The following is a 70,150-nucleotide window of genomic DNA, read 5'->3' on the forward strand; positions in this document are numbered from 1 at the left end:
TTTCACAGCACGCGTCACATAGCACCTTGTTACATAGCTGTTTCTTCTGCATCTGCAACAAAATGAAGGGTAAGACTGTGAAATTACTGACAGAAGGCAAGTAACAGTGTCTACTCACCACGGGAGAAAAGATGCCTCCAAGAGACTCATTCCATCATTCCCCTCTCTTTGGCAAATTACAAGAAATTAGCCCTTTTTATTTCTGGAAGAAATACACCACAGAGCAGTTGTGCCACCAGTGCACTGTCACCATGCTGCACCCATGGGCAGCTGATTCTGCACTGGAAACCAGAGAGCAGGAGAGTAGAAGCCTGGGGATGGGGGCTTGGTGGTATGCCAGAGAAGGCAGCTCCATACCTTTCACAATTCTTTCCCTTCGCAGTGCACCTGCTGCAGAGAAGGCCAAAGCTAAGACATTTTATACACATTTTTTTGATCACCCTGTTAGCTTAAGCGGAAACTTAAGTCTTCCCAGAACAATAAAATTCTATAGCATGCAGAAAGAAACGGGCAAGCACCGGAACCCCAGGGATCACTCCCAAGGGAAAATTAAATTCAGTTAGGGATGAAAAGAGCCAGAAAGTAACATGAGGGAAGGTAACAGGACCTTGCAGCCAGCAAGAGGATGGGAGAAGAAGCTGTGCTATCAGCAAGTACCAGTGCTGCAAATGCAGGGAGCGCCATGCAGCCCCGTCTCTGCCAGGAAAGGCTCATGGAGCAGAAGAATGAGCACACGGGCTGCCTCTCAATCTCCTGGCAGGAAGCTTCTCTACTCCCCTTGTGCCTGGACACAAAGCTTTGGGCAGTAAAGAAGGGAGAGGCACGGTGGCACCCGTTCAGGGACGAGCCAAGCTACGGCACACCCTGCCCTGGTTCAGTGCTGGGAACCGACGGTGATCTGGCTACAAAAACCACAGGAAAGATCATGTTTGACCCCTTGCAGCTTTTCTCTTAGAAATCACTTTAGACACTCTTCTTGTGACTAGCGCTCAGCGAATCCTACCAGGACAGAATGGGACGTGCTGCAGCAGCAACCCTGACCATGGCATGGCTGTCCCTGCTACCTGCACGGACACAGCTCGGCCACAGAGAGAAAATCTTTTGTGCCAGGAACGTTTACCAGTGCCAGGTGCTGGTAAGCACTGCTCAGGGTGCTGCTGGCACCTGGGATGGCTCAAAGCTCCATGGTTTGTGGCAACAGCCAAAAAGCACGTGCCACCTCCTGAGGACCTCCACCTGTAGTATCCTGGGCAATTCAAAACCCACTATTCCCTTGTGCCTTTGTCTACCTGGAGTCATTCAGGGAAATGAAAATACACTAACTGAATTAAGAAGAGAAATCTGTTAAGATACATTCGTCTTAGGCCTCTGATGGAGAATTGAAGCACCATCAATTGCCTTCCTTCCTGCTCCTTTAATTTGCAGAATGAGTGTCCATACAGACTTCTAATGAGGTTTAGTTCATCTTCCTGAAAAGGTAGCTTAGTATAACTTTCTTCTACTCCTCCTCTAGACAACTTATGAATTACAGTATTTAAGCACCCTGACTCAAAGGATTCTTGCACTGTGGGAACACTTCCTGCTCAGAGTTTTTCAACAGTTAAAATCTCTGTGCTATCTTTTATGCCAGATTTAGTCAACTGGCCCAAATGGGTCCACAAAAGAGATCTGTATGGATGAATGCAATTCGTTAAAATCTTCTCCTACTTTCACTCCACTGCTGGAAATGACACAAAACGTAAGAAAAAACCCAGTACCTGTTCCATTTTCAGACTGAAGCAACAGCATATTCCTGGCTGCTAATGCAGCAGGGACAACAGCACTGCAGAGAACTCTTTGGATAATCACGTCTTCATTTAAAGAGAACTCAATTTCTTGATCTAAGCCATCACTGCCCTCCATCAGAACAGCCAGCATATCCACGACATCTAATAAGTGAAGGAAAAAATGTAAGCAGAGGATCCAGACTAACTGGGAAAACAACAGAGGTAGAATGCAACATTCCAGGAACACAAGGTATCTTTCTAGTTCCCCCCCAAAAAAAAACCCAAAACACAACAAAACAGAAGATAAAACCGAACAAACAAACAAACAACAACAACAAAAAAACCCACCCTTAAATTAGCACGAACAAAATAATTATTCCTACCTCACTAAACCCATAACGCCTCGAACCATTCCAGGGAGGGCGGCAGGAGGGGCGGGCAGAGCCAGGGCCCCGCTCCGCCGCCCCGGCGGCATTTTCCGGCACGCGGCCGCTCCCGGCGTCTGGAGAGGGGCGCGGGGCCGGGAAAGGCGGCGCAGCCCTGCTCCGATGCCCCTCGGCCGCGGCCCGGGAGCGCTGCGACCGCGCCTCCGCCGCCCGCCGGCACCGGCCCCGGCCGCCCTCGGCCCGCGGAGCCGCCTCCAGCCCTCCCCTCACTCACAGACACCGCCCCGCTCGCCGCTCGCTCCCGCCCCTCGCCCCTCCCGCCGCTTCGGCCGGGCTCCGGCTGGGGGGCTGCAGTACCGCCCTGTGCCCACAAGGCGGCAGCACTTGTCCAGAGGGTCCGCGACACGATGGCGGCCCGTGGGGACCTTGACGGAGAGAGGCGTTTTTGCCCATGTACCCCAGAGCGAAGTTGTCCCCGCCACAAACTTGCGCTTCCCTGACAGCCCCAAGGGAGCCCTACAAACTGACGCCAGGAACCCGGGCTGCTGAATTTGCTTTCACCATGTAGATATCCCTCATTTATTCCCAGGGCCCTGCAATCTCCCTGGGCTGCCTGGTCCCAGGTTTCCTTTTCCCAGTCCAAATCTCCCACCCCCAAGTACTCAGGGTTTTTGTTTTTTTTTTAATGCCGAATACGTGTTGCAAACTGACAGTACAAAGCTTGGGGCTTGATTTTCTCTGTGCTGGAATTCTCCTCGAGAAATCTGCCACCGTATAACCCTAACCACAACCACCTTGCTTTGCTCAGAAATCACAACCTTCAGACCAGCATCATGGCACCTTACCCACTGGCCCTCCACTGGCACCTTCCCCAAGCACTCCAGTAATACTCCACATTTTCAGTGGGCATCCTGTCAGACCCTCATCCTTACCCTAAAAACGCACCAAGGAATCCTAAAATAGCCATTAGGAAGGTATAACAATTCTCTAAAAGTCACCAGAGAAAGCCTTCAAAATTCCCCTAAATATTCCTAATAGCCCTGCAAAAAAAAAAAAAAAAAAAAACACTCAAGGAAGCCTGCTCAGCCTCCAAACCCCTTCCTCTTGCTCTCTAGCCCACAGATGTCATCCCTACCTTTTAGCAGCGGGTCCTGTTGTCCTCTGAGGGTTCCGGCGTTGTCCTGGTGCGAGGGTCGCTGCCCTGTCCCACTGGGAGGCTTCCGGTGTGGTCTCGCTGTCAGGCTTGCTGTGCTGTGCTGCTGTTGTTGGGGCTGAAAAGGGAAAAGGCTGCTTAGGGTGAGGTACGGGTGGCGTGAGGGGTGCCGCACCTGTACCCTAACTTGCCTCCTAAGATGTACCCTGTAGCCCTGATCTCCACTGGACTGTCCAGCCCTCAAGGCCTCACCCTTTACCCCTGACCCCTCCCTCTGCCCCCCAGCCCTCAGGCTCTGGCTGTCACCCTCGAGCCCCCCCCTGCCCCTCAAGCCCCCTCTCAGCTGCCCCTCAGCTCCTGTGTGCCACCCTTAATCCCTCTCCTCTGCCCCTCAGCCCCCAGCTTCTCTGTGTCACACTCCAGCTGCCCCTGCCCCCTCAGCATCTCTCAGTGTCAGCCACTGTCCCCCCCCCGTTCCCCCCTGAGGCACAGCCTCTGTCACCCTCAAGGCCCCACAGTGCCCCTCAAGCTGCCCCTCAGCCGCGATGCCATGAAAAGACCCTAAAAACCCATAAAAATGCCCTAAAAAATCCCTCATCTTCAAAACGCCTTAAAACTTTCACAACAACATAAAAATAGCCTCTGAACGCCCTTAAAATACAATAAAAATACCCTACTTTAAAACACCCCTAAAAGCCCCGAAAGAACCTTTTAAAAAAAAAAAATCCCTACATATTCCTAAGAGCTCTTAGAACAGCTCCATAATCCTTAAAACACATCGATAAGACCCTAAAGACCCAGCGCAGCGAGGGAGGCTGGAAGATGCGGAGCCGCGCTCCCGGCCCCGGGCGCAGCGCGGCTCCGGCAGGAAAGCGGCTCCTCCGGCAGGCAGAGGCGGCGCCGCGCCGGCAGACCCCCGCCCGCTGCCCCCGGCCCGGCGGGGCCGGCACCGGGCCCGGGGGGCCCCGGCGGCGCCCGAGCCCCGCGCCCGGAGCGGACGGAGCGGCGGCACCGGCCGGCACCGGCGCGGCGCCCGCGCCGCCTCCCCCGCCCACCGGCCCGGCCAAAGCTCCGCTCGGCTCGCACCGGCGCGGCTCCAGCGGGCCCGCGGCAGCCCAGCCGCGCCCAGCTCCCCTTCCGCCCCGGCCAGCCCCGGCACTGCCGGCAGGGCTCCGCGCCGCACCCTTCGCTGCCGGGCCGGGGGCAGAAGAAGCGCCCCGAATGCAGCGGCACAGCCCGATCCCCGCCCTGCCAGCGCTGCCACGGCTGCAGCTCCCTTCCTCTGAAGCCCCGACACTGACGCCACGCTCCGGCGCTCACCTCACGCCGACAAGGGAAAAGAAATGTAGGCTTCCCTTCAATCGCGTCCCCTAGAAGAGAAGAAAAGAAGCGGCTTGCCTCAAACGATGGCAAAAGGGGGCTTTTTACCTCAGTCCAAACCCCTTAAAAGGGGGGACAACAGGACTGCCCCCTCCAATTCAACCTCAGGAGGACGAAGTTTCAAAGGGAAAGGAGAAAAGTCCCGGCTGCAAAGGCACACTGGCTCACCTGCTGCTTCTCGGCACAAAGGTTTGTCCCTCGGCTCCTCCTTTGAACAATGCTCCACGTATCCAGGTGGCTTTCCAGGTGATCCCCCACACCCTGTCCGAAGCGCCCACCATCCTTCCAGGAGAGAGCCCCGGGAGCCCCCCATAAACTCCTCTCCTCCAGCAGCTCCGTACAAAAGCGATGGGAGGAAAACCCCCTAAATCAGCCGCCGGAGGAGCCGCCCCTTCCTCATCATCCTCACAGCTCACACCGGGGGCTGCTCTGAGCCCTCCTCATCCTCACAGCTTACACCTGGGGCTGCTCTGAGCCCTCCGCAGCCTCACAGCTCACACCTGGGACTGCTCTGAGCCCTCTTCATCCTCACAGCTCACACCTGGGGCTGCTCTGAGCCCTCCTCATCCTCACAGCTCACACCTGCCGCTGTTGCCGCACTCCAACAGCGTCTCTCTGTCTCCAGCACACAGCCCACTTCGCACAGACACAGATCCAACAGAAATCTGCTACGGGTGTCGGCTTTTCTTAATCCGCCTGGGTGCACGGTTAAAACATGTACGTGCATTGATGGTCATTGAGAGAAAGCTTTCCCCCGGAGAAAACAGTCCTTTTAGCTGCTCTCCAGGGCAGTTGGACTCCCCCTGTGCCTTCTTCGGGGGTCAGGAAAAGGGGCTGAAGACTCGGGGCTCTGATGCCATTTGGGGCACCCCAAGGTCCCCAGGAGAGGGACGCACACTGCGGTGGGGGAGCGGGTGGGTGGCGAATGAGGGGAGGGGGCCACGCTGGGTGCCGTCCCGCAGAGTAACCCAAAGCTGCCCCAAAATTCCCTGGGAGGGGTGTGCGTATAACACTAAAACCTGGCAAGTGTTTTGTTTTTACAGCTATTGGTAAAGAATAGGATTCTAAAACTAAACGCATTTGGAAATGAGCCATCTCTCTATCCGTTCATTTGTGTGCAGGAACGTAGGAAGCTGGCTGGGGACGGGCAGTAGTTCTGAAAATCATGCCCTAGCCTTTTTCTCTAGGAACGAACCAAGCAAGTGCCCTGAAACCAGCGGAGCAGCTGCAGAGGCTGAAGGGAACAAAAAGGGCTCCCCGGCACCTTTTCCCTCCGTTCTCTGCCATTCCCCAAAAGGCGTCTCAGTCTCAGAAGAGGCGTTTGTTATGCAGCTTGCCAAAATGAATACCTGTCAAATCCTAACTCTTGCCTTTTGTTTAACGTGTTCTTACTTCCTATTTATGTCATCACAGAAAGCAAGGAAAGAAGAAATGTGACTGGTTCCCACTATTGCTCCGTGCAGGCATTTTTAAAGGCTGCTGTATTTCTATCCTCTTTTTCCCCTCCAAGCTTGACTTTCCCCCTCCTTTTTCGAGGTCTGCTGCTTTGGGTGTCCTAAGCAGGGCTGGGTTCCTCGGCAGGGGTCTTAGGACTCGCTACTGCTTCTGCTTTTTGCGAAGGTGTATCAAAGTGTGCCAGCAAAAGGACTGTTTTCTCCAGGGGAAAGCTTTCTCTCAATGACCATCAATGCATGTACATGTTTTAACCGTGCACCCAGGCGGATTAAGAAAAGCCGACACCCGTAGCAGATTTCTGTTGGATCTGTGTCTGTGCGAAGTGGGCTGTGTGCTGGAGACAGAGAGACGCTGTTGGAGTGCGGCAACAGCGGCAGGTGTGAGCTGTGAGGATGAGGAGGGCTCAGAGCAGCCCCAGGTGTGAGCTGTGAGGATGAGGAGGGCTCAGAGCAGCCCCAGGTGTGAGCTGTGAGGATGAGGAGGGCTCAGAGCAGCCCCAGGTGTGGGCTGTGAGGATGATGAGGAGGGCGCGGCTCCTCCGGCAGCTGATTTAGGGGGTTTTCCTCGCAATGCTTTTGCACGGAGCTGCTGGAGGAGAGGAGTTTATGGGGGGCTCCCGGGGTTGTCTCCTGGAAGGACAGCGGGCGCTTCGGGCAGGGTCTGGGGGATCACCTGGAAACACACCTGGATACGTGGAGCCTTGCTCTGAGGAGGAGCCGAGGGACAAACCTTTGTGCCGAGAAGCAGCAGGTGAGCCGGTGCGCCTTTGCAGCCGGGACTTTTCTCCTTTCCCTTTGAAACTTTGTCCTCCTGAGGTTGAATTGGAGGGGGCAGTCCTGTTGTCCCCCCTTTTAAGGGGTTTGGACTGAGGTAAAAAGCCCCCTTTTGCCATCGTTTGAGGCAAGCCGCTTCTTTTCTTCTCTTCTAGGGGACGCGATTGAAGGGAAGGCTACGTTTCTGTGCCCTCGTTGGGGTGAGGTGAGCGCCGGAGCGTGTCGGGCCTTCAGAGGAAGGGAGCTGCAGCCGTGGCAGCGCTGGCAGGGCGGGGATCGGGCTGTGCCGCTGCATTCGGGGCGCTTCTTCTGCCCCCGGCCCGGCAGCGAAGGGTGCGGCGCGGAGCCCTGCCGGCAGTGCCGGGGCTGGCCGGGGCGGAAGGGGAGCTGGGCGCGGCTGGGCTGCCGCGGGCCCGCCGGAGCCGCGCCGGTGCGAGCCGTGCGGAGCCGAGCGGAGCTTTGGCCGGGCCGGCGGGCGGGGGAGGCGGCGCGGGCGCCGCGCCGGTGCCGGCCGGTGCCGCCGCTCCGTCCGCTCCGGGCGCGGGGCTCGGGCGCCGCCGGGGCCCCCCGGGCCCGGTGCCGGCCCCGCCGGGCCGGGGGCAGCGGGCGGGGGTCTGCCGGCGCGGCGCCGCCTCTGCCTGCCGGAGGAGCCGCTTTCCTGCCGGAGCCGCGCTGCGCCCGGGGCCGGGAGCGCGGCTCCGCATCTTCCAGCCTCCCTCGCTGCGCTGGTTTTTAGGGTCTTATCGATGTGTTTTAAGGATTATGGAGCTGCTCTAAGAGCTCTTAGGAATATGTAGGGATTTTTTTTTTTTTAAAGGTTCTTTGGGGGCTTTTAGGGGTGTTTTAAAGTAGGGTATTTTTATTTTGTTTTTATTTTATTTTAAGGGCGTTCAGAGGCTATTGTTATGTTGTGAAAGTTTTAAGGCGTTTTGAAGATGAGGGATTTTTTAGGGCATTTTTATGGGTTTTTAGGGTCTTTTCATGGCATCGCGGCTGAGGGGCAGCTTGAGGGGCACTGTGGGGCCTTGAGGGTGACAGAGGCTGTGCTTCAGGGGGGAACGGGGGGGGGACAGTGGGTGACACAGAGAGATGCTGAGGGGGGCAGGGGCAGCTGGAGTGTGACACAGAGAAGCTGGGGGCTGAGGGGCAGAGGAGAGGGATTAAGGGTGGCACACAGGAGCTGAGGGGCAGCTGAGAGGGGGCTTGAGGGGCAGGGGGGGGCTCGAGGGTGACAGCCAGAGCCTGAGGGCTGGGGGGCAGAGGGAGGGGTCAGGGGTAAAGGGTGAGGCCTTGAGGGCTGGACAGTCCAGTGGAGATCAGGGCTACAGGGTACATCTTAGGAGGCAAGTTAGGGTACAGGTGCGGCACCCCTCACGCCACCCGTACCTCACCCTAAGCAGCCTTTTCCCTTTTCAGCCCCAACAACAGCAGCACAGCACAGCAAGCCTGACAGCGAGACCACACCGGAAGCCTCCCAGTGGGACAGGGCAGCGACCCTCGCACCAGGACAACGCCGGAACCCTCAGAGGACAACAGGACCCGCTGCTAAAAGGTAGGGATGACATCTGTGGGCTAGAGAGCAAGAGGAAGGGGTTTGGAGGCTGAGCAGGCTTCCTTGAGTGTTTTTTTTTTTTTTTTTTTTTTGCAGGGCTATTAGGAATATTTAGGGGAATTTTGAAGGCTTTCTCTGGTGACTTTTAGAGAATTGTTATACCTTCCTAATGGCTATTTTAGGATTCCTTGGTGTGTTTTTAGGGTAAGGATGAGGGTCTGACAGGATGCCCACTGAAAATGCAGAGTACTTCTGGAATGTACTGGAGTGCTTGGGGAAGGTGCCAGTGGAGGGCCAGTGGGTAAGGTGCCATGATGCTGGTCTGAAGGTTGTGATTTCTGAGCAAAGCAAGGTGGTTGTGGTTAGGGTTTTATGGTGGCAGATTTCTGGAGGTGAAATACTGCACAGAAAATATCAAGCCCGAAGCTTTGTACTGTCAGTTTGCAACGGGTATTCGGTAAAGAAATAAAAAACCCTGAGTACTTGGGGATGGGAGACTTCGACTGGGAGAAATCCTGTGCTGTTTTGATATTGAGGAGGCAAAAGGAAACTTGGGACCTGACAACCCAGCGGCATCGCAGGGCCCTGTGAAAATATGAGGGATATCTACTTGGTGAAAGCAAATTCACCAGCCCAGGTCCCTGGCGTCAGTTTGTAGGGCTCCCTTGGCACTGTCAGAAAAGCACAAGTTTGGGGGGGGGGGGGGGGCGGGCAGCTGGGGTCTGAATATATCCTTTAATATTCGGATTATTTCTAGTCAGCCTCACCCTAAGACCCAGGGAGCTCTGCGCACAATCACAGGCCATTTTCCCGTGGAAAGAAAACTCACCAGTCCAGGTTCCTGATGTCAGTTTGTAGGGCTCCCTTGGGTCTATCAGGTCAGCACAAGTTTGAGGTGGGGACAACTTTGGTCTGCGATCCATCCTTTGATATAGGGATTTTTTGCATTCAGGTCCCAGCCCAGGGCCAGGAGCCCCTGGGCACATCCTTTGGCCATTTTCCCTGGAAAAGAAAACTCACCAGTCCAGGTTGCTGATGTCAGTTTGTAGGGCTCCCTTGGGTCTATCAGGGCAGCAGAGGTTTCTGGACGGGACTACTTCAGTTTGGGGACCATCCTTTGATATAAGGATTTTTTGCATTCAGGTCCCAGCCCAGGACCAGGGGCCCCTGGGGACATCCTTTGGCCATTTTCCCTGGAAAAGAAAATTCACCAGTCCAAGTTGCTGATGTCAGTTTGTAGGGCTCCCTTGGGTCTATCAAAGCAGCACAACTTTGAGGTTGGGGACAACTTTGGTCTGGGATCCATCCTTCGATAGAGGGATTCTTTACAGTCAGGTCCCAGCCCAAGGCCAGGGGCCCCTGGGCACATCCTTTGGCCATTTTCCCTGGAAAAGAAAACTCACCAGTCCAGGTTCCTGATGTCAGTTTGTAGGGCTCCCTTGGGTCTCTCAGGGCACCACAAGTTTGAGGAGGGGACAACTTCGGTCTGGAGTCCAGCCTTCGATATAAGGATTTTGTGCAGTCAGGTCCCAGCCCAAGGCCTGGGGCCCCTGGGCACATCCTTTGGCCATTTTCCCTGGGAAAGAAAACTCACCAGTCCAGGTTCCTGATGTCAGTTTGTAGGGCTCCCTTGGCTTTATCAGGGCAGCAGAGGTTTGTGGAGGGGACAACTTCAGTTTGGGGACCATCCTTTGATATAAGGAATTTTTGCATTCAGGTCCCAGCCCAGGGCCAGGGGCCCCTGGGCACATCCTTTGGCCATTTCTCCTGGGGAAGAAAATTCACCAGTCCAGGTTGCTGATGTCAGTTTGTAGGGCTCCCTTGGGTCTATCAAAGCAGCACAACTTTGAGGTTGGGGACAACTTTGGTCTGGGATCCATCCTTCGATAGAGGGATTCTTTACAGTCAGGTCCCAGCCCAAGGCCAGGGGCCCCTGGGCACATCCTTTGGCCATTTTCCCTGGAAAAGAAAACTCACCAGTCCAGGTTGCTGATGTCAGTTTGTAGGGCTCCCTTGGGTCTCTCAGGGCACCACAAGTTTGAGGAGGGGACAACTTCGGTCTGGAGTCCAGCCTTCGATATAAGGATTTTGTGCAGTCAGGTCCCAGCCCAAGGCCTGGGGCCCCTGGGCACATCCTTTGGCCATTTTCCCTGGGAAAGAAAACTCACCAGTCCAGGTTGCTGATGTCAGTTTGTAGGGCTCCCTTGGCTTTATCAGGGCAGCAGAGGTTTGTGGAGGGGACAACTTCAGTTTGGGGACCATCCTTTGATATAAGGATTTTTTGCATTCAGGTCCCAGCCCAGGACCACGGGCCCCTGGGCACATCCTTTGGCCATTTCACCTGGGGAAGAAAATTCACCAGTCCAGGTTGCTGATGTCAGTTTGTAGGGCTCCCTTGGGTCTATCAGGGCAGCAGAGTTTTGAGGAGGGGACAATTTTGGTCTGGGGTCCATCCTTCGATATAAGGATTTTGTGAAGTCAGGTCCCAGCCCAGTGCCAGGGGCCCCTGGGCACATCCTTTGGCCATTTTCCCTGGAAAAGAAAACTCACCAGTCCAGGTTGCTGATGTCAGTTTGTAGGGCTCCCTTGGCTTTATCAGGGCAGCAGAGGTTTGTGGAGGGGACAACTTCAGTTTGGGGACCATCCTTTGATATAAGGATTTTTTGCATTCAGGTCCCAGCCCAGGACCAGGGGCCCCTGGGGACATCCTTTGGCCATTTTCCCTGGAAAAGAAAACTCACCAGTCCAGGTTCCTGATGTCAGTTTGTAGGGCTCCCTTGGGACTATCAGGGCAGCACAAGTTTGAGGAGGGGACAACTTCGGTCTGTGATCCATCCTTCGATGTAAGGATTTTTTGCATTCAGGTCCCATCCCAGGGCCAGGGGCCCCTGGGCACATCCTTTGGCCATGTTCCCTGGAAAAGAAAACACACCAGTCCAGGTACCTGATGTCAGTTTGTAGGGCTCCCTTGGGTCTATCAGGGCACCACAAGTTGGAGGTGGGGCCAACTTTGGTCTGCGATCCATCCTTCGATAGAGGGATTCTTTGCAGTCAGGCCCCAGCCCAGTGCCAGGGGCCCCTGGGCACATCCTTTGGCCATTTTCCCTGGGAAAGAAAACTCACCAGTCCAGGTACCTGATGTCAGTTTGTAGGGCTCCCTTGGGTCTATCAGGGCAGCACAAGTTTGAGGTGGGGACAACTTTGGTCTGCGATCCATCCTTCGATATAATGATTCTTTGCAGTCAGGCCCCAGCCCAGGGCCAGGGCCCTCTGGGCACATCCTTTGGCCATTTTCCCTGGAAAAGAAAACTCACCAGTCCAGGTTGCTGATGTCAGTTTGTAGGGCTCCCTTGGGTCTATCAGGGCAGCACAAGTTTGAGGGGGGGACAACTTTGGTCTGCGATCCATCCTTCGATATAATGATTCTTTGAAGTCAGGTCCCAGCCCAGGGCCAGGGGCCCCTGGGCACATCCTTTGGCCATTTCCCCTGGGAAAGAGAACTCACCAGTCCAGGTTCCTGATGTCAGTTTGTAGGGCTCCCTTGGCTTTATCAGGGCAGCACAACTTTGAGGAGGGGACAACTTCGGTCTGGAGTCCAGCCTTCAATATAAGTCTTTTGTGCATTCAGGTCCCAGCCCAGTGCCAGGGGCCCCTGGGCACATCCTTTGGCCATTTTCCCTGAAAAAGAAAACTCACCAGTCCAGGTTGCTGATGTCAGTTTGTAGGGCTCCCTTGGGTCTATCAGGGCAGCACGAGTTTGAGGAGGGGACAACTTCGGTCTGTGATCCATCCTTCGATGTAAGGATTTTTTGCATTCAGGTCCCATCCCAGGGCCAGGGGCCCCTGGGCACATCCTTTGGCCATGTTCCCTGGAAAAGAAAACACACCAGTCCAGGTACCTGATGTCAGTTTGTAGGGCTCCCTTGGGTCTATCAGGTCAGCACAAGTTGGAGGTGGGGACAAGTTTGGTCTGCGATCCATCCTTCGATAGAGGGATTCTTTACAGTCAGGCCCCAGCCCAGTGCCAGGGGCCCCTGGGCACATCCTTTGGCCATTTTCCCTGGGAAAGAAAACTCACCAGTCCAGGTTGCTGATGTCAGTTTGTAGGGCTCCCTTGGCTTTATCAGGGCAGGAGAGGTTTGTGGAGGGGACAACTTTGGTCTGCGATCCATCCTTCGATATAAGGATGTTTTTGCATTCAGGTTCCAGCCCAGTGCCAGGGGCCCCTGGGCACATCCTTTGGCCATTTTTCCTGGAAAAGAAAACTCACAAGTACAGGTTGCTAATGTCAGTTTGTAGGGCTCCCTTGGGTCTATCAGGGCAGCAGAGTTTTGAGGAGGGGACTACTTCAGTTTGTGGACCATCCTTTGATATAAGGATTTTTTGCATTCAGGCCCCATCCCAGGACCAGGGGCCCCTGGGCACATCCTTTGGCCATTTTCCCTGGGAAAGAAAACTCACCAGTCCAGGTACCTGATGTCAGTTTGTAGGGCTCCCTTGGGTCTATCAGGGCAGCAGAGGTTTGTGGAGGGGACTACTTCAGTTTGGGGACCATCCTTTGATATAAGGATTTTTTGCATTCAGGTCCCATCCCAGGACCAGGGGCCCCTGGGCACATCCTTTGGCCATTTTCCCTGGGAAAGAAAACTCACCAGTCCAGGTTCCTGATGTCAGTTTGTAGGGCTCCCTTGGGTCTGTCAGAGCAGCAGAGTTTTGAGGAGGGGACAATTTCGGTCGGGGGTCCATCCTTCGATATAAGGATTTTGTGCAGTCAGGTCCCAGCCCAGTGCCAGGGGCCCCTGGGCACATCCTTTGGCCATTTTCCCTGGGAAAGAAAACTCACCAGTCCAGGTTCCTGATGTCAGTTTGTAGGGCTCCCTTGGGTCTATCAGGGCAGCACAAGTTGGAGGTGGGGACAACTTTGGTCTGCGATCCGTCCTTCGATATAGGGATTCTATACAGTCAGGTCCCAGCCCAGTGCCAGGGGCCCCTGGGCACATCCTTTGGCCATTTTCCCTGGGAAAGAAAACTCACCAGTCCAGGTTCCTGATGTCAGTTTGTAGGGCTCCCTTGGGTCTATCAGGGCGGCACAACTTTGGGGAGGGGACAACTTCGGTCTGGGGTCCATCCTTCAATATAAGGATTTTTTGCTTTGAGGTCCTAGCCCAGTGCTAGGGGCCCCTGGGCACATCCTTTGGCCATTTTCCATGGAAAAGAAAATTCACCAGTCCAGGTTCCTGATGTCAGTTTGTAGGGCTCCCTTGGGTCTATCAGGGCAGCAGAGTTTTGAGGTGGGGACAACTTTGGTCTGCGATCCATCCTTCGATATAAGGATTCTTTGCAGTCAGGTCCCAGTGCTGTGCTTGGGGCCCCTGGGTACAACCTTTGGCAATTTTCCCTGGGAAAGAAAACTCACCAGTCCAGGTTGCTGATGTCAGTTTGTAGGGCTCCCTTGGGTATATCAGGGCAGCAGAGTTTTGAGGAGGGGACAATTTTGGTCTGGGGTCCATCCTTCGATATAAGGATTTTGTGCAGTCAGGTCCCAGTCCAAGGCCAGTGGCCCCTGGGCACATCCTTTGGCCATTTTCCCTGGAAAAGAAAACTCACCAGTCCAGGTTCCTGATGTCAGTTTGTAGGGCTCCCTTGGCTTTATCAGGGCAGCAGAGGTTTGTGGAGGGGACAACTTCAGTTTGGGGACCATCCTTTGATATAAGGATTTTTTGCATTCAGGTCCCATCCCAGGACCAGGGGCCCCTGGGCACATCCTTTGGCTATTTTCCCTGGAAAAGAAAACTCACCAGTCCAGGTTCCTGATGTCAGTTTGTAGGGCTCCCTTGGGTCTATCAGGGCAGCACAAGTTTGAGTTGGGGACAACTTTGGTCTGCGATCCATCCTTTCATATAATGATTCTTTGCAGTCAGGCCCCAGCCCAGGGCCAGGGGCCTCTGGGCACATCCTTTGGCCATTTTCCCTGGAAAAGAAAACTCACCAGTCCAGGTTCCTGATGTCAGTTTGTAGGGCTCCCTTGGGTCTATCAGGGCAGCACAACTTGAGGTGGGGACAACTTTGGTCTGCGATCCATTCTTCGATATAAGGATTCTTTGCATTCAGGTCCCAGTGCTGTGCTTGGGGCCCCTGGGTACAACCTTTGGCAATTTTCCCTGGGAAAGAAAACTCACCAGTCCAGGTTGCTGATTTCAGTTTGTAGGGCTCCCTTGGCTTTATCTGGGCAGCAGAGGTTTGTGGAGGGGACAACTTCAGTTTGGGGACCATCCTTTGATATAAGGATTTTTTGCATTCAGGTCCCATCCCAGGACCAGGGGCCCCTGGGCACATCCTTTGGCCATTTTCCCTGGGAAAGAAAACTCACCAGTCCAGGTTGCTGATGTCAGTTTGTAGGGCTCCCTTGTGTCTATCAGGGCAGCACAAGTTGGAGGTGGGGACAACTTTGGTCTGCGATCCATCCTTCGATAGAGGGACTCTTTACAGTCAGGTCCCAGCCCAGTGCCAGGGGCCCCTGGGCACATCCTTTGGCCATTTTCTTTGGGAAAGAAAACTCAGCAGTCCAGGTTCCTCATGTCAGTTTGTAGGGCTCCCTTGGGTCGATCAGGGCAGCGGAGGTTTGAGGTGGGGACAACTTTGGTCTGCGATCCATCCTTCGATATAGGGATTCATTACAGTCAGGTCCCAGCCCAGTGCCAGGGGCCCCTGGGCACATCCTTTGGCCATTTTCCCTGGGAAAGAAAACTCACCAGTCCAGGTTGCTGATGTCAGTTTGTAGGGCTCCCTTGGGTCTATCAGGGCAGCAGAGTTTTGAGGTGGGGACAACTTTGGTCTGCGATCCATCCTTTGATATAGGGATTTTTTGCATTCAGGTCCCAGCCCAGGGCCAGGGGCCCCTGGGCACATCCTTTGGCCATTTTCCCTGGGAAAGAAAACTCAGCAGTCCAGGTTTCTGATGTCAGTTTGTAGGGCTCCCTTGGGTCTATCAGGGTGGCACAACTTTGGGGAGGGGACAACTTCGGTCTGGGGTCCATCCTTCAATATAAGGATTTTTTGCTTTGAGGTCCTAGCCCAGTGCTAGGGGCCCCTGGGCACATCCTTTGGCCATTTTCCATGGAAAAGAAAATTCACCAGTCCAGGTTCCTGATGTCAGTTTGTAGGGCTCCCTTGGGTCTCTCAGGGCAGCACAAGTTTGAGGAGGGGACAACTTCGGTCTGGAGTCCAGCCTTCGATATAAGGATTTTTTGCATTCAGGCCCCAGCCCAGTGCCAGGGGCCCCTGGGCACATCCTTTGGCCATTTTTCCTGGGAAAGAAAACTCACCAGTCCAGGTTCCTGATGTCAGTTTGTAGGGCTCCCTTGGGTCAATCAGGGCAGCAGAAGTTTGAGGAGGGGACAACTTCGGTCTGCGATCCATCCTTCGATAAAATGATTTTTTGAAGTCAGGCCCCTGCCCAGTGCCAGGGGCCCCTGGGCACATCCTTTGACCATTTTCTTTGGGAAAGAAAACTCACCAGTCCAGGTTGCTGATGTCAGTTTGTAGGTCTCCCTTGGGTCTATCAGGGCAGCACAAATTTGAGGAGGGGACAACTTCGGTCTGGAGTCCTGCCTTTGATATAAGGATTTTGTGCAGTCAGGTCCCAGCCCAAGGCCTGGGGCCCCTGGGCACATCCTTTGGCCATTTTCCCTGGGAAAGAAAACTCACCAGTCCAGGTTGCTGATGTCAGTTTGTAGGGCTCCCTTGGGTCTATCAGGGCAGCAGAGGTTTGTGGTGGGGACAACTTCAGTTTGGGGACCATCCTTTGATATAAGTATTTTTTGCATTCAGGCCCCAGCCCAGGACCACGGGCCCCTGGGCACATCCTTTGGCCATTTCTCCTGGGGAAGAAAATTCACCAGTCCAGGTACTTGATGTCAGTTTGTAGGGCTCCCTTGGGTCAATCAGGGCAGCAGAAGTTTTGAGGAGGGGACAATTTTGGTCTGGGGTCCATCCTTCGATATAAGGATTTTGTGAAGTCAGGTCCCAGCCCGGAGCCAGTGCCCCCTGGGCACATCCTTTGGTCATTTTCCCTGGAAAAGAAAACTCACCAGTCCAGGTACCTGATGTCAGTTTGTAGGGCTCCCTTGGCTTTATCTGGGCAGCAGAGGTTTGTGGAGGGGATAACTTCAGTTTGGGGACCATCCTTTGATATAAGGATTTTTTGCATTCAGGTCCCATCCCAGGACCAGGGGCCCCTGGGGACATCCTTTGGCCATTTTCCCTGGGAAAGAAAACTCACCACTCCAGGTTCCTCATGTCAGTTTGTAGGGCTCCCTTGGGTCTATCAGGGCAGCGCAGGTTTGAGGTGGGGACAACTTTGGTCTGCGATCCATCCTTCGATATAGGGATTCATTACAGTCAGGTCCCAGCCCAGTGCCAGGAGCCCCTGGGCACATCCTTTGGCCATTTTCCCTGTAAAAGAAAACTCACCAGTCCAGGTTCCTGATGTCAGTTTGTAGGGCTCCCTTGGGTCTATCAGGTCAGCACATGTTTGATGAGGGGACAACTTTGGTCTGCGATTCATCCTTCGATATAAGGATTCTTTGCAGTCAGGTCCCAGTGCTGTGCTTGGGGCCCCTGGGTACAACCTTTGGCAATTTTCCCTGGGAAAGAAAACTCACCAGTCCAGGTTCCTGATGTCAGTTTGTAGGGCTCCCTTGGGTCTATCAGGGCGGCACAACTTTGGGGAGGGGACAATTTTGGTCTGGGGTCCATCCTTCGATATAAGGATTTTGTGCAGTCAGGTCCCAGTCCAAGGCCAGTGGCCCCTGGGCACATCCTTTGGCCATTTTTCCTGGGAAAGAAAACTCACCAGTCCAGGTACCTGATGTCAGTTTGTAGGGCTCCCTTGGGTCAATCAGGGCAGCAGAAGTTTGAGGAGGGGACAACTTCGGTCTGCGATCCATCCTTCGATAAAATGATTTTTTGAAGTCAGGCCCCTGCCCAGTGCCAGGGGCCCCTGGGCACATCCTTTGGCCATTTTCCCTGGGAAAGAAAACTCACCAGTCCAGGTTGCTGATGTCAGTTTGTAGGGCTCCCTTGGCTTTATCAGGGCAGCAGAGGTTTGTGGAGGGGACAACTTCAGTTTGGGGACCATCCTTTGATATAAGGATTTTTTGCATTCAGGTCCCAGCCCAGGACCACGGGCCCCTGGGCACATCCTTTGGCCATTTCTCCTGGGGAAGAAAATTCACCACTCCAGGTACCTGATGTCAGTTTGTAGGGCTCCCTTGGGTCTATCAGGGCAGCAGAGTTTTGAGGAGGGGACAATTTTGGTCTGGGGTCCATCCTTCGATATAAGGATTTTGTGAAGTCAGGTCCCAGCCCAGAGCCAGTGGCCCCTGGGCACAACCTTTGGCCATTTTCCCTGGAAAAGGAAACTCACCAGTCCAGGTTGCTGATGTCAGTTTGTAGGGCTCCCTTGGCTTTATCAGGGCAGCAGAGGTTTGTGGAGGGGACAACTTCAGTTTGGGGACCATCCTTTGATATAAGTATTTTTTGCATTCAGGTCCCAGCCCAGGACCACTGGCCCCTGGGCACATCCTTTGGCCATTTCTCCTGGGGAAGAAAATTCACCAGTCCAGGTACCTGATGTCAGTTTGTAGGGCTCCCTTGGGTCTGTCAGGGCAGCAGAGTTTTGAGGAGGGGACAATTTCGGTCGGGGGTCCATCCTTCGATATAAGGATTTTGTGCAGTCAGGTCCCAGCCCAGTGCCAGGGGCCCCTGGGCACAACCTTTGGCCATTTTCCCTGGAAAAGAAAACTCACCAGTCCAGGTTGCTGATGTCAGTTTGTAGGGCTCCCTTGGGTCTATCAGGTCAGCACAAGTTGGAGGTGGGGACAAGTTTGGTCTGCGATCCATCCTTCGATATAGGGATTCTTTACAGTCAGGTCCCAGCCCAGTGCCAGGGGCCCCTGGGCACATCCTTTGGCAATTTTCCCTGGGAAAGAAAACTCACCAGTCCAGGTTGCTGATGTCAGTTTGTAGGGCTCCCTTGGGTCTATCAGGGCACCACAAGTTTGAGGTGGGGAGAACTTCGGTCTGGAGTCCAGCCTTCGTTATAAGGATTTTGTGCAGTCAGGTCCCAGCCCAGGACCAGGGGCCCCTGGGCACATCCTTTGGCCATTTTCCCTGGAAAAGAAAATTCACCAGTCCAGGTTGCTGATGTCAGTTTGTAGGGCTCCCTTGGGTCTGTCAGAGCAGCAGAGTTTTGAGGAGGGGACAATTTCGGTCGGGGGTCCATCCTTCGATATAAGGATTTTTTGCTTTGAGGTCATAGCCCAGTGCTAGGGGCCCCTGGGCACTTCCTTTGGCCATTTTCCCTGGGAAAGAAAACTCACCAGTCCAGGTTCCTGATGTCAGTTTGTAGGGCTCCCTTGGGTCTATCAGGGCAGCAAAACTTGAGGTGGGGACAACTTTGGTCTGCGATCCATCCTTCGATATAAGGATTCTTTGCAGTCAGGTCCCAGTGCTGTGCTTGGGGCCCCTGGGTACAACCTTTGGCAATTTTCCCTGGGAAAGAAAACTCACCAGTCCAGGTTGCTGATGTCAGTTTGTCGGGCTCCCTTGGGTATATCAGGGCAGCAGAGTTTTGAGGAGGGGACAATTTTGGTCTGGGGTCCATCCTTCGATATAAGGATTTTGTGCAGTCAGGTCCCAGTCCAAGGCCAGTGGCCCCTGGGCACATCCTTTGGCCATTTTTCCTGGAAAGGAAAATTCACCAGTCCAGGTACCTGATGTCAGTTTGTAGGGCTCCCTTGGGTCTATCAGGGCAGCAGAGTTTTGAGGAGGGGAAAACTTCGGTCTGGGGTCCATCCTTCGATATAAGGATTTTGTGCCATCAAGTCCCAACCAGGGGCCAGGGGCCCCTGGGCACATCCTTTGGCCATTTTTCCTGGGAAAGAAAACTCACCAGTCCAGGTACCTGATGTCAGTTTGTAGGGCTCCCTTGGGTCTAACAGGGCAGCACAAATTTGAGGAGGGGACAACTTCGGTCTGGAGTCCAGCCTTCGATATAAGGATTTTGTGCAGTCAGGTCCCAGCCCAAGGCCTGGGGCCCCTGGGCACATCCTTTGGCCATTTTCCCTGGGAAAGAAAACTCACCAGTCCAGGTTGCTGATGTCAGTTTGTAGGGCTCCCTTGGCTTTATCAGGGCAGCAGAGGTTTGTGGAGGGGACAACTTCAGTTTGGGGACCATCCTTTGATATAAGTATTTTTTGCATTCAGGTCCCAGCCCAGGACCACGGGCCCCTGGGCACATCCTTTGGCCATTTCTCCTGGGGAAGAAAATTCACCAGTCCAGGTACCTGATGTCAGTTTGTAGGGCTCCCTTGGGTCTGTCAGGGCAGCAGAGTTTTGAGGAGGGGACAATTTTGGTCTGGGGTCCATCCTTCGATATAAGGATTTTGTGAAGTCAGGTCCCAGCCCGGAGCCAGTGGCCCCTGGGCACAACCTTTGGCCATTTTCCCTGGAAAAGAAAACTCACCAGTCCAGGTTGCTGATGTCAGTTTGTAGGGCTCCCTTGGGTCTATCAGGTCAGCACAAGTTGGAGGTGGGGACAAGTTTGGTCTGCGATCCATCCTTCGATATAGGGATTCTTTACAGTCAGGTCCCAGCCCAGTGCCAGGGGCCCCTGGGCACATCCTTTGGCCATTTTCCCTGGAAAAGAAAACTCACCAGTCCAGGTTGCTGATGTCAGTTTGTAGGGCTCCCTTGGGTCTATCAGGGCAGCACAAGTTTGAGGGGGGGACAACTTCGGTCTGCGATCCATCCTTTGATATAATGATTCTTTGAAGTCAGGTCCCAGCCCAGGATCAGGGGAGCCTGGGCACATCCTTTGGCCATTTTCCCTGGAAAAGAAAATTCACCAGTCCAGGTACCTGATGTCAGTTTGTAGGGCTCCCTTGGGTCTATCAGGGCAGCAGAGTTTTGAGGAGGGGACAATTTTGGTCTGGGGTCCATCCTTCGATATAAGGATTTTGTGAAGTCAGGTCCCAGCCCAGGGCCAGGGGCCCCTGGGCACATCCTTTGGCCATTTTCCCTGGAAAAGAAAACTCACCAGTCCAGGTTGCTGATGTCAGTTTGTAGGGCTCCCTTGGGTCTATCAGGGCACCACAAGTTTGAGGTGGGGAGAACTTCGGTCTGGAGTCCAGCCTTCGTTATAAGGATTTTGTGCAGTCAGGTCCCAGCCCAGGACCAGGGGCCCCTGGGCACATCCTTTGGCCATTTTCCCTGGGAAAGAAAACTCACCAGTCCAGGTTGCTGATGTCAGTTTGTAGGGCTCCCTTGGGTCTATCAGAGCAGCAGAGTTTTGAGGAGGGGACAATTTTGGTCGGGGGTCCATCCTTCGATATAAGGATTTTGTGCAGTCCGGTCCCAGCCGAGTGCCAGGGGCCCCTGGGCACATCCTTTGGCCATTTTCCCTGGGAAAGAAAACTCACCAGGCCAGGTTCCTGATGTCAGTTTGTAGGGCTCCCTTGGGTCTATCAGGGTAGCACAAGTTGGAGGTGGGGACAACTTTGGTCTGCGATCCGTCCTTCGATAGAGGGATTCTTTACAGTCAGGTCCCAGCCCAGGGCCAGGGGCCCCTGGGCACATCCTTTGGCCATTTTTCCTGGAAAAGAAAACCCACCAGACCAGGTTCCTGATGTCAGTTTGTAGGGCTCCCTTGGCTTTATCAGGGCAGCAGAGGTGTGTGGAGGGGACAACTTTGGTCTGCGATCCATCCTTCGATATAAGGATTTTTTTGCATTCAGGTTCCAGCCCAGTGCCAGGGGCCCCTGGGCACATCCTTTGGCAATTTTCCCTGGAAAAGAAAACTCACCAGTCCAGGTTGCTGATGTCAGTTTGTAGGGCTCCCTTGGGTCTATCTGGGCAGCACAAGTATGAGATGGGGACAATTTTGTCTGGGGTCCTGCCTTTGACTTAATGATTCTTTGCAGTCAGGCCCTAGCCCAGGGCCAGGGGCACCTGGGCACGTCCTTTGGCCATTTTCCCTGGGAAAGAAAACTCACCAGTCCAGGTTCCTGATGTCAGTTTGTAGGGCTCCCTTGGGTCTATCAGGGCGGCACAACTTTGGGGAGGGGACAACTTCGGTCTGGGGTCCATCCTTCAATATAAGGATTTTTTGCTTTGAGGTCATAGCCCAGTGCTAGGGGCCCCTGGGCACTTCCTTTGGCCATTTTCCCTGGGAAAGAAAACTCACCAGTCCAGGTTCCTGATGTCAGTTTGTAGGGCTCCCTTGGGTCTATCAGGGCAGCAAAACTTGAGGTGGGGACAACTTTGGTCTGCGATCCATCCTTCGATATAGGAATTCTTTGCAGTCCGGCCCCAGCCCAGGGCCAGGGGCCCCTGGGCACATCCTTTGGCCATTTTCCATGGAAAAGAAAATTCACCAGTCCAGGTTGCTGATGTCAGTTTGTAGGGCTCCCTTGGCTTTATCAGGGCAGCAGAGGTTTGTGGAGGGGACAACTTTGGTCTGCGATCCATCCTTCGATATAAGGATTTTTTTGCATTCAGGTTCCAGCCCAGTGCCAGGGGCCCCTGGGCACATCCTTTGGCGATTTTCCCTGGAAAAGAAAACTCACCAGTCCAGGTTGCTGATGTCAGTTTGTAGGGCTCCCTTGGGTCTATCAGGGCAGCAGAGTTTTGAGGAGGGGAAAACTTCGGTCTGGGATCCATCCTTCGATATAAGGATTTTGTGCCATCAAGTCCCAACCAGGGGCCAGGGGCCCCTGGGCACATCCTTTGGCCATTTTCCCTGGAAAAGAAAACTCACCAGTCCAGGTTGTTGATGTCAGTTTGTAGGGCTCCCTTGGGTCTCTCAGGGCAGCACAAATTTGAGGAGGGGACAACTTCGGTCTGGAGTCCAGCCTTCGATATAAGGATTTTTTGCATTCAGGCCCCAGCCCAGTGCCAGGGGCCCCTGGGCACATCCTTTGGCCATTTTCCCTGGAAAAGAAAACTCACCAGTCCAAGTTCCTGATGTCAGTTTGTAGGGCTACCTTGTGTCTATCAGGGCAGCACAAGTTTGAGGAGCGGACAACTTCGGTCTGCGATCCATCCTTCGATAGAGGGATTCTTTGCAGTCAGGTCCCAGCCCAGGACCAGGGGCCCCTGGGCACATCCTTTGGCCATTTTCCCTGGAAAAGAAAATTCACCAGTCCAGGTACCTGATGTCAGTTTGTAGGGCTCCCTTGGGTCTATCAGGGCAGCAGAGTTTTGAGGAGGGGACAATTTTGGTCTGGGGTCCATCCTTCGATATAAGGATTTTGTGAAGTCAGGTCCCAGCCCAGGGCCAGGGGCCCCTGGGCACATCCTTTGGCCATTTTCCCTGGGAAAGAAAACTCACCAGTCCAAGTTCCTGATGTCAGTTTGTAGGGCTCCCTTGGCTTTATCTGGGCAGCAGAGGTTTGTGGAGGGGACAACTTCAGTTTGGGGACCATCCTTTGATATAAGGATTTTTTGCATTCAGGTCCCATCCCAGGACCAGGGGCCCCTGGGCACATCCTTTGGCCATTTTCCCTGGGAAAGAAAATTCACCAGTCCAGGTTGCTGATGTCAGTTTGTAGGGCTCCCTTGGGTCTATCAGGTCAGCACAAGTTTGAGGTGGGGACAAGTTTGGTCTGCGATCCATCCTTCGATATAGGGATTCTTTACAGTCAGGTCCCAGCCCAGTGCCAGGGGCCCCTGGGAACATCCTTTGGCCATTTTCCCTGGGAAAGAAAACTCAGCAGTCCAGGTTCCTGATGTCAGTTTGTAGGGCTCCCTTGGGTCTATCAGGGCAGCACAAGTTTGAGGTGGGGAGAACTTCGGTCTGGAGTCCAGCCTTCGATATAAGGATTCTTTGCATTCAGGTCCCAGTGCTGTGCTTGGGGCCCCTGGGTACAACCTTTGGCAATTTTCCCTGGGAAAGAAAACTCACCAGTCCAGGTTCCTGATGTCAGTTTGTAGGGCTCCCTTGTGTCTATCAGGGCAGCACAAGTTGGAGGTGGGGACAACTTTGGTCTGCGATCCATCCTTCGATAGAGGGACTCTTTACAGTCAGGTCCCAGCCCAGTGCCACGGGCCCCTGGGCACATCCTTTGGCCATTTTCCCTGGAAAAGAAAACTCACCAGTCCAGGTTGCTGATGTCAGTTTGTAGGGCTCCCTTGGCTTTATCTGGGCAGCAGAGGTTTGTGGAGGGGATAACTTCAATTTGGGGACCATCCTTTGATATAAGGATTTTTTGCATTCAGGTCCCATCCCAGGACCAGGGGCCCCTGGGGACATCCTTTGGCCATTTTCCCTGGGAAAGAAAACTCACCAGTCCAGGTTGCTGATGTCAGTTTGTAGGGCTCCCTTGGGTCTATCAGGGCAGCACAAGTTTGAGGTGGGGAGAACTTCGGTCTGGAGTCCAGCCTTCGATATAAGGATTTTGTGCAGTCAGGTCCCAGCCCAGTGCCAGGGGCCCCTGGGCACATCCTTTGGCCATTTTCTTTGGGAAAGAAAACTCACCACTCCAGGTTCCTCATGTCAGTTTGTAGGGCTCCCTTGGGTCTATCAGGGCAGCGCAGGTTTGAGGTGGGGACAACTTTGGTCTGCGATCCATCCTTCGATATAGGGATTCATTACAGTCAGGTCCCAGCCCAGTGCCAGGGGCCCCTGGGCACATCCTTTGGCCATTTTCCCTGGAAAAGAAAACTCACCAGTCCAAGTTCCTGATGTCAGTTTGTAGGGCTCCCTTGTGTCTATCAGGGCAGCACAACTTTGGGGAGGGGACAACTTCGGTCTGGGGTCCATCCTTCAATATAAGGATTTTTTGCTTTGAGGTCCTAGCCCAGTGCTAGGGGCCCCTGGGCACATCCTTTGGCCATTTTCCCTGGGAAAGAAAACTCACCAGTCCAGGTTCCTGATGTCAGTTTGTAGGGCTCCCTTGGGTCTATCAGGGCAGCAGAGTTTTGAGGTGGGGACAACTTTGGTCTGCGATCCATCCTTCGATATAAGGATTCTTTGCAGTCAGGTCCCAGTGCTGTGCTTGGGGCCCCTGGGTACAACCTTTGGCAATTTTCCCTGGGAAAGAAAACTCACCAGTCCAGGTTCCTGATGTCAGTTTGTAGGGCTCCCTTGGGTCTATCAGGGCGGCACAACTTTGGGGAGGGGACAATTTTGGTCTGGGGTCCATCCTTCGATATAAGGATTTTGTGCATTCAGGTCCCAGTCCAAGGCCAGTGGCCCCTGGGCACATCCTTTGGCCATTTTTCCTGGAAAGGAAAACTCACCAGTCCAGGTTGCTGATGTCAGTTTGTAGGGCTCCCTTGGGTCAATCAGGGCAGCAGAAGTTTGAGGAGGGGACAACTTCGGTCTGCGATCCATCCTTCGATAAAATGATTTTTTGAAGTCAGGCCCCTGCCCAGTGCCAGGGGCCCCTGGGCACATCCTTTGACCATTTTCTTTGGGAAAGAAAACTCACCAGTCCAGGTTGCTGATGTCAGTTTGTAGGGCTCCCTTGGGTCTATCAGAGCAGCAGAGTTTTGAGGAGGGGACAATTTTGGTCGGGGGTCCATCCTTCGATATAAGGACTTTGTGCAGTCCGGTCCCAGCCGAGTGCCAGGGGCCCCTGGGCACATCCTTTGACCATTTTCTTTGGGAAAGAAAACTCACCAGTCCAGGTTGCTGATGTCAGTTTGTAGGTCTCCCTTGGGTCTATCAGGGCAGCACAAATTTGAGGAGGGGACAACTTCGGTCTGGAGTCCAGCCTTCGATATAAGGATTTTGTGCAGTCAGGTCCCAGCCCAAGGCCTGGGGCCCCTGGGCACATCCTTTGGCCATTTTCCCTGGGAAAGAAAACTCACCAGTCCAGGTTGCTGATGTCAGTTTGTAGGGCTCCCTTGGCTTTATCAGGGCAGCAGAGGTTTGTGGAGGGGACAACTTCAGTTTGGGGACCATCCTTTGATATAAGTATTTTTTGCATTCAGGCCCCAGCCCAGGACCACGGGCCCCTGGGCACATCCTTTGGCCATTTCTCCTGGGGAAGAAAATTCACCAGTCCAGGTACTTGATGTCAGTTTGTAGGGCTCCATTGGGTCTGTCAGGGCAGCAGAGTTTTGAGGAGGGGACAATTTTGGTCTGGGGTCCATCCTTCGATATAAGGATTTTGTGAAGTCAGGTCCCAGCCCGGAGCCAGTGGCCCCTGGGCACATCCTTTGGCCATTTTCCCTGGAAAAGAAAACTCACCAGTCCAGGTTGCTGATGTCAGTTTGTAGGGCTCCCTTGGGTCTATCAGGTCAGCACAAGTTTGAGGTGGGGACAACTTCGGTCTGCGATCCATCCTTCGATATAATGATTCTTTGAAGTCAGGTCCCAGCCCAGGACCAGGGGAGCCTGGGCACATCCTTTGGCCATTTTCCCTGGAAAAGAAAATTCACCAGTCCAGGTACCTGATGTCAGTTTGTAGGGCTCCCTTGGATCTATCAGGGCAGCAGAGTTTTGAGGAGGGGACAATTTTGGTCTGGGGTCCATCCTTCGATATAAGGATTTTGTGAAGTCAGGTCCCAGCCCAGAGCCAGGGGCCCCTGGGCACATCCTTTGGCCATTTTCCCTGGGAAAGAAAACTCACCAGTCCAGGTTGCTGATGTCAGTTTGTAGGGCTCCCTTGGGTCTATCAGGGCAGCACAAGTTTGAGGTGGGGAGAACTTCGGTCTGGAGTCCAGCCTTCGATATAAGGATTTTGTGCAGTCAGGTCCCAGCCCAGTGCCAGGGGCCCCTGGGCACATCCTTTGGCCATTTTCCCTGGAAAAGAAAACTCACCAGTCCAAGTTCCTGATGTCAGTTTGTAGGGCTCCCTTGTGTCTATCAGGGCAGCACAACTTTGGGGAGGGGACAACTTCGGTCTGGGGTCCATCCTTCAATATAAGGATTTTTTGCTTTGAGGTCCTAGCCCAGGGCCAGGGGCCCCTGGGCACATCCTTTGGCCATTTTCCCTGGGAAAGAAAACTCACCAGTCCAGGTTCCTGATGTCAGTTTGTAGGGCTCCCTTGGGTCTATCAGGGCAGCAGAGTTTTGAGGTGGGGACAACTTTGGTCTGCGATCCATCCTTCGATATAAGGATTCTTTGCAGTCAGGTCCCAGTGCTGTGCTTGGGGCCCCTGGGTACAACCTTTGGCAATTTTCCCTGGGAAAGAAAACTCAGCAGTCCAGGTTCCTGATGTCAGTTTGTAGGGCTCCCTTGGGTCTATCAGGGCGGCACAACTTTGGGGAGGGGACAATTTTGGTCTGGGGTCCATCCTTCGATATAAGGATTTTGTGCAGTCAGGTCCCAGTCCAAGGCCAGTGGCCCCTGGGCACATCCTTTGGCCATTTTTCCTGGAAAGGAAAACTCACCAGTCCAGGTTGCTGATGGCAGTTTGTAGGGCTCCCTTGGGTCAATCAGGGCAGCAGAAGTTTGAGGAGGGGACAACTTCGGTCTGCGATCCATCCTTCGATAAAATGATTTTTTGAAGTCAGGCCCCTGCCCAGTGCCAGGGGCCCCTGGGCACATCCTTTGACCATTTTCTTTGGGAAAGAAAACTCACCAGTCCAGGTTGCTGATGTCAGTTTGTAGGGCTCCCTTGGGTCTATCAGGGCAGCACAAATTTGAGGGGGGGACAACTTCGGTCTGGAGTCCAGCCTTTGATATAAGGATTTTGTGCAGTCAGGTCCCAGCCCAAGGCCTGGGGCCCCTGGGCACATCCTTTGGCCATTTTCCCTGGGAAAGAAAACTCACCAGTCCAGGTTGCTGATGTCAGTTTGTAGGGCTCCCTTGGCTTTATCAGGGCAGCAGAGGTTTGTGGAGGGGACAACTTCAGTTTGGGGACCATCCTTTGATATAAGTATTTTTTGCATTCAGGTCCCAGCCCAGGACCACGGGCCCCTGGGCACATCCTTTGGCCATTTCTCCTGGGGAAGAAAATTCACCACTCCAGGTACCTGATGTCAGTTTGTAGGGCTCCCTTGGGTCTATCAGGGCAGCAGAGTTTTGAGGAGGGGACAATTTTGGTCTGGGGTCCATCCTTCGATATAAGGATTTTGTGAAGTCAGGTCCCAGCCCAGAGCCAGTGGCCCCTGGGCACATCCTTTGGCCATTTTCCCTGGAAAAGAAAACTCAGCAGTCCAGGTTCCTGATGTCAGTTTGTAGGGCTCCCTTGGGTCTATCAGGGCAGCAGAGGTTTGTGGAGGGGACTACTTCAGTTTGGGGACCATCCTTTGATATAAGGATTTTTTGCATTCAGGTCCCATCCCAGGACCAGGGGCCCCTGGGCACATCCTTTGGCCATTTTCCCTGGGAAAGAAAATTCACCAGTCCAGGTTGCTGATGTCAGTTTGTAGGGCTCCCTTGGGTCTATCAGGGCAGCAGAGTTTTGACGAGGGGAAAACTTCGGTCTGGGGTCCATCCTTCGATATAAGGATTTTGTGCCATCAAGTCCCAACCAGGGGCCAGGGGCCCCTGGGCACATCCTTTGGCCATTTTTCCTGGGAAAGAAAACTCACCAGTCCAGGTACCTGATGTCAGTTTGTAGGGCTCCCTTGGCTTTATCAGGGCAGCAGAGGTTTGTGGAGGGGACAACTTCAGTTTGGGGACCATCCTTTGATATAAGGATTTTTTGCATTCAGGTCCCATCCCAGGACCAGGGGCCCCTGGGGACATCCTTTGGCCATTTTCCCTGGGAAAGAAAACTCACCAGTCCAGGTTGCTGATGTCAGTTTGTAGGTCTCCCTTGGGTCTATCAGGGCAGCACAAATTTGAGGAGGGGACAACTTCGGTCTGGAGTCCAGCCTTTGATATAAGGATTTTGTGCAGTCAGGTCCCAGCCCAAGGCCTGGGGCCCCTGGGCACATCCTTTGGCCATTTTCCCTGGGAAAGAAAACTCACCAGTCCAGGTTGCTGATGTCAGTTTGTAGGGCTCCCTTGGCTTTATCAGGGCAGCAGAGGTTTGTGGAGGGGACAACTTCAGTTTGGGGACCATCCTTTGATATAAGTATTTTTTGCATTCAGGTCCCAGCCCAGGACCACGGGCCCCTGGGCACATCCTTTGGCCATTTCTCCTGGGGAAGAAAATTCACCACTCCAGGTACCTGATGTCAGTTTGTAGGGCTCCCTTGGGTCTATCAGGGCAGCAGAGTTTTGAGGAGGGGACAATTTTGGTCTGGGGTCCATCCTTCGATATAAGGATTTTGTGAAGTCAGGTCCCAGCCCAGAGCCAGTGGCCCCTGGGCACATCCTTTGGCCATTTTCCCTGGAAAAGAAAACTCACCAGTCCAGGTTGCTGATGTCAGTTTGTAGGGCTCCCTTGGCTTTATCTGGGCAGCAGAGGTTTGTGGAGGGGACAACTTCAGTTTGGGGACCATCCTTTGATATAAGGATTTTTTGCATTCAGGTCCCATCCCAGGACCAGGGGCCCCTGGGGACATCCTTTGGCCATTTTCCCTGGGAAAGAAAACTCAGCAGTCCAGGTTCCTGATGTCAGTTTGTAGGGCTCCCTTGGGTCTATCAGGGCACCACAAGTTTGAGGTGGGGAGAACTTCGGTCTGGAGTCCAGCCTTCGATATAAGGATTTTGTGCAGTCAGGTCCCAGCCCAGTGCCAGGGGCCCCTGGGCACATCCTTTGGCCATTTTCCCTGGAAAAGAAAACTCACCAGTCCAAGTTCCTGATGTCAGTTTGTAGGGCTCCCTTGGGTCTATCAGGGCAGCAGAGTTTTGTGGAGGGGACAATTTTGGTCTGGGGTCCATCCTTCGATATAAGGATTTTGTGAAGTCAGGTCCCAGCCCAGGGCCAGGGGCCCCTGGGCACATCCTTTGGCCATTTTCCCTGGGAAAGAAAACTCACCAGTCCAAGTTCCTGATGTCAGTTTGTAGGGCTCCCTTGGGTCTATCAGGGCAGCAGAGGTTTGTGGAGGGGACTACTTCAGTTTGGGGACCATCCTTTGATATAAGGATTTTTTGCATTCAGGTCCCATCCCAGGACCAGGGGCCCCTGGGCACATCCTTTGGCCATTTTCCCTGGGAAAGAAAATTCACCAGTCCAGGTTGCTGATGTCAGTTTGTAGGGCTCCCTTGGGTCTGTCAGAGCAGCAGAATTTTGAGGAGGGGACAATTTCGGTCGGGGGTCCATCCTTCGATATAAGGATTTTGTGCAGTCAGGTCCCAGCCCAGTGCCAGGGGCCCCTGGGCACATCCTTTGGCCATTTTCCCTGGGAAAGAAAACTCACCAGTCCAGGTTGCTGATGTCAGTTTGTAGGGCTCCCTTGGGTCTATCAGGGCAGCACAAGTTTGAGGTGGGGAGAACTTCGGTCTGGAGTCCAGCCTTCGATATAAGGATTTTGTGCAGTCAGGTCCCAGCCCAGTGCCAGGGGCCCCTGGGCACATCCTTTGGCCATTTTCCCTGGAAAAGAAAACTCACCAGTCCAAGTTCCTGATGTCAGTTTGTAGGGCTACCTTGTGTCTATGAGGGCAGCACAAGTTTGAGGAGGGGACAACTTCGGTCTGCGATCCATCCTTCGATAGAGGGATTCTTTGCAGTCAGGTCCCAGCCCAGGACCAGGGGCCCCTGGGCACATCCTTTGGCCATTTTCCCTGGAAAAGAAAATTCACCAGTCCAGGTACCTGATGTCAGTTTGTAGGGCTCCCTTGGGTCTATCAGGGCAGCAGAGGTTTGTGGAGGGGACTACTTCAGTTTGGGGACCATCCTTTGATATAAGGATTTTTTGCATTCAGGTCCCATCCCAGGACCAGGGGCCCCTGGGCACATCCTTTGGCCATTTTCCCTGGGAAAGAAAATTCACCAGTCCAGGTTGCTGATGTCAGTTTGTAGGGCTCCCTTGGGTCTGTCAGAGCAGCAGAGTTTTGAGGAGGGGACAATTTCGGTCGGGGGTCCATCCTTCGATATAAGGATTTTGTGCAGTCAGGTCCCAGCCCAGTGCCAGGGGCCCCTGGGCACATCCTTTGGCCATTTTCCCTGGGAAAGAAAACTCACCAGTCCAGGTTGCTGATGTCAGTTTGTAGGGCTCCCTTGGGTCTATCAGGGCAGCACAAGTTTGAGGTGGGGACAACTTTGGTCTGCGATCCGTCCTTCGATATAGGGATTCTTTACAGTCAGGTCCCAGCCCAGTTCCAGGGGCCCCTGGGCACATCCTTTGGCCATTTTCCCTGGGAAAGAAAACTCACCAGTCCAGGTTGCTGATGTCAGTTTGTAGGGCTCCCTTGGGTCTATCAGGTCAGCACATGTTTGATTAGGGGACAACTTTGGTCTGCGATCCATCCTTTGATATAGGGATTTTTTGCATTCAGGTCCCAGCCCAGGGCCAGGGGCCCCTGGGCACATCCTTTGGCCATTTTCCCTGGGAAAGAAAACTCAGCAGTCCAGGTTCCTGATGTCAGTTTGTAGGGCTCCCTTGGGTCTATCAGGGCGGCACAACTTTGGGGAGGGGACAACTTCGGTCTGGGGTCCATCCTTCAATATAAGGATTTTTTGCTTTGAGGTCATAGCCCAGTGCTAGGGGCCCCTGGGCACTTCCTTTGGCCATTTTCCCTGGGAAAGAAAACTCACCAGTCCAGGTTCCTGATGTCAGTTTGTAGGGCTCCCTTGGGTCTATCAGGGCAGCAAAACTTGAGGTGGGGACAACTTTGGTCTGCGATCCATCCTTCGATATAAGGATTCTTTGCAGTCAGGTCCCAGTGCTGTGCTTGGGGCCCCTGGGTACAACCTTTGGCAATTTTCCCTGGGAAAGAAAACTCACCAGTCCAGGTTGCTGATGTCAGTTTGTAGGGCTCCCTTGGGTCTATCAGGGCAGCAGAGTTTTGAGGAGGGGAAAACTTCGGTCTGGGGTCCATCCTTCGATATAAGGATTTTGTGCCATCAAGTCCCAACCAGGGGCCAGGGGCCCCTGGGCACATCCTTTGGCCATTTTTCCTGGGAAAGAAAACTCACCAGTCCAGGTACCTGATGTCAGTTTGTAGGGCTCCCTTGGGTCAATCAGGGCAGCAGAAGTTTGAGGAGGGGACAACTTCGGTCTGCGATCCATCCTTCGATAAAATGATTTTTTGAAGTCAGGCCCCTGCCCAGTGCCAGGGGCCCCTGGGCACATCCTTTGACCATTTTCTTTGGGAAAGAAAACTCACCAGTCCAGGTTGCTGATGTCAGTTTGTAGGTCTCCCTTGGGTCTATCAGGGCAGCACAAATTTGAGGAGGGGACAACTTCGGTCTGGAGTCCAGCCTTCGATATAAGGATTTTGTGCAGTCAGGTCCCAGCCCAAGGCCTGGGGCCCCTGGGCACATCCTTTGGCCATTTTCCCTGGGAAAGAAAACTCACCAGTCCAGGTTGCTGATGTCAGTTTGTAGGGCTCCCTTGGGTCTATCAGGTCAGCACATGTTTGATTAGGGGACAACTTTGGTCTGCGATCCATCCTTTGATATAGGGATTTTTTGCATTCAGGTCCCAGCCCAGTGCCAGGGGCACCTGGGCACGTCCTTTGGCCATTTTCCCTGGGAAAGAAAACTCAGCAGTCCAGGTTCCTGATGTCAGTTTGTAGGGCTCCCTTGGGTCTATCAGGGCGGCACAACTTTGGGGAGGGGACAACTTCGGTCTGGGGTCCATCCTTCAATATAAGGATTTTTTGCTTTGAGGTCATAGCCCAGTGCTAGGGGCCCCTGGGCACTTCCTTTGGCCATTTTCCATGGAAAAGAAAATTCACCAGTCCAGGTTCCTGATGTCCGTTTGTAGGGCTCCCTGGGGACTGTCAGGGCAGCACCTGCTGGAGATGGTGGCAACTATGGTCTGGGATATATCCTTCGTTGTATGAATTTTTTGCTGTCAGGTCCCTGCTCAGGAGCAGGGTCCCCTGGGCATGTGCCTCAATTTTGAGGAAGTTTCTGTTTAGAATGTATGATTTTTTTTTGGCTTAAAGTAAAAAATTTATTTTTCATTTTTAGTGAGGTTTATTTTTTTTTATTGCTTATTGCTATATTTTTTTGATATTTGTGTTAGGTTAGTAGTAGGGATAGCTTTACTTTTATACGTTGAAACGAGGGTCGTGCGTACTGGTGTTCATAAAGGTTTAATATTTTTATGGTTCTGATGTGTTAGGTTAATGAATTTATAACGTTTACAAGAATTTTTTTTGTTTTTATTTCAATACAGGCAGGGTTTTCTTAGTTTTAAGGATTTGTTTGGCATAGATTTTAGAGGCGTTATTGAGGGGATAGGACAGGGTGTCTCTGTTAATCTATTTGGCAATTTGGATACTGGGTAAATAAAATTAATATTTTGGTAGAATTTTGGGGTTTTGTTAGTTTAATTATTTATGAATTTGTGTGCCTGCAGCTGTAGTGTCTCTGCTGCAAGTCTCAGTATCCATTCATGTTTGTGTGCGTTAGGCAGTCCACTCGTGTACCAGCGAGTCCCCCCTGCAAGCGGCCGCAGAGCCGCTCCTTCGCTCTCCTGGGAATTCGGGGAGCGGCACACGGCTCTGCGATGAAGCCTTGATCTTTGTCACTTGGAGGTGGCACCAGGGAGCCTCAGGAGCGGCCGAGGAGTTGCTGTAAGTGGGGGAACTACTAGTGAGGGGGACCAGGGTCCACTCGAGTTTTGGGAACGCCGCCTCACCTCGCCTGCTCTTCAGCCAGGCAGACCCTGCCAGGAGGGCGTGGGCGAAGCGTGCGGCCCGAGGAGCCCGGCGTTCTCAAGAGAATAATGGTGAGCAGCAGAATTGCTGAGTTGTGGCTGCTGTGCGGCTGAGATCGTGCAGTGATGTTTGGTGTTCTCGATTGTAGCTGAGCACGGGACCACAGCCCAGTGACCATAGGACATTCCCCGCAGGCGAGGCAGCCTCCATTGCCAGGCGACGTGGATTCTCATCCCCAGATGCCAGAGAGATAAGTGGAGGGCTAAGGCCCGCAGAGGGGGTGAAAGCGGGGTGCTGGGAGGGCCTTTAGGATCAGGTTTGGGGGCAGGGATGTGCAAGAAGTGTCCCCTTAGGCCAGCTAAAGGGAAAGTGTCTGTTTTGATCACAGTGCTGAGGTGCTCAGGGCAGAGCAGTTCTGGTGTGTGTCCTGTCACTTGTCTCTGGTGCACTCTGTGTTCTTTGGGTCTCTCAGCTCTTTCTTCTCCTCAAAAGCTCTCTCTCCCTGTCCTGTGTCACGGGTGTCTGCACGTATTTGTCCCACAACTGCTCTGCCCTGCTGCATAGCCTGTAATAGCACAAGTCCTGGGGACTTGAAATTTGTCATTTGCAGGGTGTAGTTGGGCTCTAGATTGTATGGGGAGATTGACATAACATGTTTGGTGATGCTAAGTTGTCCTGCAGCCATTTGACACTAGTCCTAACTTCCTTTCAGGTGCTGACAATTCAAATATGTGGCAGAGAGCCCCAGTCCTGGGTGAGGGTGTTGCCATGATCAGGTCAGTCATGGTTTGCATTTGCAGGGGCTGCCTAAATGGTGACCGTGTTACAGCAGTGTTCTTTGCCTTTATTTTTAGGAGGTCCAGGCAGATAGCAGCAGTCAAGGCCGAGTGTGCCAGGTGAGCAGTGGACAGAAGCAGCTGTTGTTGCTCAGGTTTCAAGATTTGGTGCAATTGTAAGCATCCATTGTTGTTTGTGTGCTTTAGGGAATCCACTCAGTGTACTCATACCTCTGTCTCCAACTGGCTGATGGACCAGTTTTCATGCAGATGTGATCTTGTGGGAAGCAATACAGGACCCTGTGACAGATCCTTCCAATTTTCCATTTCAAGGTCCCCTCCTGGTAACCCACAGGAATGGGCAAGGAGTTGTGGTGAGGCAGGGAAGAGGAGTGAGGGTACCCTCAAGTTGCAGCAATGCCATGTCACCTTGTCTGCCCTTAACCTAGGTGTGCCTTGAGATGACGGTGTCAGAATCCAAGCGCGCCTGAGGTGTGTGGCCCAAGACTTCTTGGGAGACGGTGAGTAGCAGAATTGTCAGGTTCTGGCCCATGTGCTGTTAAGGTAGTGCACTGACGTTTGGTTTTCTTTCTCTTGGCAGAGCAAGAGATAACAGCCTGGTGACAACTGGAACTTCCCAGACAGGCACGAGGCCTCGATCTGCACCTGATGGGGATTTGCATCCCCAGATATGTGCAAGATAAGTGCAGGGCTACAATGCACAGAGGGGATGGAAGAGAGGTGCTGGGTTGGGACTCCCCAGGAGGGGTTTTTGAGTCAGTTTTGGAGATGGGGATGTGCAAGAAGTGTCCCCTTAGGCCAGCTAAAGGGAAAGTGTCTGTTTTGATCACAGTGCTGAGGTGCTCAGGGCAGAGCAGTTCTGGTGTGTGTCCTGTCACTTGTCTCTGGTGCACTCTGTGTTCTTTCGGTCTCTCAGCTCTTTCTTCTCCTCAAAAGCTCTCTCTCCCTGTCCTGTGTCACGGGTGTCTGCACGTATTTGTCCCACAACTGCTCTGCCCTGCTGCATAGCCTGTAATAGCACAAGTCCTGGGGACTTGAAATTTGTCATTTGCAGGGTGTAGTTGGGCTCTAGATTGTATGGGGAGATTGACATAACATGTTTGGTGCTGTTAAGTTGTCCTGCAGCTGTTTGACACTAGTCCTAACTTCCCTTCAGATGCAGACAGTTCCGGTCAGTGGCAGAGAGCCCCAGTCCTGGGGTGAGGGTGTTGCCATGATCAGGTCAGTCATTGTTTGCATTTGCAGGGGAAGCCTAAAGGGTGACTGTGTTACAGCAGTGTTCTTTGCCTTTATTTTTAGGAGGTCCAGGCAGATAGCAGCAGTCAAGGCCGAGTGTGCCAGGTGAGCAGTGGACAGAAGCAGCTGTTGTTGCTCAGGTTTCAAGATTTGGTGCAATTGTAAGCATCCATTGTTGTTTGTGTGCTTTAGGGAATCCACTCAGAGTATGCCAAGCCCCTGTCACCAACAGCTGATGGCCTGGATTTCCGTGCTTGTGAGCCCTCTGGAAGGTGTTGCAGGACTCTGAGATGAAGCCTTGAAATTTTGTATTTCAAGATTGCATCAGAGTTGCCTTTGGCAATGGCTGAGGAGTTGTGGTGAGTCGCCGAGGTAGGGAGGGGGAGCCAAGGTCCACTCGTGTTTCAGCAATGCCGAGTCTCTTTGTCTCTTCTTAACCCAGGCAGACCCTGCGATGATGGTGGCAGCCTCTGAGCCTGGCCAAAGTGTGCGGCCCGAGCGTTCTCAGGAGAACGGTGAGTAGCAGGATTGCTGGGTTTTGTCCATTGTGCAGCTAAGATCATGCAGTGATGTTTGGTGTTCTCGATTGTAGCTGAGCACGGGACCACAGCCCGGTGACCATAGGACATTCCCCGCAGGCGAGGCAGCCTCCATTGCCAGGCGACGTGGATTCTCATGCCCAGATGGCTGAGAGATTAGTGGAGGGCTCAGGCCCACAGTGGGGGTGAAAGCGGGGTGCTGGGAGGGCCTTTAGGATCAGGTTTGGGGGCAGGGATGTGCAAGAAGTGTCCCCTTAGGCCAGCTAAAGGGAAAGTGTCTGTTTTGATCACAGTGCTGAGGTGCTCAGGGCAGAGCAGTTCTGGTGTGTGTCCTGTCACTTGTCTCTGGTGCACTCTGTGTTCTTTGGGTCTCTCGGTCCTTTCTTCTCCTCAAAAGCTCTCTCTCCCTGTCCTGTGTCACGGGTGTCTGCACGTATTTGTCCCACAACTGCTCTGCCCTGCTGCATAGCCTGTAATAGCACAAGTCCTGGGGACTTGAAATTTGTCATTTGCAGGGTGTAGTTGGGCTCTAGATTGTATGGGGAGATTGACATAACATGTTTGGTGATGCTAAGTTGTCCTGCAGCCATTTGACACTAGTCCTAACTTCCTTTCAGATGCAGACAGTTCAGGTCAGTGGCAGAGGGCCCCATTCTTGCGTGAGGATTTTCCCATGATCAGGTCAGTCATTGTTTGCATTTGCAGCGGCAGCCTGAATGGTGACCATGTTACAGCAGTGTTCTTTGCCTTTAATTTTAGGAGGTCCCGGCAGTTTGCAGCAGTCAAGGCCCTGTGTGCCAGGTGAGCAGTGGACAGAAGGAGTTGTTCTGGCTCAGGTCTCCATTTCTGGTGCAATTCTAAGCATCCACTCTTAGTTACTTTGTTTTATTTTAGGCAGTCGTCTTGCAAGATATCTCTGGTCCGGATGTCCAAGGCCAGGTGGGTGCAAGCGTAAGGTCTGGGTGGGTGTGCTTTTCAGGGCAGGGGGATGTTGTTTTCACAGAATCTCGGTGTGGGTTTTTTTGCTTTGTTTTTTTGCAGGTGCTGTCGCTGCCCTAGCTGTGTGAAGGAACAGAGGCGAGCGGGTGAGTTGGCATTTTGGCACGGTGACTCACAGGTGACTCTTATGCAGCAGCATGCTAAGTGTGTACCTTTTTGTTTTTCAGGTATCCTCCAGGCAGCCTGTGGAGTCAAATTGAGACTTCAGGTGAGCTGGGGCAGCGGTGTGTCGGAGTTTCAGGGATTCCTCTTTTTGTGGGCACTAGTTGCATTTTCTGTTTTGTCTTAGGTACCCTGAGGAGGAGCGTAGCTGAAGTTTGGAAACGGCAGCACCGAAGCGGATGTACAGAACATCTCGCCGTTCACATCCAACTGACATGGGATTCCATCCGGTTGTCTTGCAAAAGCTAAGTGCTGGGGCCAGTAGGTGGGAGATGGGGGAAAAACCTTCACTATCACAGGAGGCTATTTGATGTTAGCTTGGAGAAGAGGCCCATAGTGGGATGGGCCCCTCGGGAGCAAAGGGAGAGGGTTTCTCCTCAGCCCCCCCAGAGTCTTCGCTGGGCAGGGCAGTTCCGATCCCTCTCCGCGTTCTCGTGACGTTCGCATCGGCGGCCTTCTTTGACTCTTGACGTTGTCGTGGATCTTTTCACCATAGGAGCCCGCCTTCATGTCTGGAGCTATAGCTACAGTCACCCTGTAGTCATTTCTTCCTTCTCTAGGCCTACTGAGCTTCTTAGGCTTTCTCTTAAGTGCTTTGGCACTAACATCTTGAAAGGCGTTGCATGTCATCATCAAGTGCTACTGCCCTAGGGCTTTCTTTTCTTTGGCATCATCAGCCCATGGCTCATCTTGGGCCAGGAATCTTGGGTCCATAAGGTGAAATTGCCAGGCAGTTTCCATGTGTGTCTGTGTCACGTTGTCTGTGTCCGTGTCACGTTGTCTGTGTCTTAGGCCTTTGTTACATCTCCATGCTTTAGCAACATCATTTTGTGCCGTATCGGCCATATTTTGCTCACGTACCTTCCTGGATATCAGTTATTCTGGCATCTTTACATATTTACTTTTTGGGACCGGACGATGTACATGAGATGTTCTCATCCATCTTCATTCTCAGTTTTGGTAGCCCTTCTCTTGGACTTCCGTACGGATCTTATTAGCCCTTCATCACCTGACCACAGTAGTTCCGTAGCATCTGCCTTCTCAAAGGATATAGGGCTCAAAAATTAGTCTTCTGGAGAATTATATCAAGTCCTCACTTATCTTGTATCTCTGTCGGCTTACATTGTATGCACTTATGTTGCACCTACCTGTGTCGGCTTCTATTGTATGTGCGTATGTTGCGCCTACCTATGTTGGCTTATGTTGTTTGTGCTTATACTGTATGTACCTATGTTGTCTTATATTGTTTGTGCTTATACTGTATGTACCTACGATGGCTTATGTTGTTTGTGCTTATACTGTATGCACCTACGTTGCCTTATGTTGTTTGTGCTTATACTGTATGTACCTACGTTGCCTTATGTTGTTTGTGCTTATACTGTATGTACCTACGATGGCTTATGTTGTTTGTGCTTATACTGTATGTACCTACGTTGCCTTATGTTGTTTGTGCTTATACTGTATGTACCTACGATGGCTTATGTTGTATGCACCTCTGTTGTGGCAATTGTGATCGGAGCTGCCTTGCCCGGGCACGTAGTCACGCTCAGGTAGAGCAGTTATAAAGCTTTGCCGTTCATCTGTTCTCTACGGGGTTTGGGGTACAACACTGATGGGCCCAGAGTTGGTATAGCTCCTAGCTCTCAGATAGTCAGTCACTGACCGCCTCCCCTTGTCTCGTAGGTCCCCGGGTCCCTACAGAATTTCCTGGAATCTACCATTTGACATGGAGGTCCTGCGGTCAGAAGAAGCGTTTAAGCATATTCTTCAGTGCAGCGTTTCACGTAAGGGTGGCAGCCAGCGTGTCAGCAGAAGAATGTGTGAGAGTGTGACTGTCTGTGTCTGTCTGTGAGAGTTTGTGTGTGCTTGTGTCTGCAGCTGTGTGTGTGTGTGTGTGTGTGTGTGGAGCAGTTCCAACCTTGTGTGTATGGCCTTTGCCTTTCAGGGGGGGTTTTCATCAGGCAGGAGGATTTTTTGGGAGTCTCCGGAGCGAGTTGCCGTGAATGTGAGTTTGTGCGTAACGCGAAGGGGGCGTGCACGTCGGCGGAGCGTTTTGCGCCGTTTTTGTTCCGGGTGCGTCATAACAATAAAAGCGTTGTGGACTTTTCTGAAATGGAGACACGGTTATATTGTGTCAATATGTATTTTCCTTGTAATACATTATATTGTTCTGTCTTTGCAGGTGTTCCTGTCTTTTGATGTATTTTGCTGTATGTAAATTGGACTTGTACTTGTGTGCCTAGGTATGATGTATTCTTTGTTGTATTTGTCTCTGTACTTGCGTTTGTATACATTGTTTCCCTGTGTATTGCTGAAGTTTAAATTAAAGGAATAAAGATTAATCAGCCCTAATAATGATACCTCTTACCCTCTGCCCCGCCCACCATCCATCTCCTGTCTTTCTTTGGTGTGGTTGAGTCGTATCATTTTCACCCTTTTTCTCCCTTTGCCTCTTACTTTCCTCTTTAGTCTATTCCTCACTTTATCCTTCCATGTGTAACTCTTTGTCTCTGGCTGTGTTTTCCTTTGTTTCCATTTCTAACACATCTCTATGTTTCTCTAACCCTATTTCCTTCTCACCCTGTCTATTTTCTTCCCTTCCTCTACATGTATTTCCCCATGTCTCTTTGTCTCTTTCAATCTAGGTTTCACTATGTTTTCTTCTTTTTTTTCTCTTTGTCAGCCTTTGTCTTTCTAACACTTGCTATCATTTTCTTTGTCTCTAACCCTTTTTACTTTTCTGTCCAACTTTAATTTTTTGTGTTTCTAACTCTCTATTTCTTTCTCTCTTGAACCCTACCTTGTGTTCAGTCTCTCCATTTGTTTTCCTGTAGGTTTTCAGCTCTATTTCTTCTTTTTCTTGTCTCTCTATTTGCTTTTCTCTTTCATTTCAAGTGCTTCCTTTTCTCTTTGTCTTTCACTCTTTTTCTCTTTACCCCTCCTTTCTTTTGCCTTTCTCTTTCTAATCTGAATTTTTTGGTTTCTCTTTTTATCTCTTTTATTTTTCTTGCTCTGTTTTCTTCATACTCTTTTCTCTTCCTTTTCTTTTTCTCACTCTTTCTTCTCGCTCTCTTCTTCTCACTCTCTCCTCTTCTTCTTCTTCTCACTCTCTCTCCTCTTCTTCTCACACTCTCCTCTTCTTCTCCTCGCTCTCTCCTCTTCTTCTCACTCCTCTTCCTCCTCTCTCCTCTTCCTCTCATCTCTCCTCTTCCTCCTCTCTCCTTCTTCTCGCTCTCTCCTCTTCTTCTCACACTGTCTTCATCTCTCTCTCTCCTTCTCACTTTCTCCTCTTCCTCCTCTTTCTTCTTCCTCTGACTCTCTCCTCTTCTTCTTACTCTCTCCTCTCACTCTCCTCTTCTTCATCTCACTCTCTCCTCTTCTTCTCACACTCTCCTTTTCTTCATCTCACTCTCTCCTTCTCACTCGCTCCTCTTCCTCCTCTCTCCTCTTCTTCCTCCTCTCTCCTCTTCTTCTTCCTCTCTCCTCTTCTTCTTCTCACTCTCTCCTCTTCTTCTCACTCTCTCCTCTTCTTCTTCTCACTCTCTCCTCTTCTTCTTCTTCCTCTCTCCTCTTCTTCTTCTCACTCCTCTTCTTCACACTCTCTCCTCTCCTCACACTCTCTCCTCACACTCTCTTCTTCATCTCTCTCTCTCCTTTTCTCCTCACTCTCTCCTCTTCCTCCTCTCTCCTCTTATTCCTCTCACTCTCTCCTCTTATTCTTCTCACCTTCTCCTCTTCTTCATCTCACTCTCTCCTTTTCTTCTCACTCTGTCCTCTTCCTCCTTTCTCCTCTTCTTCTCACTTTCTCCTCTTCTTCCTCTCTTCTTCTTCCTCTCTTCTTCCTCTCTCTTCTTCCTCACTCTCTCCACTTCTCACACTCTCTTTTTCTTCTCACTCTCTCCTTTTCGTCTCACTCTCTCCTCTTCCTCCTCTCTCCTCTTCTTCTCACTTTCTCCTCTTCCTCCTCTTTCTTCTTCCTCTGACTCTCTCCTCTTCTTCTCACACTCTCATCTCACTCTCCTCTTCTTCATCTCTCTCTTCTTCTCACACTCTCCTTTTCATCTCATTCTCTCCGTTTCTTCTCACTCGCTCCTCTTCCTCCTCTCTCCTTTTCTCACTTTCTCCTCTTCCTCCTCTCTTCTTCTTCCTCCTCTCTCCTCTTCTTGTTCTCATTCTCACCTCTTCTTCTCCCACTCTCTTCTTCATCTTTCTCCTTTTCTTCTCACTCTCTTCCTCCTCTCCTCACTTTCTCCTCTTCCTCCTCTCACTTCTTCTTCCTCTCTCCTCGTCTTCTCACTCTCCTGTCTTCTCACTCTCTCCTCTTCTCACACTCTCGTCTTCATCTCTCTCCTTTTCTCCTCACTCTCTCCTCTTCCTCCTCTCTCCTTCTCACTCTCCTCTTCTTCTCTCTCTCATCTTCCTCCTCTCTCTCTCTCCTTTTCTTCCTCTCACTTACTCCTCTTCCTCCTCTCTTCCTCTTGTCACTCTCTCCTCTCTTCTTCTCACACTCGCTTCATCTCTCTCTCCTTTTCTTTTCACTCTCTCCTCTTTCTCCTCTCTCCTCTTTCTCCTCTCTCCTTCTCACTCTCACCTCTTCTTCTCACTGTTCTCTTCTTCTCACACTCTTCTTCATCTCACTCTCTCCTTCTCGCTCTTTTCCTCTTCTCTCCTCTTCTTCACACTCGCTGCTCTTCCTCCTCTCTCCTATTCTTCTCACTCACTGCTCTTCCTCCTCTCTCCTCTTCCTCCTCTCTCTCCTCTTCTTCCTCTCTCTTCTTCCTCTCACTCTCTTCTCTTCCTCTCACTCTCTCCTCTTCATCTCACTCTTTCCTTTTCTTCTCACTCTCTCCTTTTCCTCCTCTCTCCTCTTCTTCTCACTCTCTCCTCTCTCTCATCTTCCTCCTCTCTCTCTCCTCTTCTTCCTCTCACTTACTCCTCTTCCTCCTCTCTCTTCCTCTTGTCACTCTCTCCTTTCCTTCTCACACTCTCTTCTTCCTCTCACGCTTTCCTCTTCTTCTTGCTCTCTTCTCTCCTTCTCACACTCTTCTTCATCTCTCTCCCTTTCTTCTCACTCCTCTTCCTCCTCTCTCCTCTTTTTCTTCTCACTCTCTCATCTTCCTCCTCTCTCTTTTTCCTTTTCTCGCTCTCTCGTCTTCCTCCTCTCTCCTTTTCTTCTTGTCTCTCCTCTTCTTATCACTCTCTCCTCTTCTTCTTCTTCTCACTCTCTCCTCCTCTTTCTCTCTTTTTTCCCCTTTCTGTACTTAGAATAAAAAAGCAGGAGTAGAAAATACCGTGCTCCGAGGAAGTAAAAAAAAAGAAAAACAACTTTAAAAATAAAAATTTCTACTCCCTGGGAGCATCAAAGTAAAAATAAAAATTTTTACTCCTTGGTAGCATCAAATTTTCCACTGCTGCGCCTGACAATATTTTTATATTTATATATATATGTATAGGGGGGGTAGGGGAGGGGTCTGTCTGGTAGCCACACCCCCACCCTGAATCCTCCCTCTACCCTAACCCCTTCCCTGACCCACCCTCCACCCCCTCCCCCACACCCTGACCCCACCCCTAACCACGCCCCCAATGCTGACCCCCCTCCCCCAATGCTGACCCCACCCTCTAACCCCCACCCCTGTCCTTACCCCCTCCCCTGGCCCCGCCCCCAGCCACACACCCTCCCCTGACCTCTATTAAGATATCCATTAGGATACGTATAAAAATCTGAAATAAAATATAATAGGAATAAATGTAAGAAATTATGAAAATATAATTTTCCATCAATATCCATTACAAATCCGAATGTGAATATAAATATGAAAAACATAAAAATAAAGCGTGTTGAACTGCAGCTTAAGAGTAAAGCTTTTTTCTTTCGGTTCCTGTCGGGTCGCAGGCAGGCTTTTTGTTCCGTTCTTTCCCGCGCGGACGCTTTGGGGCGTTCGCTGCCGAGGCCGTGCCGGCGGGGACGGCGCGGTGCTGCCGCCGTGTGGGCAGAGAGCGGTACTGCAGCCCGGCCGCCCTCTTGGGAGTGCCTTGGCGCGGACTCGCTTGAAAAGTGCTGCCGCCTTGTGGACACAGGGCGGTACTGCAACCCCGCCGCCCTCTTGGGAGTGCCTTGGCGCGGACTCGCTTGAAAAGTGCTGCCGCCTTGTGGACACAGGGCGGTACTGCAACCCCGCCGCCCTCTTGGGAGTGCCTTGGCGCGGACTCGCTTGAAAAGTGCTGCCGCCTTGTGGACACAGGGCGGTACTGCAACCCCGCCGCCCTCTTGGGAGTGCCTTGGCGCGGACTCCCTTGAAAAGTGCTGCCGCCTTGTGGAAAAAGGGCGGTACTGCGGCCCCGCCTCTCGCAGCCGCCCTCTTGGGAGTGGCTTTGCGTGGACTCGCTTGAAAAGTGCTGCCGCCTTGTGGACAAAGGCCGGTACTGCAGCCCGACCGCCCTCTTGGGAGTGCCTTGGCGCGGACTCGCTTGAAAAGTGCTGCCGCCTTGTGGACACAAGGCAGTAGTGCAGCCGCTCTGCCTGCAGCCGCACTCTTGGGAGTGCCTTGGCGCGGACTCACTTGAAAAGTGCTGCCGCCTTGTGGGCACAGGGCAGTAGTGCAGCCGCTCTGCCCGCAGCCGCACTCTTGGGAGTGCCTTGGCGCGGACTCGCTTGAAAAGTGCTGCCGCCTTGTGGACACAGGGCGGTACTGCGGCCCGACCGCCCTCTTGGGAGTGGCTTGGCGCGGACTCGCTTGAAAAGTGCTGCCGCCTTGTGGACACAGGGCGGTACTTCAGCCCGGCCGCCCTCTTGGAAGTGGCTTGGCGCGGACTCCCTTGAAAAGTGCTGCCGCCTTGTGGACAAAGGGCAGTAGTGCAGCCGCTCTGCCCGCAGCCGCACTCTTGGGAGTGCCTTGGCGCGGACTCCCTTGAAAAGTGCTGCCGCCTTGTGGACAAAGGCCGGTACTGCAGCCCGACCGCCCTCTTGGGAGTGCCTTGGCGCGGACTCGCTTGAAAAGTGCTGCCGCCTTGTGGACACAAGGCAGTAGTGCAGCCGCTCTACCCGCAGCCGCACTCTTGGAAGTGGCTTGGCGCGGACTCCCTTGAAAAGTGCTGCCGCCTTGTGGGCACAGGGCGGTACTGCAACCCCGCCGCCCACGGCCGCCCTCTTGGGAGTGGCTTGGTGCAGACTCGCTTGGAAAGTGCTGCCGCCCTGTGGACAAAGGGCGGTACTGCAACCCGGCCGCCCTCTTGGGAGTGGCTTGGCGCGGACTCGCTTGAAAAGTGCTGCCGCCTTGTGGGCACAGGGCGGCACTGCAGCCCCCCAGCCAGCGCCCGGCAAAATCACCGAGACGGGGCGAGGGGCGGCAGCGAGCGGCGAGCGGGGCGATGTCTGTGAGTGAGGGGAGGGCTGGAGGCGGCTCCGCGGCGGCGCCGGATTAGGATGGCAGCGGCGAGGGAGGCTTTCTGTCCCGTTCCGGCCGCCGTCCGTACCGGAACGCTTTGTGCCTTTCTGTCCCTCGCCGGCCGCCGTCCCCCACGTGTCGGGAGCCCGGCGCCGCCGTGATGGCGGCGGGCGGTGGGACCGGGCTCGGGCGGCTCTGGAGGCGCTGCTGGAGGTGGGATTCGGGGCCCGGCGCGCTGAGGGCGGCGGCACCGGGGGGACAGCGGGGGAGGGCGGGCGGGAGCAGCCGGAGGGGACCCGGCACCGGGAATGGGATTGGGGGGGGGCGGGACACACGGACAGGCCCCGGAGCCCCCGGGACCCCCAAAACGCCACCGAGACCCCCAAAAAACCCCCAGGGACCCCTCAGAACCCTCTGGGACCCCCCAAAAATAACCGGGAGCCCCCCGGTCCCGCAGGGCGAAGGCGCTGGCGCTGACCGGGAACCGGGGAGTGGAGCCGGCCGTGGACTGGTGAGGGGGGACCCCAAGAACACTCCCGGCACCCCCAAAAATACCCGGCGGGATCCCCCAAAAACAGCCCCGGGACCGCCAAAAACAGCCTCGGGAACCCAAAAATTCCCTTCAGGACCCCAACCCCCCCCCAGGACCCCCAAAATTCCTCCCAAAAACCCCTTGAAACCTCCAAACTTCTCCCCAGGACTCCAAAGCCCTCCCTGGGACGCCCAAAATTCTCTTTGGGACCCCAAAACTCCCCCTGGGACCTCCAAATTTCCCTTTAGGACCCCTGAAATTCCTCCTGGGACCCCCAAAACCCCCTGAGACCCCAAAAGTCCTCCTGGGATGCCCCAAAGACCTTCCAGAACCCCCCAGAACCCCCTCCAATTTTGGGTCCCCCCCCCCGATTCGGGGTTCCCCCCGGTTTTTGGGTCCCCAGGCTGGTGGCTCATGAGGACGACCCCGACTCGGACCCCGAATTCCCCCCGGGTTTGGGGGCGCCGCCCGCGGGCCTGGGGGGCCCCGGCAGCCGCCGGCCCCCGAGGACGAGACCCAGAAGTGAATTTTGGGGGTCGGGGGGGAATTTGGGGGTTGGGGAGGAAAATTTGGGGTATGAGGAGCTCAGGGATATTTTGGGGTTCAGAGTGGTTAATTTGGGGTTTCAGGGTGTTTATGGGCAGGGTTTTCGGGTATTCTCGGGAGGGCTTTGGGGTATTCTTTGGTGGGTTTTAGGATATTTTTGGGTGGATTTTTTGGGGTATTTTTGGGAGGGTTTTGGGCTGGTTTTGGGGCATTTTATGGTGAGTTTTTTGGATATTTTTAGGAGGGTTTGGGTAGTTTTGGGTGGGTTTTTTGGGGGCATTTAGGACGATTTTGGGGTATTTTTGGGTGGGTTTTGGGCTGAAGGCGGCTCAGCGGCGGCGCTGGAGAAGGATGGCAGCGGCGAGGGGGGCCCGGCGGGGCCCTGCCTTTGCCAGCCCCTCCTGCCGCCCTCCTTGGAATGGTTTGGGGCAGTATGGGGTTATTGAGGTAGGAGTAATTATTTTGTTGTTGTTGATTTAATGTGGGGTTTTTTTGTTTGTTTGTTTGTTGTTGTCGTTTGATGTATTTGGTTTGTAGAGCAGGAACTGTAGACAGAATCCTGCAGAAGTAATATGGAATTTGTCCTCCCAAAACCCGCCCGGCTTCCAACCACTTTCAGCACGTGGTCTTCCTTAGCAGCACATGGTTCCCCCACACTTGGGAGCCGGTGCACTCTACTTTTCTCTCCTCCTTTGCTGACAGATCCTGCTGAGGCTGAGGACAAAGCCCTACCCCTACACGGACAAGGCAGCAGACCTGGTTCGGGAAGCCAGCGTGCTCCAGGCTGCTCCAGGACTCTGATCAAACATCAGCATCCCCGTCTCTCACGTTGATGGTACGTGGTAACCCCTTAAGAACAGAATTCCACCTTTTCTAACCCTAAGCAGCAAACTGGGGACGGATAACTCTAGAAATCCTGTCATGTAAGGACCTCCAGGATTCAGCCCTCCATGTGTCCTTGGTATCAGAGGTTGGAATTGCAGAGTTGCCACTTTACCCCCAGACGTAATTTTTGATGTGGTTGTGCCACTTTAACAGTATTTGAAATCTCTCTTCGTGTTCTTGCAGCAGCATTTTCGAAGCACAATGGAAATCTAGCCCTTCTGCCGGGAGCGGTTCACAGATTCGTGGAATCCCAGAAGGGTTTGGATGGGAAGGCACCTTTTTTTAAAGCTCGTCCCGTTCCAGCCCCTGCCATGGGCAGGGACACCTTCCACCATGCCAGGGTGCTCTAAGCCCTGTCCAGCCTGGCCTTGGACACTTCCAGGGATCCGGGGGCAGCCACAGCTTCTGTGTGCAACCTGTGCTGAGGTGCCCTGAGGAAATGTGTGAGCCGGAGGGAGCCGGGGCCGGGCGGAGGGAGCCGAGCTGTGGGAGTGGGCGAATGGAGGCGGGAGCGGGCGGGACTAGGCGAGCGTGGGCGAAAGCGGCCGAAAGGGGCCGAGGAGGCGAGCGGAGCCGAGCTTTGCCGAGTTCAGCCGAGGCGAGCCGAGCTTTGCCGAAGAGGCGAATGGAGGCGAATGCGGCCGGAAATAGCCGAGCGTGGCCGAAAGTAGCCGAAGCTGGCCGAGGAGGCGAGTCCAGCCGAACGGAGCCGAGCTCTGCCGAGCGCAGCAGCCCGGGCGGGGCTGAGCCGGGGCGGAGCCGGGGCGCCGGGAGGATCCCCTCCTGTCCCTCTCTCTCCCGCTCCATGCTCCTGCCCGTGTTCAGTTACCTCTCTTTCCCCCGTTTCCGTGTCCCCCCCAAACCCGGCTCCTTCCTGTCCTGTCCTGTCCCTGCCCCGCTGCTCCGTTCCATTCCCCCTCTCGGTGGTGTGAGATGAGATTTGAGCCCTTTCTGACACCCACGCGTGCTCTTTGTGTTGTCAAATCCCGCGTGTGAGCCAGAAGCTCTCCCTGCCTATTTTGCAGGTGGATGTGCCATTCAAAGCCCTGGAGGCAGGGCTGAGCACCGGCGAGCCGCGCGTGGCTGCTCTGCACAGGGGGCGTGGCAGGAAACACTCGCTGAGTGCCGGAGGAGCGAACGGGAGCCTTGGCCCTGCCATCCTCTGGGATCTGCGGGGACACTGCAAGCACTGGCAAAGAGCCGAGAGCCATGGGAGCAGCGCTGAGCGAGGCTGTGTCCCAGCCAAGGAGTTCCTCCTGTGTCCCTTAAGAGGATACCCCAGGGCTGGTTTTCTGCATCAAGACTTCTGATCAGACCATCTGTAGACCTCTGGCTTAATGTAAATATTTATTTATATGTTTGTCTCTGACAGCAAAGCACGTATCTCCTGACTTCCCTGCTATTCAGTATCTGCTGAACTGGCTGTGCATTTTTCCTAAGCTAAGGAAAACCCTCCCTCTGATTCTGTAATTTCCAAAGGAGCAGCATTGAGTCACTTATGTTTTTCTTGTCTCCATAACTTTAGCTTGACTCGTGCTCAAGGACAGGAATGACTCAAGAACTGTATGTGGTGAATTGTTAGTTTGGCAGGGGTTTTTGCAAATTCAGGGCTAAAATGTGATGTAAGAAAAGGCTTTTATTGCAGCAGTTAGATTTTTGCAGCATGGCAGATTTTCAAGCCTCTAAGTAAATCACTTCATTCAGATTTAAACTCTCTTGAAATATGCTTGATATGTTTTGGGGTTTTTTTCATTGTTATGCTACTTTTCGTTTTGGTTTGATTTGGCTTTCTTTTTTGCCTGGCGTGGGAAAATTTTACAGCTCTCACTTTTTTCTTCTCCAGTTGAGTATAGTGTTACCTTCTTAATTCAAAAACCATTTGCTGTATGGAAAAAGCACCTTGCCTTTGTGAAGGGCCAGGTGGGAACTGTTTTAATGGCCAGTGGCACAGCCCTGTAGCACACAATTCCCAGGAAGTGGGGAGCCCTCTGCCAGGCAGAGCCACCTGGCCAGGTTCCTGCGGGTGCTGCTGCTGTACCCGGCTGATGAGGTGAGAAGCAGCTTGGCTTTATTGCCAAAATAAAACTCACCCGTTTTCCTATGAATCCCAGCAAAGTGGTCCCAAAGGCTCTGTCACTCAGTCTCTGCTTCCATTGGTGTGGAGAGGCTGGATCCCAGTTATCACCCCAGCAGTGCCCCTGCCTCCCTTTTCCCCACTTTTCTGTTCCAGTCGTGCGAAATATTCAGGCTTTGTTTTCTTCCCCCTGCGGTTCACTGCAGATCCCAGAAAACCCACAGGAGGGAAGATCATTCCTTGTGCTTCCGCCTCCAGGTGAGAGAGGAGATGGTCACATCCTAGGAGCCTGATTTTGGAATGTTTTCTGGAATTGGCCCAGTGGCTTTTACTTCTGGGGTTCCTGGAGTCTGTCCGTGGCAGGTCCAGCCCGTGCTTCAACTGAGAGCCCTCAGTCCGCAGGGAAATGAACCTTTGGGGAAGTTCTTACAGCTCTGCTTAGTGCTTTATGAATGGTGATGATTTTCTGGAAGTAGGCTGTCCATTCTGACCCTTTTTCTTCCCTCTCCCTGCAGACTGTACCTGCTGAGAGGCTGAGGTGAGACCAGGATCTGTAAAATCCCTGACTCTCCGTGTTTTCCCGAGGCTGAAGCCGTGTTTGCTGTCAGTGACGACAGGGTGGGAGATGCTAAACACTGAAAACTTTGGGGTTTTTCCCCTGAACTCCCCAAGACTCTCTGCAGCTGTGCCCTGTCTATCTCTTGAAAGAGTTTCTGGATTTACAAAGGTTTTTACATTCTGCAATATTTATCTATAACTCGATTAAAAAGAATCCTACTGTATCAATGTGGTGTTGATTACTTTGTTTGAGTCGGTTAATTAAAGCGAATTGTTGGTAAGGGGTTTGAGCATCCCTTAGTTGGAGCTGGCAGCTCTTATTTAATTTCTCTTCATTCCTTTAATTTCTTTCAATTATTTCTTAAGCCATTACTGCAATTAGGATGCACGGTAAGGACAAGAGCATTTCTGCCCTGCTGGATTGGGAAATCCGAGCCCAATTCCTTGGAGAGATTGAGGGGATGGGGATCTGTGCCTCAAGCTGGGTTTTGACAGTGGGAATTTGGTGAGGAAGGAAGAGGAGAGATCCCACGGAAAGTGGCTGAGGCCAGTTCCGCTGGCTTTGGGTGCTCCTACCCCCGAGAAAATCATCCTGGCTGAAGGGAGCTGGAAGAAGCCAGGGGGCTGCGCCGGGGGCTGTGCAGGGACCCCAAACCCTGGTCAGGGGCGCTGGGCAGTGCCAGCTGCAGAGGAACGCTGCAGAGGGGCTGCGCTGGAGCCCCTCAGCTTCCATGCAGAGATGCTGGCACTGCGGGGCTTTCGGGACACTGCCGAGAGGCTCCGCTGCCAGAGCCGGGGAGTTCTCCCGTTATTTTCTGTCGTGCTGGGCACCTGGCAAGTCCTTCGAGCCCCGCAGGCTGCCAGTGCCAGCGGAGCAGCTGGAATCACAGACGGTCACACAGAAACCGGGCTGGGAGAGCAAATGAGCTCTTCCATGTTGTTTTTCACAACGCGTTTTGGATTTATACCAGAATCTCTTCTCTCCCCTCAGACCCCGTACCCCTGACTTTTGAGTTTTCTCACAGAAATGTCTCGGCCTGCACCGGGAAAAAGAAAATTCCCTGGCACGGCGGGGAGCGGCGGGGTTTGGGGGTGCTGGGGCGGCACGGGGGTCCCCGCGCCCCGGCCGGTCTCGGTCAGCCCCGGGAAATCGCCGCCGCCGCCGGCTCGGCCCCGGCGCCGCCCCGGTGCTCCGGCCCGAGAGAGACCCCGACCCGCCCGCCGGGGCAGAGGCGGCACCGCCGGGAGCCGAAGCGGCAGCCCCGGGCCCATCCCGGCGGGCCGGGAGCGATGGCCCCGCCTCCATCCCGGGCGGGCCGGAGCCTCAGGGGCGGGGCCGGGCCGGAGCCTCAGGGGCGGGGCCGGCGCTGGCTCAGGTGCGCGGGACCGCGGGGCACCTGCGTGGGGTGGGGCCGAGCTTATTTAAGTGCCGGGAATCGCTGCAGCCGCCATTTGCTCACTCGGAGCGCAGTGAGGGTGGTGGGTTCTGTGCGGGCTCCGCAGCTTCGCCCTTCTCTCCTTCCCCCCCTTTACTCTTCCTTCCTCCTGCTCCCATTCCCCTTCTTTCCCTGCCTTTCCCCCGTTTTCCTCTCCTCCCCAAAGCCGACTGCTTTCGCTCCCCTTTTGTGCCCCCTTCTACTCTTCCTTCCTTCTGCTCCTATTCCCCTTCTTTGTCTTCCTCCTTTTCCTTCTCGTCCCATTTCGGCCTCCCCTCCCGTCCCACCATCTACCCTTCCTTCCTTCTCTCCATATTTCTGTTTTTTCTCCCCTAAACCCACTCTCCCTCCTCCCCCAAATGCGACCCCCCCACTCGTCCCTCACCTGTCCCTGCCCCGCTGCTCCGTTCCATTCCCTCTCTCTTCCCTCCTCTGTCCCGTCCCTCTTTCCCCCTGCCGGCCTTTCCCTTCCCCGCCCGCTTTACTCGCAGCCCGACCTCCCTCCCCACCTTCCCGCATGCTCCGCTCTGCTCCCCTGTTCTCGTTCCCCATTCCCCTTTTCCTTCTTTCCTCGCAGCCGCGGGGCTCGGGGCGCCGCAGAATAAAGCCCAGAGGGCCGGAGCCGGCGCCCCCCGCCCTCGCTGGGGTCCCCACACGGGGCCGGAGCCGCTCTGCGGGTCCCCCCATTGCAGTCTAATACACGGCCCGACACTGCCGGGGTGCGGCTTTCCCGACATCACACTGGGGGTCGGGCTGGGGGTCGGGAGGGGGTCCTGGGGGGAGGAGGGTGGGGGGGTTAGGAAGGGCCCCCTCCGGAGGAGGGGGTCCCGGGGGTGGGGGGGGCCAGGGTGGGCCCCCTCCGGAGGAGGGGGTCCGGGGGAGGGGGGCGGGGTGGAGGGGGGGCCTTCCCCCCTCCAGCCCCGCCCCCTCTCCGGGACCCCCTTCTCCGGACCGGGACCCGGGGGGAGGAGTGGGGTGGGAGGGGGGTGGGGGGGGGGGGGGCGGGGGGGGGGGGGGTAGCAGAGGGGGTCACGTCACTCTGCGCCGTGAACAGAAATAAAAAAACACACGACCGGCGGTCCCCTCCAGCGCCCCCCCCCCCCCCCCCCACCCCACCCCCCCACCCCCCCCCACCCACCCCCCCCACCCCCCCCAACCCACCCCCCACCCACACCCCCCACCCCCACCCCCCCCCCACTCCTCCCCCCGGGTCCCGGTCCGGAGAAGGGGGTCCCGGAGAGGGGGCGGGGCTGGAGGGGGGAAGGCCCCCCCTCCACCCCGCCCCCCTCCCCCGGACCCCCTCCTCCGGAGGGGGCCCACCCTGGCCCCCCCCACCCCCGGGACCCCCTCCTCCGGAGGGGGCCCTTCCTAACCCCCCCACCCTCCTCCCCCCAGGACCCCCTCCCGACCCCCAGCCCGACCCCCAGTGTGATGTCGGGAAAGCCGCACCCCGGCAGTGTCGGGCCGTGTATTAGACTGCAATGGGGGGACCCGCAGAGCGGCTCCGGCCCCGTGTGGGGACCCCAGCGAGGGCGGGGGGCGCCGGCTCCGGCCCTCTGGGCTTTATTCTGCGGCGCCCCGAGCCCCGCGGCTGCGAGGAAAGAAGGAAAAGGGGAATGGGGAACGAGAACAGGGGAGCAGAGCGGCAGTCGAGGGGAAGGGGACGAGGACAGGGGCCGGTGGGGAGAGGTCGGGGTGTGCAGGGCAGCTGGGGAGGGGCCTGGGGGGAGAGCCGGGTGAAGGAAAAGAAAGATTGAAGGCAGCTTTGGGGAAGGAGGCGGAATGTGTGGAGGGGGAAAGGCATCACGGAAAGGCGGCAGGAGGAACCGGGAGCGCGTGGGGGGGAGCAGGGGGAGGGGGCACGGGGGAGCCCGGCTGGGGAGGGAAGGAACAGGGACACGATGGAGGGACAGGATAGTGTAGGGGTGAGTAGGGGAATAGAGAGGGAGGACAAGGAAAGGGGTGTAGGGGGGCCCGCCCGGGAGGGAGGGAGGGGAGGGCTAGGGGGGAGAGGGAGGGGGGGGGGTTTGGGGGGGGGGAGGGTGTAGGGGGTGGGGGAGGGGAGGAAAGGAGGGTAGATAGGAGAGGTACAGAGAAAAAGAAATACAAAAGAAAAGAAACGCGCAAGAAAAGCAAAAGAAACAGAGATATGGAGCCCGACCGGTCGTAACCTCCCGCTCCGAGCGCCCAGCACCAAATGGCTCCGCCGCGCTCGCCCCGCGGTTTAAATACCCGCGGCCCCGCCCCGCGCAGGCGCGCTGGGGCCCCGCGCACCTGTGCGCGCACCTGTGCTGGCCCCGCCCCCGGCCCCGCCCCCCGCCCGTAAATGGCGGCGGCTCCGCGCCCGCCCCGTGTTCTGTGTGGATGCTCGGACGGACTGCGGCGGGACCGGCGCTCGGAGCTCCGTGCGGGGATCGGATCGGGGCAGCTCCCGGCCTGCGCGGCGTCCGAGGCGCTCAGCTGAGATCGGGATCGGGATTTGGGTCCTGGGCCCGCCGGTGTCTGCTGGGGGAGCCGGGCAGAGCCGCTCCTTCCTCGGCGGGCAGGGAGGGGGTGCCGGGGCCGGCGGATCGAGGCGGGATCGCGGCTGGGATCCGGACCGGCAGCGCCGCGGCCGGGAGGAGCCGCTCCGGGACGGGCGCCGCCGCTCCAGCTGCGGCCGGCCCGGGGCTCGGGTCCCGCCGGGGCTCGGGTCCCGTTCTCGCTGTGGCCGCGGGGAGCTGGGGCTGCGTCGGGGCCGGGACCCCATCGGCACCGCCGCTCCCGCAGCGCCGCCTCCGGCCCCGCGGGCGGACACGGAGCCGCCCCGCAGCCCCCGCGGGATGCCGAGCCCCCCCGCCCCGGTAGCCCCGTGGCCACCGCGCTCCCCTGCGAGCAGCAGCGCCCGCCTCCCCCGCCCCGTGTCCGCATCCCCGGGGGAGCCCCGCCGGACGAGCGGGGCTGCGGCGCCGCGGCCGGGAGCGGCCGCTCCGCCGGGGCCGCTGCTCCCGCTCCGGCTGTGCCCGGTGCGGGGCTGGAGGCGCCGGAGCCCCCGAAGGGCAGAGAGCACCTCCTGTCCTTGGCTCTGCGGGGCGGGAGCTGCCGTGCCCTGCCCGTGGCTCGCAGCGTGCCGAACGCACGTCCCGGCACGGGCACCGGCGCACGGGACAGCGCTGGCACGGACACGGCTGAAGGGCTGCCCGCGGCTCCTCGGCCAGGGGCTGCTCCCCACAGGCACGCAGGGATGCTTCAGCCCGGACAGCCGACAGCGACAGCCGACAGGGACCCCAGGGAACGGCTGGCATTACCTGGGAATGGAGGCACGGGCCGTTTGCAGAGGGGCTCTGACGGCAATCCCTGTTGCCGACCTCCCCGAGCTCCCACACAGCTGCCAGGTATGTTCCAGCCACCCCAAATCTCCTCCCTCTTTTCCAGCCTGAGGCCATCATTCACCAGCAGCATTTCAGCCAAGGCAATCTTCCTTCACGGGTACTAAATGCCAAGCAAGAGCCTCGGAGATGCCTTGAAATCAGAGGTTCGAGTGCGATGATGTTCGGAGATTTCCAGGGAGCCAGCTGGAGGTGCAGAAGGGATGGAAAACTCTCACAGGTGGGTCCCACTGGAGGTGTGCTGCAGGCAGGGATGTGCATCCCTTTCCTGAGGAAAACGGACATGCCGAGGCTCTGAAAGGAGCTGAGCTTCTGCAGGAGAGATGTTCTGCCTCAGCACAGGCCGGGAGCACATCCAGCCACCGCCTTGTCCTGCTTTAAAACATTAACTGGAGCCTGAGCTCCGGGTGGGGAGGGAGCTGAGAGCCGGAGGGGCAGGAGCAGGGATGGGAGATGAGGCTGCTGGAATGTCACCTGGAGCAGCTGAACATGTTCTGTCCCTGCAGGAGCCAAAGCAGATCCCTCCTGGCCAGGCTGGATGGGAGATGAGGCTGCTGGAATGTCATTGGAGCAGCCAGGAGCCAAAGCAGATCCCTCCTGGCCGGGCTGGATGGGAGATGAGGCTGCTGGAATGTCACCTGGAGCAGCCAGGAGCCAAAGCAGATCCCTCCTGGCCGGGCTGGATGGGAGATGAGGCTGCTGGAATGTCACCTGGAGCAGCCAGGAGCCAAAGCAGATCCCTCCTGGCCGGGCTGGAGGGCAGCTGCTGGATCTGCTGTGGGGGAAAACTCCCTGCCCCTGCCAGGAGCGCTGGCTCTGCTCTTCCTCCAGCTCCTGAGCAGTGTCAGGGCCACCGTGAGGGAGTTCAAACCCAAAAAATCCCCACAGCCCACGGAGTGAATGATCCCAGCAGAGAAACGCAGCATTGAAATAAAAATCTTACAGCTCTGTCAAAAAGGCTGTGACATCGCTGCAACGGGATTGCCAGGAACCTTCTGGTTTGCTCTCGGAATGCTCTTGGTTCTCTTTTGTGTATTTTTAGTCCCTCAGTGGACAGCTTGTAGAATTTATTCTGGGACTTAGAGGTTGAGCAGGGTTGGCTCAGGATTGACCTTCACCTCTGGTGCCGCTTTGCGCAAACACAACGTGGCCGGGCTGGGTGAACTCGTGACCTCAGCTTTCCCCTCCAAAATGTCCCTCGCTTATTTCCCTGGGGTGAGCTGGGATTTTGGCCCAGACTGTCACTCCTCACCTCCCCGTGCCCGCGCGGTGTCCGTTGTGTTCCCCACGGTGCCCTGGGGACACCGGCGGGTCCCTTTGCCTTTCTCCTGCCCCTTTCCAGCCCGAGGCTCCTCTGCCCTCGTCCCACACACAGCACAGGGGCACCGAAGGGGAAAGGCTCCAGAAAACATTTCTGCGATTCCTCAGCAATTCTTTCAATTCCCCGGGGAGAGGAGCGTGAACTCACAGCCACCGAGGCCTGACGGGTTCCTGCAGCGAGAGCTCGGCGCGTGTCCGCAGAGGTGAGTGCGGCACCCGAAAGGAAAAAGCGCGGGAGACAAACGTGATTTCTTTTGCTTCAAAGTTATTGCAAGTTCTTAAAGCCCGACCAACTTTTGCTCTTGCTTTTGGTCGGGTGGAGCAGGAGCAGTGGGCAGAGGTGGTGCCATTGATGCGGACGTGCCCGATGCTTTCTGGGGCAGAAAAGGGAGATTAAGCTCGCCTTACGTCAAGCAGCTATTTAAAAAGATTTATAGCTCTTTAAACGTAGCGCCCTTTAATTACCATAATGTTTCTTCCACGATTTTAACTAATTCTCGGTGTATTTTATAAAACTTAAAATAACACCTCCTCCCCATAAAACAGACTCATCAAGCATTAGACAAAAATTCCTTGTGCCAGTCTCAGGCTTCCACATCTAACAGGAGACCCTCCCCGTAAGCAAACAAAAAAATCAAAATAACGTACCAAAACTAGTCCTTGCTAACATTAAAAATACAGCTCGACCGTATCCAAAAAACCCCCGATTTTATTTCTTCCAAATGCCAAATACTCTTCAAATTCTAAATCAAAAACTCTTAAAAAACAAAAACCATTTGTCCAAGCCCACAAAAAATATAAAACAATCCAATCGCTATCCTACATTTAACAAAACCCACTACACAAATTAGTACCATTTGAAATGTAACATAAATAAAAATCTATGACTAAGAAACATATCTCCCAATAAATAAAACCACTCTGTAAAGATATAAGTAATAATCTCAACTCAACAAGCTAAAATTTCTCCAAAACCAAAAGACTTAAAAAACCTTCAATACTTATAAATAACAACATTCAATATGTTAAGTGTTAGTAAAATCAAACAAACTTAAATGTCAATGCATTTAAATAAATACATTAAGTTTCTTTTTATCTATTAAAATTAAGTTTATTATTCCTTACTATCAAAATTCATTCAGTCTAAATTTAAATGTTATGTAATATAACTTACCCTAAATTTTATTAAAAATCACTTCTCTAAACTATACAGTATATGGTTAATTTTATTTTAAAAAAATGAAACTACTCAAATTACAACAACTAAAAGAAAACACTAACAAACACCTATTCAGAAGTTAAAAAAATATAGTGTATTATGTCATCAATTTCATCAAAAATTCTGTTCTTCATTACAATCTCTACTCTTTTTATCTTTCATAAGTAACACCAAAAAATAGCAATTACTATTCATATCATGCTATTTAAGAATTTTACTCTATTTCCTTAATATATATTTTTAAAGTTATCCTAACTCCTTCAAACACTTACTACTAATATACTAATTATATAATAATTTTTATAATAAGCAATATTTATTAAATATTATTATAATATTTACAACCAACTTTCATGTACTTTGTTATCTCTTTATATAATGATCTAAAAAACACATAAAATTTCTAATTCCTACTTTTTTTATTCTCTACTTATACAGCTCTTAAAACAAGTTAACCCTCTAACTAATCTCTACACTAACTCTATAATTTAACCTAATGTTATCTCACAGTTTTAAATATTTTTCAAGACTAAAAAAAAATATATTTTATTAAAAACCTCCTCCAGACTGTTAATCTTATCACTTTCCTCAGTTATTATTACAAAATCACTTCAATGTAAAACCCGACTACAACATTAATTTCTATTTCTAAGTTTCACACTAAGTAATCGCTCTCTCATACATTTTCTCCACCTTCACACTCTCAATATCCAAATCCAAACTCACAATCCTGTCCATAACCACTTTCAAATCTTTAAACAAAAGTTTACTATACTCAAATCTATTCTAAAAACACTTCTAAAAAATCCAATTATTAAATAATGTAATTCATCTTTAATCCTAACATTTTTACTCTTAACTACTATTTTTAGAAACATTATATAAGAATACATTAACATTCACCAATTAAAATTTAAACTAGAACCTAACCCTAACTCTACCTAAATAAAATAACTAACAAGAAACCCAAATATTTTCTACGTCAAAAATAAAATTCAAATAATTTTAACTTAACAATTTAACTTTATCGATATAACAAATAAACTTATTTTTATTTTAAACTTAAAAAATCATTATCCACACATAATTATTTAACTTGCTACTAATTTAACATTTATCAACTGTTAAAAACTCTAAAATAACGTACCATCTTTTAATACTTACTAATGATATAATTTCACCTATGTTACTAATTATAGATGTTATCTAAGTAATTCCTAATTATTGTCAATTTCTTCTTTACTACGTACATTATTTTATTCTTATATTTCTTCATGCTTATAACTGAAAAATTATAACAACTTATACCATTATCTTGCAAGTCTCTATACAATTTTATAAAACAAAACTTAACAAGACTTATTTCTCATGTCAAAACATAAAGTTTACTTATATCTCAACAAGTACAAAAACCCAAGTCAATTTCAATAAGGACCATAAAACCAGATCACACAAAAAACACACTCGCCACTCCACAAATAAAACACCAATGTAAATACAAAGATACACTACACTATGTAAATACAAATGGTAGATTACGCGAGAATTGCAACATACGCCTGACGTCTTGTACTGCACCCACCAAAATATAGAAACTTTAGGTTTTTTTATAAATATAAAAATCAATATTATAAACATCTTATTTAATAACTTACAAAGTATAAAATTCTATCAAATATTATACTTCTACTCTCTTTACTTTATTTACTTTTAATTATATCACTTTACCAATTAACCAACCTAAAACAAACATTTCAGTAACTTTAACTAAAGTTTCAAGTTTAAATACTTTGTATTTATCTAGCGCTTCTCAAAAAAAATCCATTCTTTACCTACTTACTTAATATACCAATAAAAAACATTACAAGTAATCCATATAATTAAAAAGCCCTTACATTATTAGCTCTTAATATAAAAATAGTTACCAATTTAAAACAAAAAAGTCATTTATCCATCAATAGTAATCAAAATATAAAAGTAATTTTAAGCCTTGAAACTTAAAAATGGTAGGATCACATTTTATACCACCTATTACTTCAACAACACTAAAATAATTAAATCAATTGAAATATTATCTAAATAAACGATCTAATTCTACATCCCTTACACTAAATACCTTTCTAACAAATATAAAATATTAAATACGCAGTTTTACAAAAAATCAACAATAAATTTTCTTTTATTAACACACAAACATAAATATAAAAATTGAATAAAAGTTATAAATGCATCTAATCACATAAAATCTACTTATAAAAGTGTACAACTTTAAGAAATATCAAAAATAAGAATAACTAATATAACAATAAATAAAATTTAACACCATAATTTTAAAATCTTATAACAAAATTATACATTTAAATTATATTATTATAATAATAATAACGATAACACCTTCTTTATGTTAATATATGCAACAAATGCTTAACAAAATCCATTAATAATTTTATTTTTTTTTAATACAGAGGGAGAGGGGAGACGTGGGAACGGGAAAACCAGAAACTCCCACGGACACTGAAAGATTTGATCTGCAGCCTCGGGAGAAGCTGGGATTGATGTGCAAGTACAAGACGCGGGCATTAAGCAGGAAAAGAATGAAATAAAAGGCAATCCCTTCTGTTTCTGTGGCTGTCAGTGAGAGCCTGCCCCGGCTGAGCGAGAGAGAAACCGCGTGGGCACGATGGGGAAGGGCTCGCAGGGCAGGGCTGGGGCTGTGTGGGCTGAACGGAGAGTTTGCACCTTCTGACAGGAGGCGCTGAGCAAAAGTCCCCTCGGTGCAGCGGAGCCGAGCGAAGGCGCTGGGCTGGAAAAGCCAAATAAAGGCCGGGGTCAGAAATTCCGGCTGCCTCGGAACAAAGAGCCGTGAGCGCTCCTGAGCCCCGGCAGCTGCTCGCTCTGTGAACCCCCACGCGCCGGGGCTGGGTTTGCCTGAGCCCCGAGTGCCCCCGGCCCAAGAGCAGCCCCGGCCCTTCCCTGCTGAGCGCGCAGCGATCGCAAAGGAAAAAAGGAAACTCTGGCCGGCAGGGCTCTCTCTGCGTGGGTTAGGGCAGGGCCCTGCGGGGAGCAGGGCGCTCCAGCACGGACAGCCCGGATCCAGAGCAGCTCCAGGGCTGAGCAGCGGGCTGGGGACAGCTGGGGACAGCCGTGAGCAGAGCCCGTCAGCCTCCCTCCGGGGCTGGGACTGCCTCGAGCACACAGCTCCTGCCAGGTGTGGCACCTTCAGACTCCTCGCCACAAACGAGTTCTGATCTCGCTCTCGGGGTGACCTGCACCTCCTCCCCAGAAACCGCAGGAATTAGAATTTCGGGCCGCTTTTACAAACTTTACGTCAGCTTTGCAAATGCAAATCCCAGCGGGTCCCTGCTTCCCAGAGCGCCGGTCCTCAGCCATCTCCACTTCCCTGGAAAACTGCTCCAGCTCCAGGCTGTACCAAGGTGAGCACAAGTCTGGAGAGGTCAGAACCCTCACCTGGACCGCTGCACTCGGAGCGAGATCCAGCTACAAATGGAATTCCAGAAACGGCCTCCAAAATGTTCCATAATCACACCTTTAAAATGGCTCCACAGGGCAACGGCTCCCGTGCCAGAGCGGCACCTGCACGAGTCCTTGTGCCAGCCCTGGCGCCCTGAAAAACACAAGAAACCAACATCACACAGGCCTTGTTTGCAGAATTCCTGATCCAAGCCCTCACCTGTCCTGCCCAGCACCGAGGGAAATCTGACACGGTATTCATAGGTAACCTTTGCTGAGAGCGGCCATCACCCCGGTCCTCCAGCCTGGGCAAGGTTTTGCAGCGAATGGACCCAACTTCTAACCCTGGACCTAAATTTCTGTCAGCTTTTGTTAGAAAGATACTGGAGAGTAAATCCTACAACAGATTTAAAACGTTGCGCAAGGAATAACCGGCCCAGACAAAACCAAACCACCCCCATCTCTGCTCCACCCCATTTCTCCCAATTTTGGGAGAAATACTGATAGAGTTTGTAAAGACTCCCCTTCCCTGCTGCACCGTCCTTCACTGCACGTCCCTGTTGAGAGAGAAATGGAACTGGAAACAAGTTTTAAAGGATGAGTTTGTAAATAAGACTAGATACTTTAGAGAAATAGAACTATGAAAGATGCACTCTAATAAGATTCATGAGGGGTAATTTCAGATGATTGGTTTTAAGGCATAGTGTAGCAAAAGCTAATAGGCCAAGAAACGCTTATAATGTATTGTAATTAGGAAATAGTTGGCTTCTGATTGCGGTGGCATGAATTATAACATCTGTATTGTCTCACCCTTCACGTGAGACTGAAAATGAAATAAAAGTTTTTAAAAACACTTCTCAGTTGCCTTATTTCTGGGTCAGAAAAGGGCATAATCTGATAAACTGGTGCGTTGTGTGAGGAAGATTTATCTCTCTCAATGTCCTATTCCATGGCATTTCTAAGTCAGCGTTTCTTATCTCAAATTTTCCATTCAGATACATACTATGTAAACCTCCTGTCAAACTCTGACAATTTTCTGCAAGTCCATTTCCCACAGCAGAACTGCTCCCTGCCCAGCACAGGAGCTGCGAGTGCTGTTGCAGGGCACAATGCCTGAAGGAACACCGGAGCTGTGACATTAAAACCAGCAAAAGCAATTACTAAGTAAAAGAGATCCTCACCTGCTCCAAGAACTGAACCTCTGTGGCTCATCCTCACGGGGTGAACCTGCTCCAGGGAGGACTCTCCACGCAGCCCCCGAGACCTGGGGTCAGACGCTGCCCTACCAGCAGAAGAACAAGGGGTTAGTGAAGCTTTTTGGACACATTCTGGCCTCAGAGTGGTCTGACAAAACATCCGTCAACGTGGATCTTTAATAAAGGCAGCTGGTACCTATGCTTGCAACAGACTTTCGTGTGTTATTTCCTCGGTCTCTGTTCTAATACATTTTGATATTAAAAGTGTTTAAACAAGATTTAACCTGAGCTCTGCACCCTGCCGTGCTCCAAGCCCTGAGGAAGAGCTGGACATCCTCACACTCGCCCAAGCTGAGGCAGCTCTCACGTAGGGACAGAGCTGCTGCAGCATTTAACAACACTTAGAAATCACCCCTGCCTTGAGGGCGTCCAGAGCTGGGAGAAAGCCCTTCCCACCACCCTCTTGGATTTCCCTCCCTGCCCCTGGCTTTGCTTCCAGCTTGGGAAGGTTTGTCCTGGGGCCATTTCAGCAGCACGAAGGGCTTTTCCAACCTCAGGGGTTCCACGGGAGCCCAGTGACTGACCCAGCTGCGCACCCAGGCACACGGATCGATTATCCTGCCGTGAGCCAGAGCACTCCAGGGCATCCTTGGAACAGCTGCGGAGAGCGGGAAAAAGACACAGCTGCAGCACCGATCCCGCTCCCTGCTTTCCCAGAGGGGCAGGAACACCATTTCCTCCCGAGCCTGAGAGCTCCCAGGGAAATCCCTGTTAGGGTGGCACTGAAGGTGCCACATTTCTGGCACCCTTGCCCTAGAACCACGGCCCAGCAGATTTCTGTGGGAGCGGGGATTGTTGCTGCAGCTCAGAAGCTGCACATCCCTAAAGCATTTCCTTAGGGACACGAAGCTCCCCGCGCGCATGTTGTAGTCCAGTTTGTAATTTCAGCGTCTTTCAAGAGAGTTTAAATAGCAATGAGGCGACTCGGTGCCAGCACAGCATTAGCTACGGGACATCGGGAGACTCACCAGACGACATTCTCGGCAGAGCCTCCATTCTCAGCGCTCCAGCTGCAGCGTTCGCATCTCTCACGGACTCCGAGCTCCGTTTCCAGGGCTCCCATCGGGAAACCGGCGGCCGCTCCCAGATGCAAATGCCCAGGGCACCGCCGATCCCAGCCCCTGCTCCCTCTCCCCCCCGGACCCCCCTTCCTCCAGCCTTTACCCCTTTTAGAGCCACGGCCCCGCCCAGGACACAAACGGAGGCTCCCAGGTGCCTCCTGAGACCCAAATCATTCCAGGGGCATCAGGAAATCAAGAGAAATAAACTTTGTAGCCATGATTTCATGTGTTTTGACTCTTCACATGGATAGTCTTAAGCCGTACTTTGTCATCATTTGGTCAGCTCATGAGGTTTTTTAGTTTTTAAAATTGTGTTTTCTCGAGGCAGAGAAACTGCAACTATCTATCTTTGAGTAGAGGAGCACATACAAAATGTCAGGGTGAAAGATTACTCATACCAGTGTGAAAAAAAACGCTAATCGCTTGGTTTTTAAAATTTTAAAAGTTTAATAATAATAAAATGGCTATAAAAATAATAATATCATTAGAGTACTAAAGCTTAGAGTTAGGACAATTACAAGACAATAAAAAAAGTAAAGAATTACGGACGTCCGGATGTTCTCGGACATTAAGCTACGAAAAGCATGACTTGTGAATAAAGGAATCACCCTTAAACTAATATACTTGTTGCATATTTATATATCCTTTATGGTTATGAATGCATTCTATTTTAAACAAGAAACTCTGTTTGTTGTATGTTAATTGTTTCCTTTAATCCCTTGGTGTCTTCGAGTAAGGCCTGAAGAAATTAGCTTCTTCTGATAAGAAGCCATAAATTCCTCTCCTTTGGAAGATTTAGGTGTTCTTTGAAGTAAGTATCTCATTCCTAAAAAAAAAACTTCCCCACCTACATAGTCTCTATTTTAACATTATGTTAGAACCTAAAACTGTATTTAACACACTACTTAAGCAAATGAACACAGCATAACTTTCTAACATTACACTTATAATATTCATTATAGCCTTTGAGAAAAGCCAATCATAAAATATGCATTTTTCACACCAGCAAGGACAAGGAGGTATTGAAGGAGACTGTTGAAGGAGAGGTAAAGTCTTAAATGCTAAAACTGAAGACAGAGCATCACTAAGTCAAATAAAAGATTTGTCTATTTGCTTTTAAACTGATACAAAGCAAGACAAAGTAAATTATTATAACTACTTCAAATCTAGTTGAAAATGTGCTGAGGTGTGCATTAAGACAAAGGTGGAAGTTTACAAGTTACAAATGCTTAAGACACTTCTTGCTAGGGATAGATAGCATTGCATCCATTCCTGAAAGATTTGCATCTCAAAAAGATATGGCATATGAATTCTTAAATTAGACCAACAATGACATGCACCCAAAAAAGAAAAACATTCTCTCTTCTCCCTTTCTTTTCTGCTTTCTTGTCATAGAGTGTGACTAAGGAGAAACGAAAAGAATCCATGAGTGACAGAGCTGATTCCAATCAATCCTCCCCGATGGAGTGATCAAAGGCCAACTGTAGTGGACCAAACAGGGCTTTCCCCTTGGAAGTGTATTCCATCCCGTCGAGATCAGCACAAACACAAGGGATGAAACCGACTTCCCACGGCTGCCATCCAAGCTATGACACTGTAACTCAGTACCACCTGCACATTTTTTTGCTTGAATCCTTAAAGTAATGATTCTCTCCATCTCCATCCCTTAAAATCCAATTCTGTCAGCTTTTCAGTGTTCAAAAATGAACTAGTTAAGATAGCACTGAGGAAAGAAAGAACACAATAAGCATATTTTATTGTGTAAGTAAGTAGATTTGAGATGGAATTACTAAAAGGTAAGCATACATGGACCCCCCCCCCACACACACAGTTGTCTTTTTGCAGTTGCACTTAAGGATTGTACTTCAAATATGGTTACACAGATATCTTCCCCCCCTCCACATTGACTGCCTCTTAATATTAGAACCGAATCTGCCACAAAATTACATGAAATAAAACAGTGAGAAACATACTTGAGAATGACTGTTGTTTACAAAACAGGTAATTTATAGTATACAATTACTGATAAGGTAGAACAAGAGTTCAAAAACTGGACTGCTTTACAAAGCACTTCTTCAAACATCAATTTTGGATTATTGCTGGAAGGTACTAAATGGTCTGTTATAGACTAATTTACAGACATTCATAGAATAGTGAAAAACGCATGCTTTAGAAACCTGGGACATTTCATGCCTTTGTGCTAGCAGAACATGAAGTGATTGGCATTTTTCAATGTAGGTTAGCAGCATTTAGAGTTTTTATTCTGGTGTACTAACTGATTCTACGTATTTTTTCTCTTTTTTTTCAGGTGATTTTTCATCTTCAGGTTTAGTCCATGGAGGGCTGTGAAACTTCTGTAAAGGTAAAAACATGGTGTATAGAATACATATATACATAAACAGAAATAAAAAAGTCTGTTAAAATTCCATGGCAATGGAATTGTCCCTAGAAAAGGGTCCTGATCTCTAAGAAAGCATCATTAACAACCTTCACAGTGCAAAACCATACAAGTCTGATGCTACATACAGCTTCATATCACTGCATATTTTATGTATATATGTATGAAAACAACCACATAGGTATTTAATATTTAATTATTTTGGATAACTCTCCTTACTCCTGCTTCCAGGGCTATACACATCACACTGTCAAATTAAGTAATTTGACTACTAATTCATTTGACTACCAGCTTTCCAAATATTTCATAGTTTGCAAGTTGTTACCAGCCAGAAATCATTTTGAACAGGTCAATTGCAATCAGACACAGACAAAGTCTGAATTAAGTAGTCTTCTCTTTTGAGACAGAACTTGGTGAAGAATGTGTAAGTATACTTTAAGTAACTGAATCTCATGAGACTTTTTAGTAAAACCCCACAAATTACTCTGGAAGAGAATACCTGAAAGCTTGTCTCTGTTTCTGCTGCTTCCAAACGAGATGTTGAATCATTACGATTCCCCAGACATGTCTTGGCAACCTGTCAATAGAAATGTCAGAGATAACTACTTCATATTTTTTCCAAAAATATTCCGTTAAAAAAAAAAAAAAAAAAAAAAAACCCAAAAAAAAAACCACCAAAAAAAAACCAAAATACCAAAAAAACCCCAACAACAACAGCAAAAAACCAACCCAATTTGGGTCTTCTTTTAAGCCTACTTAATGAAATGGAACTAAGTTTTCATAGCTAAACTTATCCCAGACTCCCATCATCCCTGTAACAGTCTTCAACAATACAGTCTTGTGACAGCGAGTTTAACAACTTCATACTTACCCAGCTTTTTTTCTTCGTGTTTAAATCTCATCACCAATAGTGAAGTTTACTTCTACAGGTGGTCCTAGGGAACAGAAAATTAATTACAAGTGCCTTTTATGGGTGAGGAAATAGTAACAAACAGTAGAAAATCAGCATTAGTTAGAACTTCTCTATTACTATTCTCTTGGCTATACTCTGGATCTCTTAGGTATAATAATCCCTGAATAGGAATATAAAGTCACTGAATGGAGAAGTCAGGTGACTCTCAAGGCAGAAAATCTTGCTGCATTACTTCCTGTCATTTTATTCAAGAAATAATGTCATATTCTTTGCCAATATGTTTTTTAATATCTGGGAAAGCAGAGTTGCACAGCATAAATAAAATTAATTACAAAGTGGATTTTTGAACTAAGGAGATCTTCAGGTATGAAACCAGAGATTTGCTCAACACTGGAAATTCTACTGTATTTAAATCCAAGTCCCTTCAGGAGTAGGATTAAGGATGCAATAAGAAAAGGAACTGAAAGATTAAATGCAGTCAAATATTCATAATACTTGGTCATTGCTCTAAAATGAGTTCACATTGGAATTTCTCTACTTGTTTTGCTATTAAAAGTGACACATTTAAATGGAGTGAAAACTACAAGGTTTTTTTAAAGTTTTGAGTCAGCAAGACTCTTTCCAGTGTAACAGTGGGAGGGGTTTAGTCATGTTTAAGCTACTGAAGGCAGCCTCTGAGATGATGCAGATGGATTTGATGTGGGGAACTCTTTCTCATATTTTCCCACTCTAGACAGTAGAAATAAAAATTGGATTCATGTAGGGAATAATCAAGGCAGTATTGATTAAAATAAAGTCTATTGATAAAGCACCTACTCCTTTTATGACAAAAAATCAAACATCAAACAAACACGTGGTTTATGTCTTAGATAAAGACTAAAAAGTCAGATGACAGGGTAGCAATTTTTCGTAGTCTTGAAATACTTCAAAACCTTATACGTGTGGTCCTGTCAAAACTTCCATTTAAATTATTTACTCTTAATTTAGATTTAAAAAAAAATATTCCAAGCTGAATTATCCTCAGAAAAAATGAAGATTTAGGTGACTTCTAGGTGTGTGGCTTGAGGACAAAAGATACTCTAGGTCCAACAATCAATAGTATTGCAAAATGTGTAATAAAGAGGATAGAAATAATGCTAATTAAATATGATAATTTACATAGCCAGAATTTTCTCTGACTGTACCTACTAGAACATGAAATCAGGTGACCTATTTCACCAACATCATTTATAGGAGATAGGAAGCAAAAACTATTAATTGCATTAGTAAAGCTAAAGGTCAACTTCTTAAGACATATGCAAAGGAAAAAGAAAAAAACAACCCCGGTCTGCTTTAGAGAAAAGAAAAGTGAACAATAAAACAATGCTGTATGAGTGAGTAGTCTTGCAGTGTCTTCATAGGCCAGACAACAAAGGCTATCTTGATAGGAAAAGAGCAATAAAGATTAAGTCTGTACTATTTCACATTTGTTCACTCAGAGATCTTCTCCTTTTAGTAGCACACCATATGGATCACTGTTGGAGAAAGACAGGGACTTTTTCCTAAGGATGTCTTTATGATGTTAAAGCATAACATATTCATTATTGACTCCTTATCACTGTGAAACATTGTATATCATTACCAAATAAATTACAGCTTGAAAACAACAACAGTTCAATAGCCAGGACTGTAACCAGCTCCTGTGGACGAGGTGCAAACACACACACACACAGAGGGCTGGGTTTAACAGAACATAAACTGAATCCCACACACATATGACCTCAGGCATATATATATATAAATACATACATATACATACACCCCCACCTGTGTGTATTTATGTGTTTTTATATGTCTATATCTACATGCATATATAAACACATAAATATGCAAACACGCATAACACATATATCTTTGTGTCCCTCAGCTAAAGATCAGTGACAGAATATAAACTCAATGAACTAGAATACCTTCCACACCCTTAGGTGACAAAGGAAGCAAAATATTAAACTTCGGCTATTGTTGTTAGTTCCCTCTATGCCAAATAGTGGATTGTTTTGTATGTTTGTCCGTCAGATTTCCTCCCATGAGAGGTACAATCATTACCAATGGACAGAATGAGAGCTCGACATGGCAGAAACTATCAAAAAGCAAAAACTATTTGCTGTGTTGCTTTCCTCAGCTTAGCATGCAGCCCAATTAACAAATTATCTGTGTGTGAAATTATGGCTATAAAATCTGCATATTGATTGGTCACGTACACAAAATTTGGGAAGTTATGGTATTCAATTGTCCTAGTAAACAGCACTGCAAAGCTGGAGAGCTTCACAGCTGGATGTATAAATGACAAAGGTGGATAAACAAAGGGTGCATCTTTATTACTGTGAGAACCCCGGCCTTGCTCTGGGGTCTCATGTGGTGGTGAAATTCCTCCTCCCACCCGTGCTTCCAAAGAAAAACTCCGCAGGCTTTAGCTGTTCGGTCTCAAGGCAGTTTATCGCTAGTTATCTAACAGATTATGTTCTTGGACTGCGGCTGTTTGATCAGCGGCCTGGGTAGAGGCACACACACCCCCTGACATCCTCTCGATCTGCTGCCTTCTTCGTCTCCCTCTCCGCCCAGGGCTGCTGCTATCTTTTATAAGATATATTACGTATAACACGTTTATAATTATTCCCCAATACCTACTACCTACGTTGCCAAGTGTTTTTCTACTCTAAACCAATCTGTGAGTGCCAACATCACCAAGAACATGGAGGTAAGGAAAAAGAAGGAGGAAGAACAGGATCAGCCCACTTTCCTCCATCTTAGAACTTCTGACCCCCATGTACATGCGTTAAAACCCCCCTGTACAATACTAAAAAAATTTCCCCTCTACTTTGTAACTACTTTTACTATACTATCTAACCTTTTGTGATTGCTTGTTCCACCTCCAAAGTTGGCAATTCATTCCATGGCTCAAACTCAAAATCACAGCTGTTTTTCAGCTGTCTGCCAGGGTCTAGAATGCCTCTGACCAAGGCCTGGAACCTCTAAAAATGTCTGAGAGACATTTTGAGTTCCCACATATTAGAAAAATTTTAACACGCCAGTCAGAACTCAGCATGTCCAGTGGCTATTGAATCATGCAACTTTACCTGCGAACAGCTGAACCATGTAAATATAAGTATTTTCTACGGCATCAACTCAGCAAATCAGAACTGGCTTTATGGTCAAAAAAACCATAACAATTTAAGGTCAAATAATCAATTCACAAGTGAACAGGAAATCAAGTTTAAATAAGTGGTATTATAACAGTTTTTGCAGTTAGAAAATCATTCTGCTGCTCCTAAAGAGCATCATCCAGATTTAGTTGACCAGACATTGGAGTTTCAGTGTTCCTGTGCATCACTGCTCCTCTTGGCTTCATAGGGCACAAAAAGCAGATAGGGAGGTTGTTTGTAAAGCACGATGGGGGAGAAAGTACTGGGTTAATTCTGAAGAAAAGAAACCAGATACAGGAGAAAAGAATGGTGCGGTTAGATCAACTGACAAACTAGTTATCTTAGTTGTCAGGTTAGGTTCACAGTTTACTCAAAGACACGTCTTATCAGATTTGCTCATGAATTTGTTACAGATCTGTACTGGGAGCTGCTTTAATCACTGTTTAGAAGAAAGATACAGAACAAGAAGTATGTGAAATGTGCATATACCTTCTCAGAAGACACCTCTGCAGTTTTTCATACGCTTTTCCTGTTTTAGATCAGTGTGCTAAGGGGATGGTTAAACTCAGATGATGTAACTTCTTATGACCTTCCTCTTCCTAGTCCTCATTTACAGAATCAAATTTCCTTTAAGGATTTTATTGGCTTGAAATTTCATTATAAAAATGGTTATTTTTTTCTCTTATTACACCCTTTGGAAAACAATTGGAGAGTGCAATTTGATCAAAGCTCTGAAACAGATTTAAGAAAATAAAGCAAAATGCTGTAGTTGCTTAGAAACGTATACAATTTTGGCTCCAATACAGAATACCCTTTGTCGTTGAATGATTAATGAACATAGAGTGTTTTTTTATTGCAGGAAATTAAGGCAGTAAATAAAAAGCACTACCACTTCTATTTATCAGAGAAGATTCTGTAAGGACAAAGCAAAAAATCTAATAAGAGAACAAAGAATAATTTTATAAGTTCTTTGATGTTGTAGCAATACCAAGCAGGTAGTTAAAAATGAGATGTTATATGCATAAGAATTCTCTGACACGAAAAGGCAATTAAGTAAATTATGGTGTAAAAGCCATAATCCCAAAAGCTTTTGGGAAGACAGAAAAGGGAAGGAATACAGGGGGAAAAGCTCTGCAGAACTCTGGTTCTGCACAGAGACTTTCAGGAGTCAGACATAAGAAAGCATCTCCGGATAAGGCTAAGAAAAAGTAGTACTGACAAGATGCCTCTAATAAAGTACAAATAATAAAAAGAATGGAAACTTTTACAATACCAAAGGTAATTTGGAGGGGGGGTTTTGATGAATTTCAGATGCTGTATCACAGGATATTCTACCTACTTCTGGCTATTGCTGGTCCTATGCCAAATTTCATTACAGATAAATATCAGCAGCGTCTAATTTCCAGATTTGCTACTCTGTATCCCATTTGCCAATAACTTTTCATTTTTTGTATTTCAGTATTTGTTCTAATGTAAATGACACTAATTACTCTGAACAGGCATAAGCCCCATAAATACAAAATTGCAGAAAGATCACAAATTTAAGATAGAGATGCTTAGCCATACAGACTTAAAAATACCAGTTGGAACCAGCAACTAACCATTTTGCTTTATTTTTTGCCTCAGTATCTATAAGGTTGCATGTTCTTCTCTAGTTAGTCTTCACTA

The 70,150-nt window shown here is 51.0% G+C and overlaps 3 long non-coding RNA genes across 4 annotated transcripts in view; 2 read left to right on the top strand and 1 right to left on the bottom strand.

Moving 5' to 3' along the window:
• The first annotated feature begins 46,474 nt into the window (after positions 1–46,474).
• LOC144248644 (uncharacterized) lies at positions 46,475–49,082 on the top strand. Its single transcript, XR_013341955.1, has 2 exons — positions 46,475–47,565; positions 48,816–49,082. It is a non-coding gene; the product is annotated as an uncharacterized LOC144248644 (long non-coding RNA).
• Positions 49,083–54,619: 5,537 nt separating this feature from the next.
• On the top strand, positions 54,620–58,820 carry LOC144248647 (uncharacterized). The gene is made up of 2 exons (XR_013341961.1): positions 54,620–55,185; positions 58,667–58,820. It is a non-coding gene; the product is annotated as an uncharacterized LOC144248647 (long non-coding RNA).
• Positions 58,821–62,412: 3,592 nt separating this feature from the next.
• Positions 62,413–70,150, bottom strand: part of LOC144248646 (uncharacterized) — a 10,496-nt gene continuing 2,758 nt past the window's right edge. The window contains exons 2-5 of one of the 2 annotated variants that reach the window (XR_013341960.1): positions 65,259–65,322; positions 64,887–64,964; positions 64,167–64,343; positions 62,413–63,712 (exon numbers count right to left, since the gene is read on the bottom strand). This is a non-coding gene — a long non-coding RNA (uncharacterized LOC144248646). Of the gene's footprint in view, positions 64,344–64,886; positions 64,965–65,258; positions 65,323–70,150 lie in introns of both variants that reach the window. The other variant, XR_013341959.1, reaches the window with a different exon arrangement.

The sequence above is a fragment of the Lonchura striata genome, unplaced genomic scaffold (genome assembly GCF_046129695.1).
Source record: "Lonchura striata isolate bLonStr1 unplaced genomic scaffold, bLonStr1.mat Scaffold_225, whole genome shotgun sequence".
NCBI classification, from domain to species: Eukaryota; Metazoa; Chordata; class Aves; order Passeriformes; family Estrildidae; genus Lonchura; species Lonchura striata.